Below are 72,089 nucleotides of genomic sequence, written 5' to 3'. Positions count from 1 at the left end.
TTATTTGGTGTACCAACTTCAGTGCATCTTCTTCACTGTCCTTCATATATTTTTCCAGTGCCCTTTTGTTTTTTCAACTGTCTGGTGTACTTACAAGATTTTACACCCGTCCAACTTCCTTGGTAAATAGAGTCTGTCAGTATTGCTGTGTGAATGAAAGGCATGATTCATTGTTATTATTTTTTGGATCTTCCTACATAGTTTCCTACATGTTTTCAAACACACCTGGTCTTCATACGCACTGAGATTTTCCCAGAACCTTGGGTGTCATAATATATTATTAATAATACTATCTTTTCACAACAATGTGAACTCACAGCTACTAGTTCTTTAGCTGGTATTGGCCTTCATAGGCATCAAGCTTTCACCAAGAATTTAGGATCTTATAATGTATTGGCACAATATATGTGTGGATCCCAGTTGTGTCACCTTTTCCAATTGACAGGTGGAAATTTTGTCACTGGGCAAGTTTTATAAGTCCTATCCAAGATACTTTGGTATGGCACCCAGTGCGCTAGTAACCAATGGGACCACCATGGCACGTTTATGATTAATCCTTCAATGTAGATTTTCAAATCCTGATACTTCGTGATCTTCTTCAATTTGTTGTCCATAAGAATTGTCCACATTTTACTCTTTAATCACAGTTATAGAAGGTTGTTATCAGTCTGTTTCCAGAAACTCCACAATATTTTAACTTGCTCATTTTAAAATGTTTTTTTCAATTCTATGTTTCCATCACTTTTCCATTACCGGCATGTGATAATTTTTATAGATGTTCTAATGAATCATTTTGGTGACATGTCATTGTTTATAATCAGTTTGTTCTATATTTTTGCATGAGCTAAGTATATGTTCTATTATTATTATTTCTTCTGCTTCTTTGCACAATTAGCAGTTTGAATAATTGATTTTTCAATTTTGAACGAGTGCATTAGTTCAAATAGCTTATTCTTCCACAACCAGAATTAAAGTCTTCAATTTCTTTTTTTAATGTTACAGTTGTAAGACATTGCCATTTTATCTTTATCTATTTTCCCCTTGATCTTTTGTAGAAATTGATTAGATAATGCTTTTCCTTGCCAACATTCTGTTTGGGTTTTTATTACATTATTTTGATGTTCCTTTTTTATTTCCTATACATTTAGTAAGTTCTAATTACTCCCGGTGGTCTTCCGGGTGCGCTTCAAGGTGTTGGTTATCACCTTTAAAGCGCTCCATGGCATAGGGCCTAGTTATCTCCGAGACCGCCTGCTGCTACCGACGACCTCCCACCGACCCGTGCGCTCCCACAGAGAGGGCCTCCTCAGGGTGCCATCAGCCAAACAATGTAGGCTGGTGGCCCCCAGGGGGAGGGCCTTCTCTGTGGGGGCTCCTACCCTCTGGAATCAGTTGCCCCCGGAGATAAGAAGAATCCAGGACCTCAATGCCTTCCGTCGTTCCCTGAAAACCCATCTTTTTCAACAAGCCGGGTTGGCCTAAGAAGAAATTTTTAAAATTTTAAAATTTTTAAATTCTTTTAATTAGTCTGTGATTCTTAACTTTCGGGCCAAAATTTATATATATTTTTAAATGTTTTAATATTTGTATCCTATGTTTTTTATCTTGGCTGTACACCGCCCTGAGTCCTCAGGGAGAAGGGCGGTATATAAATTGGAAATTAAATTAAATTAAATTAAATTAAATTACATCAAGGCTTGTCCCTTGCTGTCTTTTACATAATCAGCCAATGCAACATTTCTTCTTCAACAATTTGTTTCACTTGAAGTAAACCTCTGCCTCCATTTCTGTGAAGCAGGTGTAATCTATTAATACCACTCCCTTTTTATGACCCAGTAATCCCTTAATTTCGCATAGTGAATAGTGATCAGGTTTTTTGGTTTTCAGTCCAAACTGTCAAGTTGAACTTGTGTCCAGTTGATAACTCCAGCAGTGTATTGTATCACAGGTATGGTTTAGAAATTGATAGCTTTGATGTTGTTCCTACTGTATCTTTAACAATTTCTTAACTTTTTTGGTGTATTCTTTACTAATCATATTTTTAACTTGTCCATGCTTGATACTACCCAACCATAAAATCTCCGGATATCTTTAGGCTATACCCTGATAGTTCCTGATGATTTGGTGATTCTGCAATTCAACATTACTGGCTTTGCAATATATTAAAATTAATTACAAGTACAAGCTGGTTATGAAATCATGTGATACAAGCGGCCACACATAAGTATCAGATTGTGCTTTTTGCTAAAAATCTTGATCTTATTGTCCATATTTATATGAGTTTGTATCATGGTTTAATAATTCTTTGTAGAAACCCTAAAAAACCCACAATTCTTCCTGAAATGAACTAGAGAAGTTAAAATATGAAGTTATGAGAATATATGTTATTGCAAGATCCAATCTAGGTTGGACACTGATACCAGAGGTTTAGTCTTCTTTGGATTCATACTGGAGCCCATCCTCAGGGAACTTTTGTCTAGCAGAGTATGCTAGAGAGAAGTTCCCTGAGGATGGCTCCAGCATGAGTCTGAAAGCTTGGAAAACTAAACCTCTGGTCCCAGTGACTGACCAAGACTGGATCTTACAACTTTATCCTGCATCACATATATTTGCCTTCATTGGTGACATTTGTTATTTTTTAAAAAAATGTATAAATTATTATATAAGAGAACAACTGAAGTGCTCTTATAAAATTACACTGGAAACTTTAAGAAAATGCTGAAAGTGGCCATGTTTTGATATTTTTATTTATTCTCTACCTTGAATAGTTTATTTCTATTCAAATTTTGTTCTCCACAGATGTTTGGAATGCCAATACCCAGTGCTGACTGGCACCTAAGGTTTTTCAAGATGAGTATATTTCAATTTCAAATTTTGAAGTATACCAAATTCAGAGATGTAGTATAAAAATAAATCTACTGTAAATATTTCATCTAATTTGTGTCCCATTTTTCATTTAAAAAATAAAATTTAAAGTAGTCCAAATCATAAAATCAAATGATAATTTAGTTCTAAAAGAATCCAGTATAAAACAGTAACAAAATAAATGTTAAAAATCCTTCCATAACATATGGTAAATATTTTCAGATAGTCTATCAAAAGGAAATGATGACTTGATAGATTTGTACATCGAGAAGAATATTTGTAATCAATGGTTGAAATGAAGAGTTTTTGGTGTTCTCTGAGATTGGTTGTTTCCTTGAAGACATTTAATTACCCAAACTAGGTAACATAATCATTCCCAGAGACCACCAAAGACTTCTCAGATCTACACATATTTTCTTCAATCCTCATAACAGCCTTAAGAATATAGTAGCCAAAAGGAGAACAGCCTTGACTTATTACTACCACTGATATATTCTCCTCACCTTAAAGGCCCATCAATTGTTTTTGATGTATATGACGTTTTGTTTAGAAATACTATCAGGAAACAGGATGAAAATGTATGTCAGAAATGAGATCCCCCTTAAATCATCTTCTGCATACATGAGGATTCAATCTGATCAGATTCTTCACTCAACTACACAGAAATATTTACTTATTTTCAAATTGACGCTGAGCTTCCCTGGAGCTTGTGGTTCAGCACAACAGAATTGCAGCTACGAGGTGGAAGGACATGTTGGCACTGGGACAAAGAACAGGACTACGAAGGTTAGCCATCTCATGAGTTGCACATTTGAGCCAGACCGGAGGATTACATGCTAGGCTAATTCAGATTCCAGACTACATAAGATTAATTAGTTTCTGTTTAAATCAATGTTGTCTTTACCTTTAATGGGGTTCCCATAGTGGAGTAGTGGTAGAAACTCAGTAGATTGTAAGATGACAGCACCTTATTTGATTTTCATGATGTAAATTGATGTCACAATCTTACAACCTTCCTTTAGAAAAGGAAGTGGTATTGTAATAATTTTAATAGATGTAATAGGTAAAAGGTATTGGAAATCTCCTTATGTTTGAAACCAAGATCATCCTGAAATGTCAGAGGAAGTCCCTAGAATCCAACTTATTAAATTAAATGGAACAATAGGAGGGTCTGGCATCTAAAAGATGTTCAGGACAGATTTATGAATTTCACATGTCAAGGAAGTCTAGGAAATGGATATTTACCAGAAAGCTGCTTTAAACTGCCAGAGTCAAAAACTAATTTTTTTTCATTTCATATAGTTAAATTTTAACATGCAAATAACAGGAATTCTGCAAATAAAATATTCAAAACAGCAGGGAACAAGTTTTGATTCTGGAAAAACAAAAACAAATATAGTTTCCATAAGCACTAAATGACCCAAATAAAACCCAATAACTGAACCCCTCTCCATGCCAGCTATCCGTGAAACATAAATCAACTAAGCAGAATTGCATTCTACTGATAAGGATCACATTTAGTAAGAAATCTTGGTGTGTGTGTGTATGTATGTATGTATGTATGTATATATGTATATATATATATTCTTACTCTTCGTAGGATTTATGTGTGTTTTTCTTTTAGCTAGGTTTTTCCTATGTAAGCAAGATTTTTCTGCAGCCCTAGCTCAGTGGAGTCACATCCACTTGATTCTGGGCTTTTTTCCTTCTGGCAGCCAGTCTCTCACCAGGCAGCATAGGGCCTGCTGGCTGCCAGAAGGAAAAAAGCCCAGAATCGAGTAGATGTGACTCCACTGAGCTAGGGCTGCAGAAAAATCTTGGTTACGTAGGAAAAACCTGGCTAAAAGAATATATATATATGTGTGTGTGTGTGTGTGTGTGTGTGTGTGTGTGTGTCTTTGATTATTTGGGTTTTCTCCCGCGTAAAAATGGAAGTGTCTTGGCGACGTTTCGACAAAGTCTCACTTGTCGTCTTCAGGCTGGTGTTTTTGGCTTCGTGCTTCTAGGACCAATGTGTGATCGCAGCTGTTTCTTCCTTTTAACTGCCAGTGGTGGTGTGAACTGATTGGGTGGGAGCTTGGCTGTGTTCTGATTGGGTGGAGGTGTGTTCTGATTGGTTGGGGGCTTGGTTGTGCTCTGATTGGATGGGGGGTTGGCTGTGCTCTGATTGGCTGGGAGTGTGTTCTGTTTGGGTGGGGGCTTGGTTGTGCTCAGGTTAGTCTGAGTTGCAGGGGGATTTGAGCTGGTGAGCTACATTGCTGTTGTTTGGCTTCACGTCATGCCACATCTTCATGGTGGGTGTCAGTTTGCTTCATGTATGGATTGGAGGGTTTTAAAGTGGCTAATGATGCAGCTGTGGTCTGGCTTCTGGTTTGTGGTCGTGCCTCATCATCGGTGTGGGTTTGAGTTTGCTTTTTGCGTGGATTTGTGGTGGTGACATCCTGTGTGGTTTTCGTGAGTGTGGGTCTGGTATCATTCTTAGTGTTAGGGACTCGTTGGTCAATTACGGCGGGTTTCCAAATGGCTGGTAGGCGGGAGGTATCATTTCGTTTATTCATGCTGTGTGGGCATTTTTCTATCTTGATGGCTTCTCTGATTATTCTGTTGTTAAAGTGTTCAGTTTTGGCGATAGTTCCGGTCTTTTTAAAATCAATTTCATGTCCTGTGGCTTTAAGGTGTTGGACCAGGGAAGAAGTTGGTTCCTCTTTTCTGACTGAGTTCTTGTGTTTTTCAATGCGTGCACTTATTCTTCTGTTGGTTTGTCCGATGTATGTGGTGGGGCAGGCGGTGCATGGGATTTCATATACTCCTTGATTTTCTAACTCAATTATGTCTTGGGGTTTCTTAGGATGGTGGATATTTTTCGGCTTGTGCAGAATGCTGTCTTAATGTTATGTTTGTGGAGGATCTTGCTGATTCTGTCTTTGGTGCCTTTTATGTATGGGAGGAGGGCTTTGCCGTTTTCTTGTTCTCTGTCTTGGATTTTAGTGGGGGTTTCGTTTTGGATTAGGTTGGTAATCTAACATCCAATGGATTCCAAAGAAATAAGTATTTCTTTGGTATTTATAGAGAGACGGCAGCTCTGATCACACTTTCCTGGCACAAGCATGAAGCCGAAGACACCAGCATGAAGATGATGAGTGAGACTTCGTCGAAACGTCGCCAAGACACTTCCAATTTTACGCAGGAGAAAACCCGAATAACCAAAGACCTACATACAAAGACCCGCGAAAACCTCAGAATATGAATATATATATATATATATATATATATGAATATATATATATATATATATATATATATATATATATATATATATATATATATATATATATGTGTGTGTGTGTGTGTGTGTGTGTGTGTGTGTGTGTGTGTGTGTGTGTGTGTATTAGATGTTTACCGAGACACCTGGTCTACCCCAACATGTGGGGGGGGGCATTCTGCTCCCTTTCGCCTTTCAGCTCCAATCCAGGAGCCCTCAAGCAGTCACATTCACGACAAACCATTTTATACCAAATTTATATTTTGCTGATGTATATATATATCAGCAAAGGAATATATATATTCTTTTTAAAAGTTTAGTTGTTCTATCAATAGATAGAATAGTTTTCAGGAAGCAAACCAAATAGGATTCTGTGGGTTTTGCAACTAGTCTGTCAATCACGTCAGAAAGGATGTGCATCCTTTCATTTGTATATGATGTCATATATGTTTTTTCCATAAGGAAGCTCTGGGGTACAGCAGCTTTTTAGAGATATACTAAGATAATTTTTTTCTTTATTATGAATTGCTCTTCTTTTTTTTAACATGGATTTTTACAGATATCTACATTATCTATTTTCAAATTATCTATAAGGGTCTAATAATGTGACAGATCTATCAGACATGTTTATATCCTGAAAGTTTCTAATATATTTTCTAAGAGAGTTCTCAACCATTTGCTTGTAATTAGTTGTATGTTTTAATATTTATCCGAAGAGGGGAAACGGTTATACTGTGCTATTAGTAAAATTCCCTGGCTTCTGAAATATTTGAATCTTATGTCTATCAATAAAAAGCCTTTCACTTTTTTGTTTCCAAAAAAATGATTATACCATTAATCATATGAGAAATACACCAAAGACATGATTCAAATTGGTTCCATTTCATTTAATAACTTGGATTCTAGAAACTTCCTCTGACATTTCAGGATGGAATTAATTTTCTATTTTTACTATTGGCTTTATATTAAAATGTTCCCATTATTTTTTTATCTTCACATTTTTGCTATATTCTGATAGTCCATCAGGTCCATATTTTAGCATCTTTTTGAAACAAAGATGCAATTTTAAAAAGTTTTAATTACATGAGATGTTAATTAATTTAAATAATCTTTAAATAAAAATTTAGTTATCAGATGGGGTAGATATATGTAGTTTTATGGGATGACAAATATGTATAATGGCTCTCACTGTTATTTGCAGACACAAATGTTTTAAAATTGAAGCTGTTCCTCCTTTTTATTCTCAATAACCTTCTTAATATTTTTTTAAATATAAGAAGACAAATTATTTAAAGGAGAATCAATTGTTCCCTGCATGAATTGCCTGATGTATAATGTTTAGATTACATATTTTAAAAATCATTAATACACATTCCTGTGTGATCTATTTTTTCCAAATTTTGAAAAGCAAAAGAGCAAAAGAAAAAAGAAAAAAATACCACTACCACTTTCATCATCATAATTTACCTTATGATGTCATCTGCTACTTACTCATGACTCTAGAATTTTTTTGGATTTTGGTTTAGGGAAACTCTTTTTGAAATATGCAAATGAAACACTACAGAGAAATTGAGAATAGAGCTTTAAACTCCACCCACAGTCAGGTAAAGAAAATTTCCTGTAAAGCCTTTCATATACAGTATATATAAAGGACTAAGACAGATAGATAGAACTACACATCACTGCAAGTCAGAACAAATAGGTCTCTAAGGTAAGCATTAGAATTAATGGCTTAAATTATTATAAAATATACAGAAATTATATTTTTTACTACTGATATCATTAATCATAAACGAAGTGACTGAGTTTTGAGAGACAAATAAATAGTAATTTAAATGTATTTTTTTAGCAAAAAGAATAAATCAAGAAAAGAAGAAATTTATATTCATATTAACTGGACAAAATATGCAAATCACTGTATCAAGGTGGAAATGATATCCTAACCTAACCTGATGGGGGATCAAGGATGTATAGAAATAAATGTATAGTATTTTTAAAGTACAAACAAAGCATGCTGACATTAAATACTGCTCTTGAATTAACAGAATGGGGAAATTTATGAATTTCCATAAGTTAAAAAAATAGAAAATAAATTTTATTTAGAATACACTGTAATTCTATCTACATATATCTACCTTCAAATTCCATTGAATTTAATGGATCAATTTATATGAATGCACTGTAAATGCAGTAGAGAACATCCCTAATTTTTCAAAGTACCATTTTGGGTATATTTTATACAGTTCCTTCTAAGATTTTGCTGTTGTTTAGAGTTGTTAAAAATTATACTTCCAGGTTAGCAGCCCATTGAACAACTTGTGTCTTTTTTACAGCATCATTTTCAATTGTCAAACAAGGATGGATATCAGGCCATTCGTCTGTCTTCTTCTTTCATTTCTTTTTGCTGAGCCCCTGACCCCAGAAGGCAGAAGTCTCAGCTTTGGCCAATGTGAAGTGAATGGGGTATCTTTCCGGGAATTAAGAGACCACTTTGGTGCAATTAAAGATGATGTTGTAAGTATCATTCTAAATTAGTATTTTGTTGATGTAATTTTCTGTTGTATTTTTGTTATTCTAATCAATGAAAAAAAATGATGGGAAAAAACTACAGTAGCACTATTGTTTAACTGAAGTGAAGGATATTCAAACTTGTTGAAGTTGAAGTTGAAGGCCACATTGCTTAAGTAGAATATAGTTGGCACTAGAATTAATGTTTCCTGGAGAAGTAAATCCAAGAGGTGGATGTGAACATTCTTCTTCACTTTTCCAAATTCATCATTCATTAATTCATTTTCTACTTTTCTTATACATCAACTACACATGCATAATATCTATCCATAGTATGTATAAACAGCCAATGGTTTTCTTTTCTTTGATTTTTGTCTATCACAAAGCTAAACCTATCCATTCATACACAAATAAACCCTATATTCCCATATCTTCTCTCTAATACCTCCGGTGTCCCTCAGCCTCTCACTACCATTTAGAAGTTCCTGCTTGACTAAATTCCTAAATTCAGCCTCTGATATTAGCAGGGAAAATAATATCTAATAGAGGAAAGTCTTCTTTTTTGATAAATTTGAACCTGCAGACGGTGTTTTGACTATATTTTCAGCCAATCATCTTTGAGTCATTTTCTTTTCAATTGCAATGTACTTTCTACCAGTCCTTTATCACATCAAAGCACCTAATAAAGGCTAAGGAACATTGCTATCCTGACCTTATGTGACCCTCACTTTAACTTTTTTTATTACTACAGTTAACGAAGCAAGCGGTTTGTTTCAATAATCCAATTAAGCACTTTTTCAAGTTCAGTTATTTCTTCAGTGATTTATTTTTCCCTTCAATCTAGTTTATTGACTAATATTATTGGTCAGAAAAGGAGTGGGATACTTAAAAGAGGCTGAAACATAGAGAGTAGGATTTTGGATCTTTCTCTATAAGAATCTTCATTAACCTGGGCATTTTAGAGTTCACCTCTCATCATATCATATCAGAAAATCCATTGACCATGTTTGTTTAGAAATTCCAGAATTTACAATGTTTAGGACATACTTTGGGAAAGGCTACCTTATTGTCTTCTGATAAAAACTACTTATTTATTTATTTATTTATTTATTAATCAAATTTCTATACCGCCCTACTCCCGAAGGACTCAGGGCGGTGAACAGCCAAGATAAAATACAGATAATACAAATATTAAAAAATCCCTTAAAATTATTAAATATTCGGCCGAAACACAGATTAAAACACCCAATTTATAAAATCACGAATTAAAAAAAAATTTAAAAATTTAAAAGATGGGAGTTAGGCCAGGCCAGCTTGCTGAAATAGAAAAGTTTTGAGAGCACGGCGAAACGTGCGCAGGTCCGGGATCTTCCGTATCTCTGGGGGGAGCTCGTTCCAGATGGTAGGTGCCCCCACAGAGAAGGCTCTCCCCCTGGGGGCCGCCAGTCGACACTGTTTGGCCGACGGCACCCTGAGGAGCCCCTCTCTATGGGAGCGTACTGGTCGGTGAGAGGCTATTGGTAGCAGAAGGCGGTCTCGTAGATACCCCGGTCCGATGCCATGGAGCGCTCTAAAGGTGGTAACCAAAACCTTGACGCGCACCCGGAAGACCACCGGGAGCCAGTGCAGCTCGTGCAGGAGGGGGGTCACATGGGAGCGCCACATCGCTCCCATAACCACCCACGCAGCCGCATTCTGGACCAGCTGGAGCCTCCGGGTGCTCCTCAAGGGGAGCCCCATGTAGAGAGCATTGCAGTAGTCCAAGCGGGAAGTAACGAGAGCATGAATGACCGTATTTAACGAATCCCGATCCAGAAAGGGACGCAACTGGCGAATCAGGCGGACCTGATAAAAAGTCCCCCTGGCCACGGCCGTCATGTGCTCTTCTAAAGACAGCCGTGAGTCCAGGAGGACACCCAAGTTGCGAACCCTCTCCGTGGGGGCCAGTGACTCGCCCCCAATAGTCAGTGATGGCACCAACTGACTATATCGGGATGTCGGAAACCACAGCCACTCGGTCTTGGATGGGTTGAGCCTGAGTCTGTTTCTCCCCATCCAGATCCGCACGGCCTCCAGGCACCGGGACATCACTTCAAGGGCATCATTGGGGTGGTCCGGGGTGGAGATGTACAGCTGAGTATCATCAGCATACTGGTGGTACTTCACCCCGAAACCACGGATGATCTCACCCAGCGGCTTCACATAAATGTTGAACAGAAGGGGCGAGAGGACCGACCCTTGTGGCACCCCACATACAAGGGGCCTCGGGGTCGACCTCTGCCCCCCTGTCAACACAGACTGCGACCGGTCAGAGAGAAAGGAGGAGAACCACCGTAGGACGGTGCCCCCCACCCCTAACTCCTCTAGCCGGTGCAGCATGATACCATGGTCGATGGTATCAAAAGCCGCTGAGAGGTCTAATAGGACCAGGACAGAGGAACAACCCCTGTCCCGAGCCCTCCAGAGATCATCAACCAACGCGACCAATGCCGTTTCCGTGCTGTACCCAGGCCTGAAGCCCGACTGGAACGGATCCAGATACGACGATTCATCCAGGTACTGGGGGAGCTGTCGCGCTACCACACTCTCAACAACCTTCGCAACGAAGCGAAGGTTGGAGACTGGACGATAATTTGCCAACACTGCCGGGTCCAGGGAAGGTTTCTTGAGGAGAGGCCTCACCACCGCCTCTTTCAAGGCAGCAGGGAAGACACCCTCACTCAAGGAAGCATTTATAATCCCCTGGAGCCAGCCTCGTGTAACCTCCCAAGAGGCCAGCACCAACCAGGAGGGACACGGGTCCAGTAAACATGTGGCTGCGCTCAGTCTGCCCAGTATCCTGTCCACGTCTTCGGGCGTCACAGAATCAAACTCTTCCCAGATAATACTCACAAGACCTGCCTCTATCCTCCCCGCTGAATCTACCCAGTCAGAGTCCAGATGTTCCCGAATCTGAGCGATTTTGTCATACAGATACTGTACAAAATACTCGGCTCTACCCTCCAAGGGGTCCTCCCGCGCTTCCTGGTGGAGCAGGGAGCGGGTCACCCTAAACAGGGCGGCCGGGCGATTATCTGATGACGCAATAAGAGTGGCAAAATAGTTATACTTCGCCACTTTTATCGCCACCAGGTAGGTCTTAATATGAGACCTTACCAGTGTTCGGTCAGATTCAGAATGGCTGGCCCTCCAACCACTCTCCAGGCGTCTTTTCCGGCGCTTCATCTCCCTCAGCTCCTCGGTGAACCAAGGAGCCAGGCGAGATCGACGCCGGGTCAGAGGCCGCAAAGGCATGACCCGATCCAAAGCTCCAGCAGCCGCCCTATCCTAGGCGGCCACCAGCTCCTCAGTCGAGCCGTGTGCCAGAGCCTCAGGAAATGGCCCAAGCTCCGTCTGGAACCTATCAGGATCCATCAGGCGCCTGGGGCGGTACCACCTCAATGGTTCCGCCTCCCTGCGGCGGGGTGCGGCGGTTCGAAGGTCAAAGCGAAGGAGGGAGTGATCTGACCATGACAAGGGCTCGATCACTATATCCCCTATCTCAAGATCACTCAACCACTGACCAGAGACAAAACCCAGGTCTAGCGTGTTTCCCCCCGTGTGAGTAGGGCCATGAACTAACTGGGTCAGGTCCATAGCCGTCATGGAAGCCATGAACTCCCGAGCCACCTCAGACGCCTCACCGACGGATGGCAGGTTAAAATCCCCCATGACCATAAGCCTGGGGGTGTCAACCTACTTATAATTCAAGAATGAAATACTTTGCAAGAATACTTGCAAGGATATAAACTAGACATAAAATAAAGTACGTATACAATGTATGAGGTATCATCGCTTAAATCAATGCTACTAATCAATCACCTATTAAATGCTTCTTTTGTTGTCATTTTTTTACTACTATTCAATGCCTCCTGAAATGTAGTACTTTTTATGGTAGTAAAACTTCTGTAATAAAACAATCAGCTTCTATTATAACATTAAAATGAGTTGGCATGAATTTTAATGAATTATCTTGATTTCCTTTACTATCCCCTCCCTCTCCACCTTTATTGCTATCTCTATCATATTACAAAGAACTACAGAATAAGGCTCTATAAATCATGGACTGAGGGTGTCTCAAAGTGAGAACCCTACTGACTGGAGATAAAAAATGCCAGGTCAATCCAAAGCATTATAAGTATCAAATATTTTAGCTCACATGTCAAGCAAAGATCTTAAAATTGACCATAGTAGAAACTAAGAGGGAACAATGTGAGGATTCTATGGTTCATTTTCCCCCAAAAATAAAAAGGCTTGCATTTCATACTTCTGTTTCCATTCATACTGATTTACTTTCTAAATGAATTTTTAATTTCTTCATCTAATTTATCTTCTTTCAATTGCAGCAATCCCAAGATAAGAGAACAGATTTTAAATTGCTGAAGGAAAATATCCTACTGAATGTCTCGGTAAGAATATCTTTTTTAGAATGCAAGAGTGCTCTTGATTGTTTTCATGAAAGTCAAGAATACACGGCAAGGCAAGCTGTGTACAGAAGGAGATTTAGTTTAGTTTATATTATATATGAAATTTATGTATATTTCCTCATAGGTAAATAATCTAGTAGCAGTCACTTAGTTTGTACAAGTACAGAAGGTGCCTGGCTAATGACATTTGTCTCATTTAGCTATCCTTTTATTTCAGATAATTTCATACATCTACATTCAATAGACATTTGTCCAGATATGTCTTTCATTTCTTCAGTTTTAGTATGCATTATCAGTAAGAATAGGTAGTCCTGTTTAGCAATAACATTCCTCCGTAAGTAGCTCTAGAGCTTGTTATGTTACAGTATAAAGTATAAACAGTTCCTTTATATGACATATTAAAGATTAAAAGATAAAATAAAAAATGGTATAAGTTTACATATTCTATTGCATAGAACGTCAGCTCAATAGCTGCTATAGAATCTATACTAATTCATAGATTCTATACTGGCTTCCCAAACAGCAAATATAGTTGATATAGATATATAGGTAGATTAATGAAAGTGGTTGGTGGCCTCAATTCATAACTCAGTACCCTTATGCAAGTTATAATGTAAACTGTTGGACTTCACACAACTGAATAAACTGAAGGTTTATAAAGAATTCTACCTTTGTTAATGGAGACAGCTTAGCAAAAAGGCACCAGTGGTTAGTGCTGTACATTACCATGGGAGTTTAGATCAGCAAAGGGCCTAAATTTTGTTGTGAACTTACCCTTAGGGGAAAAAGGTATATGGCTCTAATGGAACTCTAATTGCTTTTATTCTTGCTTTAGACTTCAGAGACTTGCTGCTTACTCCGCCATCTGCTGAGGTTTTATGTTGAAAATATATTCAAGAACTACAATGCAACAAGTAATACACTTCGAAGGAAAAGCAGCATTTTAGCTAATGCTTTCCTCAGCATTAAGACAACACTGAAACAATGTGTAAGTATGACATACAACTCTGGTTTTCTGTGCTATTGAGAGCCATGCAAAAGATGTATACAAATACATATTTAATCGTTATACAAATACACATACACATACACATACACATACACATACACATACACGTACACGTACACGTACACGTACACAGACACAGACACAGACACAGACACAGACATAGACATAGACATACATACATACATACATACACATACATACATACACACACACACATACATACATTTACATACTGTACATATAGTTTTCGCTAATCGTTGTTTCTTTTCTCTTTATATTTTTCTAAAACCAGCATGATCAAAACAAATGTTCCTGTGGGCAAGAATCACATAAGAGATACAAGTTATTACTGGAGGAATATGCCAAGGTAAAGGGAGTGGGGGTTGGTTTTTCCTTTCCTTAAAGATTCTGTTACTATTTTAGAAAAAGACATGGATAGCAAGATTAAGGAATTTCAGCTCACTGTTCTATGTGCATTCAATTCTGCTTACTCAGAATTTGAGCTCTTTCAGATGGATCTCTGATTCATCTGGATTGCAGATGGTTGTACAAAAGAAAAGAATCTAGATGATTTATAGTAAATCAGCAAGGAATTCCGACTTTGATATTTAAACAACAGAAACCATAAAATGTCCTTCCCAAAATCAACTAATAAACTACCCCCCGCCAAAAATACTAAACAGAACAAAAGATAGACTCCATCCAAATAAAAAATAACAACATGAAAAAGAATATTAGATCTGTGTGTATGTGTGTGAATAGGTAGTCCTTGACTTATGTCTAGTTTTTTTAAAAAAACTACTGTTTAGAGATATGAATGGATGCCTTACAGCCTGTAAAGTGCTTCTGGCTCTCTCAAATGTCGCCTCCCCTTCCTCCCAAGGTCACAAGACCATTTAGGGTGCTTGGCAACCAACTTTCATTTATTACTGATTCCAATGTTCCATGTTGACATGACCATGATTTGTGACATCTTTTGCTAGTTTTAGACCAAAAAAAAAATGTTCATTTGGAATAATGAGTTAGCTTATGACCATGGTGATTTGCTTTACAATCACTGTGAAAAAATGTAGGAAAAATGAGTCCAGTCACATGGTTGCCTCAACTTACAATTGCAATGACTTACAACTGCATTTCTGATTTCAATTGTGGTTGTGTAATGAATAGAAATGACTGGTTTAAACAAATTACCTCATAAGTGATTGAGTACTTTTTAATTTTTTACAGTCCCACTGAATTTATGAATGTTAAAAAAAGAAATGAGAAAAAAAACATTAAGTCCTGGCAACCCTTGTCCTTCTTTTGTTTGTATGTACCCTAAGCAAAAGTAAGTTTCTTGCTGCATCATTAATCCTCATTTGAACATTTCCTTCCTGCAGCTTGATAAGAATGCAGCAACAACCAAAGCTCTGGGGGAAATGGACCTTCTCTTTGCCTGGATGGAACGCTTCTAAACCTGACCACAGAGAGAGAGAGTCTTCAAACTTTCATTATAGAAAAATATTTCATTTCAATAATTTAAAATATTTATATTTATTTATATTTATTTATTTTGCATTATTTTATAATAAAGTGGTCCAAATCCTTTGCTGAAGAAGCACTAAGGCTAGAAGGTCAAAGTTAGTTTGTCAGATTTATGGTAAACAAGAACCCGATACTTAGCTATATAGTATTTCCTATTCAGGGACTCTTGGAAATGCATTTGTTTTTGACATGTCCAGAGAGCATGAGTCATGAGCTCAGCTGTTTGCTGAAAGCAATAATTGGATATTTCAGAGGCTTCTGCAATTCTGAACAATTTTGTACTTGCTTTATTGCTTGAAATTCAGTAACTTTAAAATTTCATAAAGCGTTAATCTTTCAAAATGAGACCATTTTGATCTATTTTGATCTATTTATTAGTTGACCACAAAATAAAAATACATTTGAAAAATGTAATGCTATTTATAAATAATTATATATTATTGTGTTATTTAATGTATTTAAATATATTTAATTCATTGTAATATTTTTTAAACTGTATTGTATTTATTGTTAACAAGATCCAGTATTAAGATTTTGTAAGCTTTTAAAATTATTTTAATTTAAAAGACATTTTAGTCCAAACAACTACATGTATGTTGAACTCTGAATGCCTTATTTTATATAATGTCAATGTTTTTATTTTACCTTAATAAAAATGGAATATTTTTACAAAATTTTAGAGATCTTGCTCTGTTTCAGACACATACACATTTTATTTAACAGATAATTTTTTTTCTGCTTAGCTTTTTATCACAAAAAAGATAAGGAGAGAAATACAACAGTAATTAATATAATAATATTTTGATCAGTCAAACATAATAACTTGCAATAAATATATAGTAGTCTAAAACTGTGTAAAGAATTTATGATGAAATCCTAAATCTTATTTTTGATGTGTAGACTAAATTGGGAATGGAATGGAAACAGACCTGTTAAACCCAAACAATATCAAAACTGGGATGAGGGACCACAGTAAATTAAATGTGAAATTACATCTTTCTTCCAAGAAAGAACAAACTTTTCAGCTAGGACCAAGGGGGCCAAAAATCCTTCTGTAGGATTAATTTTAGATGGTACTTTAAATGGAATTTCTGTAGAAGGAGGGCCAGATTCCAAATGTAAAAAACATATGATACATTTGGTGCTTGGCCTATTATAGTTCTATGTCTTCTAAGCTGTACTGTAGATGATGGAAGAAAACACATATATTTAAAGTATGTTACTTGTTTACTTATTTAATATAGATACTGCTTACATGCCAATTGTGAAATCAGCTAGCATGTAAAATAAAATACCTGTTATTTTGGAATTATTGATAGCCAATTTTTCTTTCCTACAAAATGTTGCTAAAGATTGCAAGCTCTATTTATGGTGTACCCAAGTGAGTGATAAAATATCATTAGCACAGAGGAAATATGTCAGGTAAAATTCACTTTGGGATAGAAACTGAATGGCAGAATTGATAAGAAAAATTAAAGAGGTAGATGATGGAATTGATATAAAGTTCAGTGGGTTGAGATTCTGATCTTAAGACTTTACTTCATTAGCAAATATAACAAGAAAAAAAAGGAATTGCTGTCAGAAAAGCAAGAAAAGAGATTGCTTTACCATGCATATATGTATATTGCCATTACAAAATACCTCAATGCAGCATTGACTTGCAGTAGGTAGCAAAATACTTCACATCAGCATTGAGCTGTGCCTCCCTAAGGTGGCTGTGCTATAGTGTGTCCTTTTTAATTTCTCTTGTCCTTATCTGATATACACAACAGCAAGAATCATAGATAGTGATGTCAGAAATGGAATAACGTGCTTAAGCAAATGTCTCCAGGAAGTAAAATTCATGAGACCTGACATCATTTAAACTTAATTTAAATTCATCTCACTTTTGTTTTAGAGTTGTTGATGATAGAAATGAATGGGACATTTAGGTTGCTGAACCCAACCCACTACTTAGTGCAGGAGGAAGAAAAAAAAATGCAGAGTTCCTAAAAGAGAGCTATTTTGAGCACAACTAATGAAAATAAAACATCTCTAGTTTTGTCTAGTACTACTTTTCAACTGCTCTTCTACTATCTGGAAGTTTCTTCCAACATTTAATTGTAATCTACCTTTGGCTAATCTACACTCGTAATTGTGCATCTTGCAGTCTGGAATTAGAGAATTCAGATCTTTTATGCTGTGTGTATCTTTTATTCCTATTCAGGAACTTGAAGAGGGCTACTATACTGTACCATATTCTCATTTAGTTTTTCTCAAGGCTAAATATACCCACCTCCTTCTATCTTTTTTGGGGGGGAGGGGGATGGGTTCTAGTTCTAGTCCCATGGTAATCCTCACTGTCATTTTTTGTATCTGATCCAAATTTTCTGAATTCTAGACGTGAACATTGTATCCACAATGTATCAATGGAAAAATAAATTATTGTGATGCTCAGGTTTCTTACTTCAGATTGTTTTTGAAAACTATTCAGAAACTCCATCTAGTCCAAAATACATTAGCCAACAGTATGCAGACCAGATCTGATTCAGAAGAATATATCTAATCAAAAATAATGTTCATTATTTGTAACTCCCTTTATCAGGTCCTTTATTTCTATGGGACCAACTCCTCCAATTAATATCTATCAGTATGTAAGATTGATTCAGGAAAATATGCTGTGATTCCCTCTTCTAGGGAATGAGAAAAAGGAAGTTGCCTTTTTTCTTATGGCTCTTTCCAGCACTTTGGAATATGTTTTCACTGAAGTCATGCTAACTCGGTCATTGTTTCTGTTTGAAATCCCACTGTTGTTGGATGGGCTTTCACAGTATAGGACTACAGGAATGTTAGACAATGTTTGGTGGTTATGTTTAATGTTGATTGGCAATTTATTCTATTTTTATTATTGTTTAATTAATGATATTTGTAAAAGTTCAAGTTTTGCTATTATGACTTGCCAAGAGTTTTTCAAAGTGGATAGCATACTAATATTTAGATGATAGAGATAGAGCTAGCTAGATAGCTAGATAGCTAGATGATAGAGTGATAGCTAGATGATAGCTAGATGATAGAGACAGAGACAAGAGAGAGAGAGAGAAGGGATAAAGATAGATAGATAGAGATAGAGATAGAGATAGAGATAGAGATAGAGATAGAGACAGAGACAGAGACAGAGATAGAGATAGAGATAGAGATAGAGATAGAGATAGAGATAGAGATAGAGATAGAGATAGAGATAGAGGGATGATAGAGAGATAGATGTTTAGTGGGTGCAGTCTAAAACTATATTGGCCTTTTTGGCAGCAGCACTGCTGATTCACATTGAGCACAATTAACAACTATTCCAAGATCTTTTCCCCAAGATCTGGATATTATGTAGTTGTCTGTTCTATACTTATGCAATTACTTTTGTTCCCTAAATGAAGTACTTTGAATCTGTTTTTGTTAAATTTAAATCATTTAATAACCCATCATGAAGTAATATCTGTCTTCCTGAGTATTAGTTATCTGCCCCAATTTTTGTTATCTGTATGTTTGATAAGGAATCAATCCACATCTTCAACTAAATAATTAAACTTTGAAGAGTAAAGGACTCAACTTTGGGGCATCCATTTCACTACATGTTTCCAGTTTGATTAGAAAACATTTTTAAACATTCTCTGAATGTGGGTGCTAATTACAATGTCATAGGATTCCCCAGTTTTCTTGCAATCTCTCATAGTCCCTTTTCCATGAGTGTTGATGTGGCAAGTCTTCAATAATGCTGCTTTGACCAACATGACCTTTTCGATTACTCCTGCAAAAGTTATTATGGATTCTACCAAATTGACTTTTTCATTTTCCCTGTGGCTAGTACTGAGATAATTTTGCATTTTGCTGTTTTAATTATTTCATTGTGCTGGGAGTGGGGAATAGTGTGTTTCATTGCTTTTCTGTTTCTGCAACCACTAATTTTTTGTCTTATTACTAGATTGTTGTGATTTCATAATTCATCCTTTTAGCCTATTGTATTTTGTTAAAATAGCCAAAGGGAAAAAAATCACCTGGCAAAGGCCCAGGTTTAATGAGCAGAGAGATTTTGGGCATGTCTTTTAAAAGTATTTCTTTCTGCATATGGTTAAGGAGTACTGACAGTTAAATACATGAGTCATGTTATAGATGATGTTCCTTGTAATGCCTGAAGCAATTTTAACATACTTCTATATCTTTGAGTGTGTCTTGATGTAGGATGGTTCAAAATAGCACTACTATAAACCAAAATAATCTTAGATTAGGTAACACCTATGCTAGCGGGAATTTATAACCGGAATGCAGGTCTTTAAAAAATTGTGCAGAGTCATTCCATGTTTCCAGTAATTGATTTATTACTTTGCAAATTTTATCAAGGCTGAATGCTTTGTGCAGGTAGAGCTTTTTAAAGTGCAATATTCAGTCTAATTCTGTAATTAATAGAATCCAGATCCTTCTTAACACCAGGAGAGACTACTCCAATATGCAGTATTGGTGCAGTATTCATAATTCACAATTGCTGCAGAATGCACCAATTGTGTATTAATAAGTGACAGTCATTACAGATACCTGTATGAAGCATTTATATTATAGGTGCTACCTCGTACATTTCTAGTACTGATTTTAGTAGTTAAAGCTGAACATGGCATGGCTGTTAAATACTTAAGGAAGTAGCACCAATCCACCCAATGTATCTGCCCAATATGTAAACCTGGAGATGCTGATGTCTCCCAGATATGAGATTGGTGGGAGCCCTTAGGTGGTTTTCTTTGTGATGGTCCTATCCTTATAGAATAACTTCTATCCAGAGTTTAGATTGGCAACCTTTTGTCAAGCTATTCAAATAGAGCTATTTTGTGGGGATTTGGGAAGTTAATGTTTTAGTGGTATCCAAGTATTATGTAGGAGACGATCAGGCTGAGTCAAGAGCAGGGTCAAATATGTCATCAGTTTGGAGTAGCTACGCTCCCACATCCAGCCCCCCTGAATTCCGTTGATTTATCTAGCACCAATTTGTCTTGACCTTTAGTAGATCAGATTCTTGTAGTATTTTTGAACTCTATTCCAACTCCTGATTTCTTATGCCTGATACGTTGTAGATTTATGTTTTGTAAATCCCAGGGGATTATGATATATTATATAGCTCTAGCATTACATTTAACTTATCCTGTTATGTACCAGTTGGCTGTCTTTTTAATATTAATTTATTTTTATTGTTTTATTTTAATGGTTGTACTTCATGTGATATGAGCAGCCATATAAATTTATTAAATAAATTATCAATATAATGAAGGCATATGCTTTTTTCACTTTTAGTTGTATTGGAAGGAGTTTTAGAGTATTAAACATGTAAGTTATAAAAGCCAGCAAGCAATTTTTAAAGTTTAAAGTAATTGTAAAGTACAATTGTAAATTGCTTTACTTTTAACAGTTTGGTATTTTCTGTTAGTCTCTCATCCAAATATTAACCAAATCTAAATTACTTATATTTGTAAATTCAGCCAAATTAGGCAACAAAATAAGAGGGGGCTAATTCAGAATGATAGAGGCAGGGATTAAAGATGTAGGAGGCAGAAACTAATGATGTCAGAGAAGAAACAAGGAAGAGAAACTTGCATAGGGAGGTTGGATATTCTCAATTTCACCCCTATAATAAGCTGTGGCTCTAGTTTCAGAATGAAGAGACAAGAGGGGATTTGAAGCCTAATTCTAAACGTAATCACCAGAAGCCTTCTCAAAGGAATGTTAGGACAACCTTTCAAAAGCCATGCACAATCTGGGTGACTTCTTGGATTCATAGCTCCTGCTTGAAGAGAAGGTGGCAAATGTAACTAGGAAGGCCTTTGTACTATTTCATCTAAGATGCCACTTATGCCCTTTCTTAGATTGGGGGTTCAGACAAACATTTGTATCCTGGTCACATTGCAGCTTGACTACTGCAACACACTGTACAGCGAAATGCCCTTAAAGACAATTCAGAAATTTTAACTGTTCCAGTACTCAGCAGTGTAAGCAATGATGGCCCTACTTCAATATGCCCAGGTAATAGTTTTGCTTCACAAGCTGCACAGGTTGCCAGTTTGATTCTGGGTGCGATTCAATGTGTTGGTGATTACTGTACCTATAAAACCTTACATGGCAAAGGGCCTAGTTAGGTGAGGTAAGTATTTACCTGCCAATTTGATCTTGCAGAGTTGGCATGCCCCCAAATTCCTTCAGTTAAACAATATCATCCATCAGGACCCAGAAATGTATCTTCTCTGTAGAAATGCTTTTATGGATTATTTAAAAAATGGTTTATATTGCTCAGATACTTGATTAGGGGGAAAAAAAGAGAAAAGCTCAGATTTTTCTGGCAGTAATTTAGGAATAAACCTCATATTCAATGAATTAAGAAATATATGAAGGCTTACTTTAGCCAGACATCATTTGTAGTTCATATCAAGTTTAAACTTTTATAAAATATTCACATTTAGGTTATGATTATGTATTAAACAGGAGCTCCAGTTATGTCATGACAAACTTGTTTGCCTTTTTGCCAGTGCCGTTGTCAAAAAACCCTCTTGATTAAGACAAAATGATACCACAATGGAGATGCAAATAAGGTCAAACCTATTCCTAGTATAACGAGGCATGTGAAGGAAGGAAAATGTAAAAAGCCCATATCTCTTTCCTTCTCCATCTCTGTTAATATCTTGGGTTGCTAGAAAAGATTACCTAACATGCCAGCAGGCAAAATATTTCTTTGGTTTGCATCATTATTTTTGAAATGACATGCCCCTGCTAGAAAGATGTCTAATTCAAAACAGAAGAATCATCTGATAGTATAAACTCATACCGGGAAAAATCAGTGCTTCTCACTAAACAAGCTTCCTTTAGGACGTATTTCCTGCTTCTCCTTCTAAACATCACTACCTGGATATGAGGTTGTGGGGGGTGGGGGTTATGACATCAGGAAAGGAAATCAAGGCATACGTTATGGCTGGTCCCAACTGGCAGCAGCCCACCACTTCTCCCACTACTCAATGTTGCAATTGGAGGCTCTCAGGCTACCACTATCACACTACTAACCTGGGTACTATAGGAATGGGAGGGGAGATGGGGATGTCTAGAAATTTCTGCTGTCATTTCCTGTAGTTCTCTAGCTAACACAGCTCTCTATTGTTTTTCATTTTTCAATAGAAATTAAACCTTTTTCAAAGCAGCTGATTTTGAATGGATATAGTTATCAAATTTGGAAAGGCTTGCCACTATATTTAACATTTATTAAAAATGGAAAGATATTCTAGACATTTTCAAATGGATTTGTGTAGTGAGATTGTTGCTGTTCCTGGATTTCAAAAAATGGTAATCTTTTTTTAATTTGATAAGCCATTTATGTGAGTGGTGTTAAAAACTGACACTAGCTTGATTGGCTTGACTTAATCGAATTCTGGGGAAACAGAAAACATTGCAGAGATGCTACTGGGTATGAAAGTTGTCTCTAGACAAAATGGGATAGAATAGGACAACTTGCCAAGGCCAACTTGTTGCAGCCAACTCACCGTTGCCAATTCACCATGGTGAACTTGCCATGGCCAGCTTGCCATGGGCAACTCACGGTTGGCTAATTCACTGCGAAAAACTCATCGTAGCATAATTGAACAATTTTATTTAACTATTTAAAATATATTTTTTTAAAAAAATGATGTTTACATTTCATATTGTTCCTCTTTTTGCATTCTTTCTTTAATGATTCTATTTTGGCTGTGGCAAATTCTCATAAATAAATAAATAAAATAAATAAGTAAGTAAATTGCTAAATTGCATATGGGACAATATGTGCTTCGGCATTATCATTAACAAGAGTGAGGAATTCCGTACCATTTGATAATAATATGTTTTGGAATTATAATCACATATTTGTACCACATCCATGGTTTGGGTCTCTTCCATTTAAAGATGATAGTTTTAATATAATTTGATAAATTTAATAAACTTCATAACTGAGACAATTTTTAAAATCTTGTATAAAAATCCGGTATAAAATTTGAGAGATACTAGTTATAATGATTACAGTCATTATTGCACAATAATCTAATTTAAACACTAATTTATTTTTGCAATGACAACAGATTTTAAACTGGTAAAAAATATTCCAAAATGCAGATTTATTTTATTTTATTTTTTAATTAAATTTTTTTTGTTAAAGCTACCTTTAAAATATGGCTGTCATTCCCATTTCTTTTATTTTCTAGGAATTTTTTTTCTTGTACTTGTAATACATGTACAAAAGAGGGTCTATTCGGCTTGTCAATAACATTATATGTTATAGAATTATTTATTTATTTATTTATTTATTTATTTATTTATTTATTTATTTATTTATCAAATCTGTATGCCTCCCATTTCGCCAAAGGAGACTCTATTGTACATAATGTATCGTACAATATACTTACTAAGACTAAAATAACAAAACTTTGTGTCTATTATATCTCGCACAGAAGTAGAGGTGGGTAAAAAGAAAAAAAATCACTTGTATGGCATGTTGCACATACATAACAATGAGATCCACACAATATACAGACATAGAAGTCAGTGGTGGGTTGCTACTGGTTCTCCCCGGTTCTTATGAACCGGTAGTGGAAATTTTGAGTAGTTCGGAGAACCAGTAAATACTACCTCTTCCTGCCCCCCCCCCAATCTATTCGCTGCCTCCCAACACCAGCTGATCAGCTAGAAGGAAAAAATCAGGGCTCACTTGACAAAGAAGAAAAAAAAAACCAAGACACCATTGCTTTAAATTGAGAAGCCAAGAAGCCTCCCAACTGATCAGCTAGGAGGAAAAAATCAGGACTCACGTCTCAGCCAGGAGATCATTTGGCAAAGAAGAAGAAGGGGGGAAAAAAAGATGCCTTTGCTTTAAATTGACAAGCCAAGAAGCAGCTGCTGGAAGGAGGATTTTGCTTGCAGAAGCGAAGTGACATTCAGCAGTTCATTTCTGGGTCAACTGAACAACAAACTGGGTAAGAGGAGGGATTCTTATATGGTTCTATGTTTTTGAAGTTTTGGGGTTTGTGCAACATGGGCTTTGTGTTTCTAAAAAGGTTTGGGCGATTTCCATTGTGAAATATCCTGTCTTGAATGAGTTTTCTGCCTGCTTGTAAATGGAGCCGAACTTCTGGCTTCTACTTTCTATTATCTCTAAGCACCGGTAGCTGTTTTCTTCTTACAAAGTTTCCTTTATGCAGCTGGCAGGAATGTGGAATGATTATCAGGCAGGTTCCTTGTTAGCAGCTTGATTTTTTCTTGCTTTTCTGGGAGCCTTTTCTTATGAGTAATATTTTATTTGGGGAAATGAAGAGGGGGGAGTTTGATTCCTTCCCAGAGCAGATTAGTGGGGTGGGGAGGGAATGGGGATTTTGCAGTATCCTTCCCCTGTCATGCCCACCACTCCACGCTCACCAAGCCACACCCACAGAACCAGTAGTAAAAAATTTTGAAACTCACCACTGCATAAGTCCATCTTAATATGCTATTCCTGGTATGTGATGTTTTGTATACATACAGAGAAAGAAACACTCTTGTAATCTTTGACTGTCAAACTTCAGCTATAATACTAAGGACTGTTTTGAACAATATGCAGGTTGTATTACACAAATGGCTATTTTATATGTGAAATTATGACTGAAATATTTCTGCACCTATATTGGTTCACACTTTCAGGAAGTTTCTCCTTAGTTTTAGGTTGCTTCACTCTTTGTTCAGTTTCCATCCATTGCTTCTTGTTTTGCCTTCTGCTGCTTTGGAAAATACATTGCCAACCCTTCTTTCTGGCAGCCCCTTAAAAGCCTGTTGCCTATCACACACTTGGGCAAAGCATGTGAGCCATTTCCTCCTTTCAGTGGTCCATGAAAGTGCATCTATAGTATGTCGATAATAAAGTTGAAAAAAGGTGAACAATGTTTTTACAGAACTATAGATACGTTGAGGCTGGGTGTGACAAGGAATAGCTGGGAGGAGAGGGGCCAGGCGAGGCACCCCTTAACGTGAGTGACATTGAGTTGGCCATGCCACATGACCATCAAGCCATGCTCACTGTCACATGACCATCAAGTCACGCCCACAAAATAAGCAACACCCACAGAACCAGTAGTAAATTTTTTTAGAACCCATCCCTGATGGAAGTGTATAATAATGTATTTAATGTGTATATTTTTTTCCTGAAAATAATTTAGAACTACAGGGTAGAATATATTGTGGCAGCAAAATGTTTTTTGAATGTCTATGTTGCTCTTTGCTGGTTCTCAGGTTTTTGCACCCCAAATCTAATATACCTACAGGTGAATTTTAACAAAAATATCACATGGATTGGATTCACACATTATTACAAATCATTGTTTAACTATGGTTTGTTACACAAACCATGATTGCTTGGATTCAAATAGCAGCAGAAGGTAAAGTCTGGAAACTGAGAGGTTGGTTTCACAAAACGTTTTAACTTAAACCAAGAAATCATATTATGCTTTTAGCATGTGGAATGAACCTAGTCATACAAGTTCATTATTAATAATCCAAAAAGAGCCATGAACATATTCAAAGTTTGAGACAGAATGTTAATTAATGTTAAAGAAACACCCTGAAACCTAATAATAGTGAATAAGCAAAAAATAACCTTTCACCCAATTGGGTTAATATCAGTGGTGGATTGCCCCTGGTTTGGACCAGTTCTATAGAACTGGTAGTAAACCGGCGGGAGGCTCCGCCCACTGATCCTGACATCATCAGAAGTGATCTGCGCATGCGCAGAAGCAAGACACGTGTGCGCGCAAAGCAAACGCACGTGCGCAATCCCATTGCGAACCGGTAGTAAAGGTAAGTAGAATCCATCCCTGGTTAATATGAATATCCATGTTACTTCTGGCTTGTGTTTTTATGTGTCACTTCCTAACTACAGCCAAATCCTTGATATTAATATTTGAATTAAGATTTGGGACTTTGTGGAAACAAATTTTATTGTAAATGGTCAACAAGTAAAAGATTATTTTCCTTTGCAATTCCATGAAAGTTGGCCCCAATGCCAACAACAAAGTGATTATCAATTTACCACAAACGACCCTGAAAAATAAGAATTAGTCAATGATATATGGCACGGGTGTCAAAATCGATTGTGTCATGTGATGTCACATGACATATCACATTTTATGCCTTTGTGGAGTTGAGGTGGGCATGGCCTGTGTATGATGCATCTGGCCCGTGGGCCACCAGTTTAACACCCCTGGTATATGGGGGATTTTTGCTGTAGCAGGGAATTGGTTGTTGCCCGCCAGACTTGGACGATGAAGAGGTTTGGGAGGAACTTGGGCTAGTGCTGGAGTCTGCGGAAGGCTCTGATGGATGCACTGCATCAGACATTTGACATTTCGCAGCCACCTGAGAGGTAGCTGTCTTTGGAGGCTGATATTAGTGAGGAGGAAGAACACATTCCAGATGCACATATGCACAGAGCAGTTAGAAGAGGTGAGCAATGGAAGACAAGGAATCGACTCGGGAAGCAAAGCACACATGGATGCTGAATGGCCCCTCCCTGGCTTGGGAATAAATAGAAGGAAAGGGGATTGGTTGTGGTAGGAGACAGCAATTCATATTTCTGAAGATTTTGCTCATTGTGTTTCATGCCACAAAGACTGCTTGCCAGGACTTAATTTGAAGCATTTTGGCTGGGAGCTCACGGCCTTGCAATTATTGCAAGGAACTGATAAGGTCTGTTCTGCATTTAACTCCTTGAAGGACTATTGCCTGCAATTAATTCCCAAGAGGTAAATAAAGAGGGGTTTTTCGTGACAAGACATCCGTTTCTTGCTTCTGCTAAGGTTGGGTCAGAACAGGAATACATCTGACCTTGCTAGCGTTAGGAATGTCTTTAGCTCAGAAGCTGGTCATTGCCCAGCCCTGTGATTACCAGAGGAAAAAGCACTATTTGTGAGTTCCCAATCTGTCTGGATGCTGCAGAAAAAGAATGCTAAATTAGTTGGAGAACTTTAGTGATGTTCTTCACTTCCTGTAGTCTAGAAACCACCTGTCGTGTAGGAGTTAGATATGATTGCACAACCCTAAACTGTTGTTCACTCTGGGAGGGTCCCAAGCAAGTTGCATTCCGTCATAATTGGCTCTTGCCTTAAGGCTGCTACATTTCATGCCCAAGGATTGATGTCTTCTTTTCAAAACACATGTGGATGACCTTTGCTCCAGAAAGACTGAAGACTGTCATCATCACTACTAGCCTCATTCTTTCAAATAGCAATAGAACTTTGTGCTACAGCTGCACCTGTGGCATTTCTACCAACTGAAGTAGGATTGCAGAGGTGGGTCTTTATTTTATTTTTGCATATTTGTTTTTCCATCTTTCATGAGTTAATATCATACTCACCTTAGCAACAATTACATATTTCTTAACTTGTGCAATTTTTGCCTTCATTTTATTACTTTGTGGTTTCATACATTAGCTGCACTAATACAAAAACCTGAGATGTTGTAGGAAATACAACACTGTAACATTGTTGTATGATTTCCCTACTCAGTGCAGTTATCTAAGAATGTTTGTTTGTAAATATAAAAATAATTTCTAAATAAATAGAAAAAAGTTTCTTGTTTTAAGTTTATGTCTGTGCATGGCATCTCAATTTTTTTCTAATTGTGATGGGCTTACATCAATGATGTAATTACCTATTGAGAATGCAAATATATAACTTATAAAAGAGAATTCTTAGTAACCACAGGAAATAATCCAACATCTAACTCTTCCTTGTCTTTCAGACTTGTTTGGGAAATCCCAGCCTTGAAAACCCCCTAGAGAGGGAACATGTCAGGTGGAAATTAAAATATGCCAGGTCTTTCGCCTGATCACAAAACTAGCTAAAATTCAGAGGAGAAAAGAGATAAGACTGCAAATATTTGAAACGAAACTTTGAGTAGATTTGGTACATTGCATTGAATTGGATCCTTGTGAATCAATTTGGAATTCAATAGATTTCTGCATATTACTCACATATCTGTATGGGGATGTCCTTGAAAAGCATTCCGAAGCTTCAACTGATGCAGAATGTAGTATGGTTAATAAATGGTGTCAGATAGTTGATACATCTGACATCACTGCTATTGAGCTGGATGCAGTTCAGGTGCTGTTGTCACCTTTAAAGCCTTTCATGGCTTTAGGATCATCTTTTCTCAGTTGTTTCTTACCCATTCAATTTGGTCTGGCAGGTTGGTCATGTTATGAGTCCCATTAGCCAAAGAATGTCAACTGGCAGATACAAGGAGGCATGCTTTCTCTTGCTGTAAACCTTGCCTCTGGAATATTTTCTCTTGAGAAACTGAGATGACCCCTCACTCAGCCCTATTGGCTTTTTGTAAGACTGTGAAGACCTGGTTATGCGCCCCGGCTTGAGGTCCTGAGTGTCAATCACCTCTCCTAGTCCCTGCCATTTGATATTCTTTGGTTGATGGGACTCAAAACATGTTCAATCTGCCAGACAAAATTGGACGTGTGTTAATTTCTTGGCTATCTTAACATCTATGGCAATAGTTTTACTTGGCAACATATACAGTATATTTAGTTTGTACTCTTTTAATTCTTTTAACTGTTTTATATTTTTATGACATACATAAACCAGTGTTACTTGTTCAGATGGGCAGCTGTTGAAATCAAATAAGTAAAAAATAATAAATTATTTGAATCTGATCAGTTCAATCCAGTTCAAGTCAGATCCATATTCAATTCAAAGAAAGGAGCATCATAAAAATACAGGATCTCATCTCATTTCAATCAAAGAATTAACTGGGATACACAGAATAGTCCAAAGTTGGAGATTTGGGGGACAAACCAGATTATTTTATAAAAGCTGCTGAATTTTGAAAAGATAATATAGATGGAATGAATATCCATTTATGTTTGTTTTGTCATCTAAAGTAGAAATTAAACTTACAAATATGCTAGAATCAAATATATTTTTAATCCTCAAAATTTGCCTGAAAAATTATTTAATGACTACTTTTATGCTTTAAAAAGAAAATAGAACATTTATTTGGGTAACAATTTCAATCACAGGACAATGAGGATGAAAGACGGTGATTGCATGACTTTGGGCCAGTCATTCCCTCTCTGCCTACTTCAGAAGGGGGTTGTTTTACAGGGAAAATGGGAGACAGGGATGCTACATGCTGTTTAAGTTCTACAGAGTCAAGACCATTAATCAAATAGTAGATATAAGTAGATTGCCAGTGACATCAAGATTTTTATGACTTCTTCTGCTGTTTATCAAATGAACAATACAATGTTTTGACACATGTTATTGGATGGAGACATTCAAAGTCCACAAGATCAGTGCAGGATATTATTGAACATAATAACACAAATGGTAAGCCAGTCAAATATAACTCATTAGATACGTATGGTGCCTGCCTTTATTGAAACTTTAAATGAAGCAATACTGGAGAGAAACAGAGAGATCACCACACCTGTTGGGAAACTTTCCATCCAAGAAGATGGATCTGTTCCTCTCAGGCCTCTGACAGATCAGGTAGTAGAGAATAACACTAATTACTCTTGACAGATGTATTTAAGTGAAAGAAAAGGCTAAAGATTAGGGAAGGTAGAAAGTCCTTAAAGCACTTCTATTTATAAACCACCTACACTGTTCACCCACGCAAATTTTCTCAGATGGAGTAAATCTCAGGAAATGACTTCAGCTGTAATTTAAAACTGTGGGTGGTAGGGTTTTTTTTTTTTTTTTTTTTTTTGGCTCCTTGGGCTTCAGAGTCTCCTCTTATTGTTCTTCAGGCCATAAAGGGCTGACTCATTTAACTGTTTTTATATATGGAAAGGAAACTGTTTAGATTTGTGAAATCAAATCATAACAGAGGAAATATTCTGGATCCTGAATCCAGATTGTTGGTAAGGAAAATGGTCCAGATTAATCTTGATCAAGATCTTGATCTTAATCTTGATCAAGATAAAGATAAAGATAGTTAGATAGTTATAAAATCTATATATAAAGAAATATATATACGTACACACATTATTATAAAATGTATGTATAAATACTATTATAAAAATAGTTTTTATTTTAACCCTGATTTCCCTCCCTCACTCTCTCTGTCTCTGACTCTGTCTGTCTGTCTCTTTCTCTCTATCATTTATCTAAATCAGGGTTAAAATAAAAAACTATCTTTATAATTATGGAAACCTTTATGGATTTTGCCGATACGCAGAAATGACAACAATTTTTGGGTTTATGATTGGACAAATTCAGTGTTATGGGAAGAAGTAAATTATGTCTAACTGCATAAAATGTGGAAAAGTATTAATTTGCCTGTATTTATTGCAAGGAAGATCAGGAGTCACTTCTTAAAATATTCTTTTTCTATTTATTCTAGCCTTCTAACATTTGAAGAGAATATGGATTTATTCTCCATAGCACCCAAGGGTAGCATAAGAACAAATGGTTGGAAACTTTACAAAAAGGAGATCTAAATATTAAATAAGGACCTTCTTGACTGCATGTGCTATTAAGCAGAGGAACAGTGTGCATTCTGGAGTCATGTCTGTATCATAGTTTTACAAACAAAATTGTCTGGGATGGTATACAAATTTCTGTCTTGGACAGGAGGCTGGACTAGAAGATCTTCAAAATCTCTTTCAAGCCTATAAATCTATGAACCAGTTTATCTGGATGACCTATTATTTCCACTTCTATTTTCAGTTTATAGATCCAATTATATAACTTGATTTTAGCTCTTTTGTAAACAAACCTTATAGAAGGAAAGAGATTTCGACAGATTTAACAAGTTCTGATTTGTGTACAATCTAATAAAACAGCTAAAACTATGAACAGTATAGTTAATTATGTTGCAAATTGCCACAGGAAAGTCTGGTTTTGAAAGGTGACTCACAATTTTTTAAAAAAATAGCATAAATATACTGTCGGGTTTACAGAATATAGTACATTCTATATTCCAGATTGTATCTTCTTACATCCCCGTGACACAAAGGTTGTTTCCCTTTATTGCCATTTTAGCACTTACCAAAGTCAGTAACTAAAAATCAATCCAATTGTATAACTTCAAGTCCCCTTCAATCAGTAAATTGCAGAGTTGAAATGATCATCTAGAACAGTGAAGGCTAACCTTTTATGTCACCGCGTGCCAACCTGCGTGCTGGAAATGGCACGCAAAGCCATTCCGCCTGGACCGCATGGCCTCGTTGGCCTTCGCGTACATGGGAGGGCTGAAACCCGGAAGAGCAGCATTCCATCGTGCATGTGCATGCTGGCACCCGAACTTCCAGTTTCTGTCACGGAAGTGCGCCCAATGAACAGCTGACCATCGCACATGCGCACAATGTAAACCCAGAAGTTCGGGTGCCATTGCACGCATGTGCGATGGAACACTGCTCTTCTGGGTTTTGGCGCTGTTGCGTGCATGAAGGCCAGCTGACCAGTGCACATGTGTGCACAGGAACGTGGAAGAGGAGCTAGCGAGGTTGCGTGTCCCACATGGATGGTTCTGTGTGCCACATGTTCCATAGGTTTGCCAACACAGATCTAGAATGATGAATTCAAGGACTTCGAAAGGAAGAAATGACAAACTAAAGATGGCTTTGTGAAAAGTAGAATTGATGACTGCAGTGAAGAAGAAATAGCTGATGAATAAACCAGCTCTTTGGAATATCTCTTAAAAAGAAAAGATGGGAGATCACCAACATGCACTCCAAATAGTTGTTTCTTATGAGGTCATCACAAGCCAGGTGTCCCTGGTGGCTTTGGGCATTGAGAGTCATCTTGTTCAGAACCACAGTCAATGCTTTTTAAAGGATACTAAGTTTGCAAACTTCTTTTCCTAAGCATATTTGTAAATTGTTTGTTAACTTCTATTAACCTATTGGAGGCCTTTAGTCTGAAGACACTGGGTGAGTTTTCCTTCAATCCTTCATGAAAAAAACATTAACATTCATAAGCTTAAGAATGCAAAAAGTTTGAAGTAACTAGCAAAAAGCTAAATAAAACTATGATAATAGAAAGTTATAAATTATTAAGTCTCCAGATGAATTTGTAATAAGATTTTGGAATTAATTATAAAGAATCCTTCCGATAGGAGATAGATTTGGCTGGACTTTTGCAAGACAAAATAAAGTTAAGCGGTTTTGAAAACTGGACACTAGAGGGAACTAAAGACGTTAGTTAAAGGAAAAACATACATAAGACTGATTAACCATTACTTAACTTGATGTATAAAACATTTTAACATTGAAAATATTGAAGGACACTTTGGAAAAATGAAATTAGAAGTTAATATCAACAGTTTCAATAGATATATTTGCTTCTATGGATAGACTGTGTCCAAATTATGCTTTGGAAAAAAATGGCAGATGAGGAACAAATTCCATTTGATATGGCAGGGATGTCATGGAAAATAGATCTAAAAATGACATGAGAATGGCATGGAAAAGGCTGTCACACTAGACTAGGAGTGTCAAACTCGCAGCCCGCAGCCCGGATGCATCATGCACTAGCCACAGCCACCCCCATTTTAGTGAAGGGAAAAAAAAGTTGTGATATGTCATGTGATGACACCATGAGAAACCCCTGCACTAGATTACAAGAGAAACCAGTTGAGGTTTTAAAAATCCAAATCCAAATAAGAAACCAAGAGAGTGACCTGGATAATTCTTTTATGCTAGATTTACAAAAGATGCTTGATAAAGCTTTGAAGAATCTTGTGAGAAGGAACTAGGAAAAAATGATATCAAATTCCAGCAACATTATTTGAATGAACTAGCCATTAAAACTGTTAGGAAGGAAGGAATATATAATTAGTTTATTTGATCAAGGTTAAAATGTGTTATTATTTCTGGTAACCCTTAATGAACATTCAGCTGACACTGAAACTAAAAAGATTATTTTTTATGGATTTGCCTATAGATAAGAGGTGGGATATGAATGTAGATGTAACTAGAGGGAGGCAAACATGTTTATACTTATCTTGAAGGTTTTTATTTCTTTTCTCTCTGTTCACTATATTCTTTTCTTTGTTTTTTCTATTTTCTACATTCTTTTTTCTTCTCTTTTGCATCTTTCACTCTTTTTTCCATTCTTCTTTCCTTTAGTTTTTATTAGATTTTATTATTTTAATTAAGTTTATAACCTAATAAAAGTTATAAAATTAATGATGACAAAACGTATCTCTTTAAAATTGTATAAGAAATACATCACATTTTTTTATTCAAGGTTGTCTCAATGTTGTTCAGGAGAAAGAAACCGAACTAGCAGTGATTATATATAATGTATCTCCAAAATCTGAACTATATTGGCTTACTGTGGTTAGTAATGATAACAAAATTTGAGGACAATTAATTACGATGACTCTACAAACTAAAGAAAACAAATGGTATCCACATGCTTTAAAATCCTATAACCTGCTATATTCTTCCCTCTTTCTCTTCCTGATATGAGAAACATGAAATTATTTGAAATTATGCTTCAAAGCCAGTAATAAAGATAAACTCAACACACTCAAATATTTAATCAAATATTCAAATATTTATTCATGAAAACATAACATAATAAACATTACATGTGTCTTCAAATCATTGATTCCATAACGATCAGATAAAATCATTAGTAGTACAAAAGATGGTTAATTGTTTTTTAAAAAAATATTTTTCAAAAGCACATCAATAGCTAAATTCAGCAGAGGATCATTTAGTACTCAGGGATCCTAATCAGTATCAAATGCTTTTGCCTTCAGTTTTGCCTTTAAAATATCTATGAGGATGATTATGGTTTTAATCAAATTCATTGTAGTGAATGCAGAATGTTTTAGTACACCCAGTTAATAATTTATTAAGCCACTTGGTTGATGGGGCTGGTTGCAAAACAGTGGAGGGTCTGCAGACTATACAGCTGACATCCTGCAGTTATCATGGAAATACTCAGACTGTTAATTTGCACAATAAAACACACAAAGCAAAAATATTTTTAAATTTATTCTTATTGCATTTTTGTCCTTGGACTTTTTCTGTTGTTCAGATGTAGCAGTGAGTTTAATTTATTCAATTCTTGGGATTTAGTTTAAAGTAAGAGATTTAATTCTGCCTGCTGTTCAGAGTTTTTTTTTGAGGTTGTCCCATTCTTCAATATATTTACATTTAAAGCATTCTAAATTTGGTATCAATGGAGTTTCTAAGTGTATTGTAGCCTGAGTCTTTGTAAAATTATAAAAGGCCCAAGGAGAGGGCATCTATTGGAGACCCCTGTACAACCATATTCTTATTGTATTATAGGTGTAATTGTAGTTGTGATTGCTGCTATCAATGATTTTTAAAAAAAGAAAAATATATTGTAAAACCCAAAATGTGTAACTAATTTGGGATTAAACTTTAATTGATCAATTTTACTGCCTTGAATCAAAAGATCAATGGTTTAGATGGGCCTCCCTCCTTATGTGAAGCCCAGAGCCATTGCTTTCACTGTCTTCCCTTCTCCCAGATGAAGGTACAGGGTGCACGAGAGCTAGGGTCAGGTGATGAAAAACCATGTCCAGTCCTGAAATATACTTAGATGACTAGCCATTATTGTTCATCCTAAAGACATCAGAACAAGATTATTAAAATGAAAAAAAAAAAAAAGATAATCTGATGCATGCTCCCTGAGCTCTCCAGAGTAAATACAGTATGCTTAATCTTGAGTTATTTTAAAGGTAAAGGTAAAGGTTCCCCTCTCACATATGTGTTAGTTGTTCCCGACTCTAGTGGGCAGTGCTCATCTCTGTTACAAAGCCAAAGAGCCAGCACTGTCCGAAGATGTCTCCGTGGTCATGTAGCTGGCATGACTAAACACCAAAGGCGCACGGAACGCTGTTACCTTCCCACCAAAGGTGGTCCCTATTTTTCTACTTGGATTGTTTACATGCTTTTGAACTGCTAGGTTGGCAGAAGCTGGGACAAGTAATGGAGCTCACCCCGTTACACGGCACTAGGAATTTGAACCACTGAACTGCCAACCTTTCGATCAACATGCTCAGTATCTTAGCCACTGAGCCATCGCATCCCTCTGGGTTAGTCTAATGGTGGTGGTGGGGGAATCCTTTCATGTCTACTTATTGAGTAACCCAGTATTTTATGAATACACATCGCCATTAGGATCTGTAGAATTTCTGCCTTTTATAGGAAGACAACTAAATCACATATGCAAAATTTCTGAATATCATTTCAAAACACAGTTGGTTATGTTAATAAGATTAGGAAGCTTAAAGCTGTTTAACTCTTAAACCAATATATCAAACTCAGAAGTGTGTAATTGGATAAGTTATGATGACACTGAAATTATGTGATAAATTATCAAAATGAGTATAAGAATGTATTTGTTGATTCCAGTCATGATCTGTCTTCAATCATTCAAGCATAATTAGTTTTCACTGATCCTCAGAGCTGTCCCAAATGAGATTATTCAGCTGATTGGTCTGAGGATACTTTAGAAGAAATGTTTTCTGACTGAAGCAGGAATGTTGTGTAAGCCATTTCAGCTTCCTCTTTAGAGCCCTAAAATGAATAGAAATCCCAGCATTATTTTAACGAAGCCTGAGGATAACGTGCCGAGACAAATTTGTCATCTGCATTTTAAAATAGTCATCCCCAAACTAGATATTCTCCAGGTATGTAATCTCAGCTCCACAAATCTTCCAGACAGTATGGCTGTCTTAAATACTAATAAATGTATTACAGCATAAACTTTAATGCTATAATTTCATGCTAATATTCATCATACTTCATCCCATATGCAATTAATTCCTACAATATTAGGAATCTAGACTGCATGAGATCATTGGTTTATTTAACCGATTATTGAACTAATGAAAAACAGTATTTTACACATTTGTCACATCATTTATTCATTTTTACTTTCCCTATAAAAGGTTTGGGAGAAGGTTTTAGAATATCAAATAAAATAAGATGTTAATTTAAAATTATAATGTAAAATGTACATATGAAAAGAAAGTATGACAAATCTTTTTTTAAATGGTCCAACATCCATTGATTTTTGTACATTGCTCAGAGTCCCTTCTGGTGAGATGGGTAGCTATATAAATTTGATTAATAAATGTATAAATAAATCCAACTTCCAAAATTATCACTATGATGTGATAGACTAGTACTATGAAAGACATAGTCGAAACTGAGGTGAAAGATAGCCAACTTTATTCCAAAGTACAGCAGTTAGGGACAATAATGACAAAGTTTGTGCTTGACAAAGTATTACTAAAAGAGACTAAGATATGAAAGATATTAATTAAGTCCCTGCATACTATCTTAACCTCTAAAAGCAAATAAATAAACGTACCAATAAATACTAATCCATTGTAATCCTCTCAAAATAATATAATTTGCCCTTACCCTCTTCGGTTTCTTTGATTTTCCATCCTCCTTAGGACTGCCAGAAGTACTTGAATTCTCTGAAAAGAATACAAGATAAGATTGAATGTGAAAAAAGAGAACTTCGTGTATCCATTAATTCTAGAATTGGCAAAATAATGTAAGTTCATGGCTGAAGAAGTGACAATTGCATTTGGCTGATAAGCATCAAGCCATAATTAGAATTCATTTTGAATACCATTACCATCCTTCTTTCCCATTTGGGTCTCATGAAACTCTCCCATGTGTGCATTGTCCTTTGCCCCGTACTGTCTCACATTCTCAAACTCTGTCATGCTGATATTTGTCCTGTAGCTTCCAACTGATACAAGATCTATAAAAAGAAAAAGAACATTTCACTACAATTTGTTCCACCTTAGATTCTGTATGCATGTTGTATTAATTCCAGGAGAGAAAAGCTGATATAGACTGTGGACTTATTACTGAAATCTTATTGTGTACAGCAGAAGTACTATTTGAAGGAGCTACCAGAGATCCAGTTTGGGTCGTAAAAGCTCACAACATGCTACTTGCATTGTTTCATTAATTATAGGGTCATAATCCACAGGTGTGTTAGAGAAGGTTTTAGGACTAAATCTAACTCTTCATTCCCCTAATATTGCACTGAAGAAACCTATAAACCATGACAGCCCTAACACAGATAACCTTAATTCATTCTTTCTGGGTTTAATAGGAGGGAGGGAGGGAGGGAGGGAGAGAGAGAGCGATGGAACAGAACAAATAAAAGAATCATCTCATCCCCCATGTTTTGGAAGAGACCAGTTGTTTTGCCACAGACTTTTTTCTATATTATCACTGTTGGGTTGAGGGATTTTAAACCGATCTGCATTGAAACAGTCTTTTAACTGACTTTTGACTAGTCAGAATTGTAAATGTTTCTGCAAAACAGGTACTTCATTTTTTCTGTTCTCTCTTCCTACCCACTCACAATTTCTGGAATAAAAGAATGAAAGCCATAGTACATTTATAATCCAGACTGTAACATTTCTAATTTTTATCTTGTAATTTTATTTCTATATGTAAAAGCATTCTCTGTTCTATTTGATGCTCAGAAATATGCTAAAGCGATCGGTATAAAAATTAAAATGGTTTCCAAGGAGGTTATATTTAGTATAGTCTCACCAGAATTCCTAAATAATCTGAACTTCTTTATGGTAAAAGCAGTGACGAGAAGCAGAAACACAATTCCAAAGGGGATCAAAGTGGCAAGAAGAACAACAGAGGTCTTATTTTCATCATGGCTGGAAAAGAAGCAGAATTGGCATAGGAAATATACAGTATTATTAGTACAGTCTTAATAATATTTTTCAGAAAGACAGTGAAGAAGTTCCAGAACGTAATGCTATAGGAATGAACTTCATTCCATCAAGGGTCTCTTATTTTAATATTTCCATCTTGGCTATAAGGAAGAGATGGGAAACATTAGCTTTTAATTTCTGATTAGTTGTTGTTTTCTCTGTTTGCAGAAAAAAAAAGCCTACAATATCCACAAATGGCCACACTGATGTACAGAATGAAAGAACATACTGTATAGACCTGGGGAAGGCTATGATCATTATTTTTCATTATTCTCAGTAGCAGTCAAGTATACTAGGGAATTCTGGGTGTATATGGCCACCTGCCTGGAGAATATCCTGTTGAGCAACGTAGTGCTTAACCAGCATGATACAAACTTGGATTGATTTTAAAAATCTGATTAAGACTGAGATTGCCTGAAACTAGTTATATTTGTCTTCTAGAAATGAGATGAATTCCTGAGCTGTGTTTCTGTGCAATTGCAATAACCCAGTACTTAAACCAACCTGCCACTCCTTACATCATCTTTGGCTCTCCAGAATTGCAAATTAATTTTGCTATTGGTTAATATTATTTAAGCCAATAATTATATGGGGATGCTGTTCCCCTTAAATACTTTTGATTTTCTATTTGCATGCATTCATAAATAATTATTAATTATTTTCAAAGTCGCTTACCTGCCTGCTGAAGTTTCACTTTCAGCTGCCTGATTGGCTTTGTCTATAGGAGAGTTCCTATTAACAGGATTTATTCCAGGAATGGCAATCTCTTCATTGATTCTGGATGCTCCTTCAACATTTAGAAGTACTATTAGGAGTATTTGGGGAGTTGGTAACCCAGAAGCAAATGGGAACATAAAAGGCAAGGGAAAAAACATCAGCAAAAAAATCAGTGAGATCATACTTAAGTTACATTCTTTAAGTCAGCGAATGAAGACAATTATACCATAGACAAGTATACAAATTCAATCAATGATGAAATATTCTGGGTTTGTTTTTTAATCCCGATTTCCTATTTGCATTTCTTTTTCTTTGGATATACTTCTTGCAAAAACTAATGCATCCTACTTACTTTACTAAAGGACCCATAAGAAAAACTGTCTTGTCCTGCAATATGGAAAGTAATTTCTAGTAAACGTTCAGGAACTCAAACCTTTTGTAAGAAGAGCCTAAGCATAGTATGTTAGACACTAAGTTGATTTCATTTGACTAAAATAGTGTGTCTACTTAAAGACTAAGGTAACACATAGTTTACATTTTCATGGGTGAGAGACCATTTCATTATATGCATCTGAATGAATGGCAAACTGAGAAATCTTATATTAAATGATGTGTTAATATTTTACATGCAGGCAGAAGTAAGAAGCTGATGGTGGCTCAGTGGTTAAGACACTGATCTTATCGATCAGAAAGGTCGGCAGTTCGGCAGTTCGAATCCCTAGTATAGGTCTCCTCTGTGAGCAGGGGGTTGGACTAGATGACCTCCAAGGTCCCTTCCAACTCTGCTACTGTTACTGTCATGGACTAGATCCAACCCTTATTCCACTACTTTAGGGATCCACCTCACTGATCTAATGGCTTTTGCTGACACATACAAACCTATCTAGCTCTTGATAAATCATTTTCTATAATACAGTAGCTCCCGATATTTCAGTATAAGACAAACAAGGAATTTTTGATGTAAAAACATAACTATTCTTGAAATATCCAGTATTTTTCTTATAGCCACACAGAAAGTCAAGTTCAGACACTAATTGTAGTCATAAATTTGTAAAACTTTAGCTAATTCGATAATTGGCTGGGGAATATCAGGTATTGTAGCGTCATAACATGACTAAGATTTAGCAGATAATCTGTTGTGACTCCAACTCCCGAGCTGTCCTCATGGAGGAAGAGGACTCAGAAGGTGAGGGGGAGGAACTGACAAGGCCTCCCTCTCCAGGACCCTCCTCTCTAGCAATGCCTCTGGTTCCATCCGAAGGCCAGGAGGAAGGCATTTCGGAGCACTCATTGATAGAGAGTGATACTGATGAATCCTGGCTTGATCCCAGGCAGCATCAGAGGGAGAAGCGTGCGCAGCAAAGGAAGAGGTGTGGGAGGGCCAGGGATTGAGCTGAGTCACTGAGCCATGCCCCATAAGGGATAAAAGGGGGCGTGATTGCTCGGCAGACTTTGTGATGGACAAAAGTTTAAACTCTAAAGAGTCACATTGTGAATCCTGAACTTCGGCTCAGATATATTTTGGACTAAACTCTGGTGGATAATTTGTCGCTCTGGAAACGGACTGCAGATAAGGCCTCTCCTGCTTTTTGGCAGGACTTGGCAGGCATTTTACAGTTAGCTGCCAGAACTCTCGTCTGCCAGGAATTCTGGTCTGTTTATACAATAAATTATTGGCAGGCGTGTTTGATATTGCATTTGTCTGTGTGAGGACGGGGGACAGAACATAATCTATTTTAAACCAGCCCAGGTAGGTGGCAGCACCAGACAACTTTGGTCAATCTTAAAAAATTAAGTAGACTTGACCTCGGTTAATACTTAGATGGACACCACCATGAAATACCAGGGCTACAGCTAGGTTGGAAAGTTGAGAAAATCATCCTGAAAAAAGGAACAGTTCTATGTTGGTGGCCAAGAAATAACTTCTAAGACTTTGACAAGACTTGGACTAGGTGCAGCTGAAAATTGGAATGGGTATAATCTAATTTGGTTCCCTATTGATTAGACTCACCTCCTTGTACTTGCAGATGCAATGCAGCTGTTTCTCCATATTGCTGCCCATGTTTGACACCACACCAATACCATCCTTGGTCTACGGGTGTCACCTGGTCAAAATTCAAAGATAAAATTCCACTATCTTTGTCACAGTTAACTACCAAGCCGGTCTGATTTTGTTCAGATGAAATGAGAGGTTTACATTCAGTGTTCTTCCATTTGCACCAATATTTCTGATATGTAAAATATTTGCATGGATAAGAGCATGATATAGTCAGAGAGGAGCCAGCAACAGCACGAACTTCTTTCTTTGTTAGTAATGTAGGTTGTCCTGTGTCAGGAGAAAAAAAAGTGTAATAACCCCCCCAAACACTTGAAAACAGAGTGCTTGATTTTTAGCATCACTAAAATGATTGACTATCTGGTCTACATAATGCAGCTTCCTTCCCCACTAAATCTACACAGCTATAATGCAAGCAGAAATCTAGCCGGCCTTTCCTTGGCACATAATCAGATGGGTAACTGTCACACTTGAATTAGGCAATTAACTAATTTAGCAAAGATAGTTCCCATGAATCTTTCAGTTGAAAACCTTAATTATTAATGTGGACAACCACATACATGGTAAGTTTCACACATTGTGATATAGAAGTTAAAGTGTTGTGAAATCTTGATTTAAATCTCCATTAGCTAGTTAATTGTCTTCTTGAAAAAGTTTTTTTCCCCAAACAAAGATGTTACTTGAGGAAAATAGAAATGATAGTCAGAATAAAAATTTGTCGCCAGATATAAAGAGAAAACTGAATAAAGTTTTAAAAATCAAAAAGAAAATAAAAATGGTAATCCTAGAAAACAACTGGAATATTTTCTGTTTGCTGCATTTACAATGAGACTGTTTAAAATGGTTAAGAAATTTGTAATAAAATCAAAAATCATCTGAATGGATTAAAAAGACTTTATAGAAGGAAGAAGGACTATTAAATCAGTTAATTTTGTCAGGGATAAAATGGAATATGTTGTTACTTTGGGTGGTTCCTTTTGGACTTACTGATACCCTAATTAGAAAATGTGGATTTGCTTACATTTGACATGATGTAGAAATCTTTTTCCCTTTTTCCTTTATGTACTTCTTTTTGTAATTTTATTAAGATTTTTGCAAAGAACAATAAAAGATAATATGAAGTAAAAGAAAAAGCTGCACATTTCTGAAATGTGGCTGTGCTCATGGGTTAGAGTAGACACATGAAATATATATATGAACAGAATAAGTTGGTATTTGGAAAGTTGTATATTGGAGCTTACTTTTTGGAGAAATGATCTTTCTTTGTCATGTAAAATTGGAATAGTTTTTTAGACTGTTTATATTAGGATATTGGGACCACTTTATGCTTTTTAAATAGGATTTTTTATGCTTAAGAGTTGAGATGTGTATTGTGAAGTATTATATATACTTAAAATATATACTTTTACTATAGTAAAATCTTAGAGCTTTGTTTGGATCTTTTGCTGGTAATTGGATTGAAGAATAACATTATTTATTTCATTTGCTTATTGTTAAGTTATGGGTTATGAGATGAAAAGTTTTACATTTGTCAGCTAAATAGAAGTGAAGAGATTGTGAAGTTGTTTATAGTTGCTGTGGTGAGGGTGGGAAGTCACTTTCTGGGGCAGGGCAGCACGGCTCTATTTATACTTTTTTCTTGATTTTTAAAAAAATAAAAATAAATGGGGAAAAAGATTTGGGTTATGGATGCATCCTGAGCAAATATGTAGAAATTTAAAGTTGAAAATTATTGGCCTGGCGCTGAGGTGCACTAGGTAAGACTCTGTCTACCCTTCTTCATACTAATGTAGTAACTTAGACACATATTTATGAACATCTATAATGCTAAAGTCTGGGAATTCTATAATTTGTATTCCCAATCCACCTGAAAGGTACTTGGTGGACAAATGACGATATAGATATAAAGAGTCTTTCAGTACCCAGTATTTCAACAGCAAATTAAATTTCTGTTTCTATCTACCTCTCCTACCAAAAAAACAACAAAAGGATTTAAGAGTGCGACAAGCCAGTGGTGGGATTCAATTTTTTTTACTAACAGTTCTGTGTGCGTGGCTTGGTGGGCATGTCATGGCTTGGTGGGCATGGCAGGGGAAGGATACTGTAAAATCTCCATTCCCTCCCCACTTCAGGGGAAGGTTACTGCAAAATCCCCATTTCCTCCCAATCAGCTGGTACTCGGGAGGCAGAGAATAGATGGGGGCGGAGCCAGTCAGAGGTGGTATTTACTGGTTCTCCGAACTACTCAAAATTTCTGCCACAGGTTCTCCAGAACTGATCAGAACCTGCTGAAACCCACCTCTGCTGCAAGCTAGATATAAATAATGTATCTATTTGTGATGACAAATCTATGGCACGTGTGCCGGAAGTGGCAGGCAGAGCCATCTCTCTATTTCCAGCTCTATATATCTATATAGGTCTCCCACCTAGCAGGAAGAGCTTGCTGGCTGCTAGAAAAGAAAAAGCCCAGAATCGAGTGGATGTGATTCTGCTGAGATATATATATACTTACGTATTATTTCCATTATTCTATTCTATTCTGACTTTATTTTGACTTTCCATCTGGATTTGGAACATCACCCTCCCAAAGATTCAGATAGCCCAAGCTAGCCTGCCTTTCAAAAGGTCTTAAGGACATGCTCTTCTGAGAGCCCATTTTAATTTTCCGAATGTGTTAACTGTCTTTGGTGCAATCAGTTTTAATTTGCTGGGGTTTTTCTTTAATTAGCTGCCTGAGCAGATGGCCTTATATTAATCATGTGGAATAACATTTCTCTGTAAATATATCTTATTTAAAACCAAGAGAATGGTTGAGACGGCTTAGGTTCATTTTTGCAAACTCAGCAACTCAGGAAATAGGCAAAAGACATTCCTAAATTACATTACACAAGCAGTACCTTCTACAATCTTCACCTCTACTGAGGACTTCCTTTCCGTTTTTCCATTAGTCATACACCAGTAATAGCCTATGTCATCCTTTTGCAGTTGATTCAGTATGATAGTGAATGTGCCATTTTCTGGATCATCATGCATCGCAAGTCTTCCCTCATAGGAATCCAGCACAAAGCCATCACTGCTTATTAAGTCAGTACATCCACGTTGTTTCCACTTGCACCAGTATTTCAATGTATCATTCTCTTTTGGCTTATAATGACATTCAACAGTCACAGAACCACCCTGGACTCCATTTAACACTGACTGTTGCTGAGGTGCCAATCCATCTACAGATAGAAATATAAGCATAAAATTATTTAAACATGTTCTTATAATTGTTTTCTCAATTATATGTATTTGTAGAGACAGATTTGGAATCCAAGAGCTCTTTCACTTACTTTCATAGACATGTAGATCTAGCTTTTTGGATTCTCCATCTTCTCCATAATTCCCAGCTCCACAAAGATATAAACCTGAATCTTCTTTCTTTAACTGGCTCATAATGACACTGAAAGATCCAGGTGTACCAAGATTGGTCAACAGAGTTCTTCCTAAGTAGGATGGTTCCACATTTCCATATGTATCAATCACATTGTAACAGCTGGTCTTTGTCATCTTGCAAAGGTACTTCCGGGAACTTGCATACTGAATACCAAAGTCACAGGTCATAGTCACTGTTTTTTGCTGCTCAGCATAATAAAGTTGCGCTTCCTCGGGTAGTACTGGGTCTGCATTAAAGTAATGACAAGTCATTAGATGCATTTATTTTGCCTTCTCTTATGCTGTCTTCTTGTAATATCACACAATGGTGTGATGTATATTAGCATTTTGACTAATAGTTATTTATTTTATGTTAGCGTTTTATCTACAGCTACAACTATAACAGATAAGTAGTATCAAAAGTAGCCTGATAAACCATAAGCTTGATCAAAATTCTGATGACCCTGATAAACTGTGCCTAGCTTGCCACCCTACAAATTGAGCTCATTTTCTTAGCATTAGGGAGCTGCTTCTGGATCTTGGTCCGAAAAGTGCTGTTCCCAAAGCAAAGTGTTTGCCCACTTTTCTCTCTGGCCAGCTGATCAGCATGGACTGTTGTTTTCCTGTTGCAATTAATGACACAAAACAAAACAATCTAGTTCCTCATGGATTCTCATTGTTAGTGATGAAAGCACAATATGACTAATTGTTAGGGGTGGGAGAGAAAGAACAAGAATGATGTTTTTATTAGTACAATGAATATATAGATATGGTATGGTATGGTATGCATGTAAATGAGCATATGAAGGAACAAATGTATGCATGCAGTTCATAATCCTGGTTTGGTGCTCTGTGCTGATTTCAGATCCCATGTCCTATAATGTCATTATGCTATTTTATACCACAATAATAAATATATATATATATATATTTAAATATATTAACATGATATCTCGGACTATATTAACATTTTGTGTTTTTTTCCCCCTAATGCCGAATTGTGGTATGTAAACAAATCACTGAACGCCATTTCAAATTTCAATGTCTACTTTTTGACATACCAAAATGCAGCAAAGAAGAGAAAATCTGAAGCCAGTTTTACTCCCTACCCACTAAAGTTTATACTGAGCTACAATCCTTTCCCCATACACCAGTTTTGTCAGGCAGCTCTTTCAGATAATGTCTTCTTAGAATTAAGCTATAAATCTGTACATTTTCATTAAAGGGGGAAACATAATACTGATAAATTATCTTCACAAAGTGTATTTATTTTAAGAAATTTTAAGCTGTGCATTTATTTAAAAATGTGGATATATATCACAAGTCTTCCCTCATAGGAATCTAGCATAAAGCCATCACTGTTTATTAATTCAGTACATTCATGTTGTTTCCACTTGCACCAGTATTTCAATGTATCATTCTCTTTTGGATTATAATGACATTCAACAGTCACAGAACCATTCTGGGCTCCATTTAACAGTGACTGTTGTTTAGGTGCCTAAACAATTATTTCTATCTATCTATCTATCTATCTATCTATCTATCTATCTATCTATCTATCTATAATACAATTCTTGAAATATTAAATAACTGCAAAAAAACTGAGCAATATAACAGTGAACTTGATAAAAATACAATTATTTAAAATGCTTTGGAAAATTAAATAGGGATGATACCACAGAAAAGGTCCTTTCATTTATACAAATATCATATATTTCTCTTAGATATGGGTTAAATAAACCTAACACACTTCTCCTAGGGAAGGTCCACATTTAGCAATCTTAATGTATTATCTAAGAAAGTCTAGGGCATTATGCAGGGGTGGGTTATAAAATTTTTTACTACCGTTCTGTGGGCATGGCTTACTTTGTGGGTGTGGCTTGGATGTCATGTGACTGGGTGGGCATGGCTAGCTGGTCATGTGACCGGGTGGCCATGGCTATGTGTATAGGGACTACTCAGAGGGCTGAAAAAAGTCATTTCTGTCAGGTCCTCGCACTTTTGACTGGTCCTCACACTTATGACCATCCTCACATTTATGCCCGTGCAGCATTCTTAACAACCATGTCACTCATTTCACAACTGCTTCTCTTCACCATGGTGACAAGATAGGGCAAAAAATGTAAAATGTGAGGACAGTCATAAGTTCGAGGACTGGTCCAAAGTGCGAGGATCAATCAAAAATAATTTTTTCAGCCCTCTGAGTAGTCCATATGCACAAAAGGATACAGCAATAGAGAGGAATGAAGGAAGGAGAAGAGAGGGAAGGAAGAGAAAGGAGGAAGGAAGGGAAGGGAAATTAGAGTAGGAATGAGGGTAAGAGAGGGAAGAAGAGAGGAGGAGAAGGAGAAAGGAAGAGGAAGTAGGGAGGAGAAGGAGAAGGAGAAGGGGGGAAGACAAAGTAAGAAGGAAAGAAAAGAGAGAGGTGGTAGGTTTGAGGAGAAAGATTGCTGTACAATAAAAAAGATGAAAGGGAAGAAAGGCAACCCCAAACAAATATAAAGATATTAAGATAAACTTTAAAGAATAAAAGAGAACAATTATGAATAAATAGTAATAATTAGAAACACACATACAAACATACAATGTATTTTCTTTGAACAGAGTATTTGGCCAGTTCACAAATTTAAACAGTGTTTAGTCATTTCAATTAAATTTACAATTTCTATATTTCCTTTTTGCCATATTTATTCCTCATCCAGTTTTTTAAAAAACCAATATTACCCTTCATCCTCATCTCTAATCTTAATCAAATTCAATTTTTCCCTTCTATTCTATATTATACCCCTTCCCATTGTCATCTATTTTTATATCCATCCTCACATTGGTTAATTATGTAATATTACAGTTGTTTAATACAAATTCAACATTTTAATATAAATCAATTAGTTATATAACTATCTTTTTTGTATATTAATCAATATGAACATGAATATTCCAATTATTTCCATGCAATTCAATTTCTTACAAATCAATTAATTATATTTACCAATAATAATAAACCAAATAATTTCCCCCATATATTCCTCCAAACCACAACTGAACCATTTCTGCTTTCAACACAATATACAATTAATAGTATCTCAATTATTACAATTCCCTAGTTAAATAGAGCTTTTTTCTTTTGTGTTTTAAAATCTTGAACTCTCCACTTTTGCCCTAAATTTCCCATTGTTTGCACCTACCTTTTTTGGTGAGCAAAAAGAAAAAGAAATATCTCCCTGCCTCATTTTGTCACGTTGCAGCAAAGCCTGCTTTACTTTCAGTTTCGTTTTTCCCCTAGCAAAGCTACTCATTTGTTTTCTTTTAACACTGATCAGCTGTAGGGCGGCCCTTTGAAGCCCCGCGACAGGAGTTTAAACAGTTTTTTTCCCTCTAGCCATCAGCTGGGACTTAGGAGGCAGCAATAGATTGGGGGTGGGGCTAAATAAAGCGTAAGAATAATATGGGGGGGTTGGAGGGGTGGGGGGGAAGAACCGGTTCGGTGACATCATATCGTCACCTACCGACTCGCGGGAACTGATGCGAACCGGGAGCAACCCACCACTGGTGCGATGGCACACACGGCATCACCCTTTCCTCATGCGCAGATGCCGATCAGCTGGCCTTTGTGCGTGCAGCAGTGCCAGAAACCAAAAGAGTTGGTTTTCCATTTTCCGGTCTGAGCATGCGCGCTGGCCAGCTGATCGATGTGTGTATATGCATGGCAGAAACTGGAAATATCCGGCCTTATCTGGTGCATACATGCCCCTTGGGCAGCTCCTCTTCCTGGTCACAGCCCTGATGACCGTGCGCAAAGTGCTCCCTTTTCGGCACTCGATGCTGAAAAGGTTCACCCTCACTGGTCTAGAGGATTAGAAAACAGTACCTTGAGTAACTTCCAGCTTGACTTTAAAGGACAATCCATAGTCATTTAAACCAATGCCACATCTGTATAGACCCACGTCTTTGAATCTCAGGTCTGATATTTTTATGGTGAACATGCCATTCTCTGGAAAGTCAGTTATGGAGGCTCTGTCTTTGTAATCTTTGAGAACAAAACCATTAGATGAAATAAAGGTGTAACAGTGTCTTGTTGATTCCTTGCACCAGTACTTCCTGGAATGAATGTTCACACTCGTGGGAGGATAGAAGCATTTGATACTCACAGAACCTTCCACCAATCCAGTTATTTGCTTTGGCCCAAAGAGGACATTTGAGGCTGAAACTGAGTAAAGGAAATTATATGAGAACATGTAAGTATATGCATACTTATATAATACTCAACACAAATGTGTTTTTCTGACAAAGAAAAAAATAAGCCTTATTTTCATCACTGACATTCAAGTGGAATTTCAAGCAATTTCTTATTATTATTTCAGTTTTCTGAATAAAGCAACTAAAGCCAAATTTTCTAACCTGTTACTATCAAGAAATTCAGCATAATAGGAATATTGGACCCTTTTTTTCCCTCTGGAAATTTCCCAATTTTCTAAGACAACTGAAGCTTTCAGCATTATGGGACCATGTACAGTTAGGCTTGCTTGCCTGCCTGCCTGCCTGCCTGCCTACCTGCTTACTTACTTATTTACTTCTGTTGATTTACTTCTGTTGATTTAATTAGGCCTTGGAAAAAGTGTCTTATGTCCTATCCTTAGAATATAGAACATAGAATCATAGGGAGGGAAGGGACCTCAGAGGACTTCTAGTCCAACCCACTGCTTGAAGTTATGACTGTCACACCACCTCTGGAGTCAGATGATTGCGATTTGTGTGCTTGGCAACTGGCTCACATTTACAACAGTTGCTGTGTCTTGTGGTCACATGATTGTGATTTGAAAACTTGTCAGCCAGCTTCCAACAAGCAAAGTCTCTTGGGGAAGCCAGATTTGTTTAAAAACGACATGTCAGCCCTCCAAGGTAAACCAGACAAGAAACACAACTATATGACCTAAATCTACTTTTTTGTAAGGCTGCTTTAACAGAATCTTATTAAGCCTTCAAAACTTCCCACCACCACTTTTTCTACATGATCCTTGAGGGTGGGTCCTTTCTAAGATTTTTTTCTTAGACTCTTAAGCTACTGGGGGCTCCTTCTTCTCTTGTCTGAATTCCTGGGTAGCATCTTTTCCCTTATTTCCCCAAGGTCATTACCACAATCCATTAAACTGCACATTTCGCTTAACTTATGCAGTGATGTGCTTAATTTTGGTTTTTAGAAGGCATAATGAAAATAAGAAATATAGATAGAAGTGAAATGCAAGATGAAGACTTTGGAATTAATTGTAGAGATAATTTATTTATTATTGTTGGTTTGATTTATATGCCGCCCTTCTCCGGAGACTCAGGATGGTTTACAATACGTTAAGCAATAGCCGTCATACTTTTGTATATACCTGCTTAGTAAGGCTTTTGGCCCCCCGCTAAGTGATGTTCTTTTTTATACAAAGTCAGTTTATTGCCCCCACAATCATGGTCCTCATTTTACCTACCTCGAAAGGATGGAAGGCTGAGTCAACCTTGAGCCTGGTGAGATTTGAACTCACCAAGATAGCTTCCTATGGGCAATAGATTTTATTTTGGTTTTTATAAGATGTATTAAACATAACCAGTATTATAGATGATAGGATTTGAAATGAAGAGATAAATGGTTATAACCTTGCCGGGGGGGGGGGGGCGGAATGAAGAATCACTAAATTTGTTTATATTTGTAATGAAGACTGAACATTAATTCTTTATATATTTTTCTCTTTATTATATTCTTACTTTTTTCTTTTTTCTTTCACTTTTTACTCCTTTCTATTGTTTTTTTCCCTTTAAGTTTAGTTTGCATTAGATTTTACTATTATAGTAAAATTTTAAAATAAATATATGTACATGAAAAAAACCAAAGCTGAACTATTTAAACTCAAATGTTTTAAATTCTTCTAGACTATGACTAACATATTTATTTGATTTAATTAAATTTGTTTTAATTCATTATGATATATGAAATATATATGTAGTAAATCTGTCTTAATTGTTACTTGGGTATTTGCTCTGTCACAGGTGTCTGTGGGTTGAAAGCCAACAAATGTGTGCTAAGGGGACAAACTACACCAACATTTTGTTTAACATAGTTAATTTTTCTGATGCTTATTTAAATACTCACCGCTTTCAAATTCAGCCTGGATAAAAGTTAAGACCAAGACAAAGAACAGGAGAGCCATTTCAAAAGATAATCCTGAAACCCAAAGTTCCTTGAAAAAAAATAAAAAAAAAAATTAAAAAAAAAATTATTGTATTTTTATTGTTAAAGAATAACAGAAAAAAAAAACAATACAAAAATCAATAGTAAAGAAAGAAAAAAAAATCCCCCCCCCCAAACGTGCTATACAAATGGAAAGGAAGTTTTAGGAAATTAAAGTCTTCAATTCTTCCAGAAATCTCTTTGATAAGGTACTGGCGCTGATTCATCCAATCTCCCAAGTGCAAAGTCCACAAATGGTTGCCAAGTGTTCCAAAAACATTCTCTTTGTATATACCACTTCTAATTTTAATATCACAAGTCAATTTATCATTTAATGCAAATTTCCATGTTTCATTATACCATTCTTCTAATTTTAAGTCAACATTTAATTTCCAATATCTAGCAATTATAATTCTCCCCATTATAACCAAAATCCAGTTATAATTTTGGTTATAAAAATAAAAATTTTAAAAGAAATTAAATAGTCTTGTAAGCATAATGTAAGATGTATGTATAGATTCAATCAAGTAAATAACTCAAAAGAAACATGAGTATTAAGCATCATGAGAATCTACATCACTAATATGAAGACTGTATACACTGGAGCTTCCTTCAAGATACAAGCTATACCAGGTAGGCTTAAAGGGAGACGCCATTTTATCTTCTATTACTACTCAGATTTCAGCCTCGATGTGGTTGCATTTCAAGATTATCAGTATTTCCCAGCTTATTAATTTTGTGTCATAGGACTTCAGTCCTGCACTCTCTTACTTGAAAGAGAAGCCCTGTGAAATTAATGAGATGTCTCTCAGAATATGAAAATACTGTGCTGCTATCAATCACTATCTACATAAATATATAGACAAACCTGATACCTATGCACAATATAAGCACATATCCTTGCTTCCAAAGTAGTGTGTATTATGTGCTAATAATATTGTCATAGGGATTAAAAAAGAAAGCAACTTTACAACTTAACCTTGCATTGATCAAAGAGCAATTATGACTTTTGAACTTTGTCACTGTGCAAATAAAAGGCACCTTTAAGCAGCAGCAGCAAATAAACATCCAAGGTGTACCTTTCTGGATAAAATGGGAGTCAATTTAGTTGATTGGCAGCCACCCAGAATTTGATAATAAGATAAGGGACTATAATTGTTTTAAATAAACAAATAAATTTCACAGTTCTTAGGAAAAAGAAAACTGATGGGAAAGTATTTGTACCTAGAAGGGTCACCTTACCAGATAAACTTTTTATTTATTTATTTATTATTTATTAGTTAGATTTATATGCTGCCCTTTTCCGGAGACTCAGGACGGCTTACAATGCATTAAGCAATAGCTTTCATACTTTTGTATATACCTGCTTAGTAGGGCTTTCGGCCCCCACTAAGCGGTGTTCTTTTTTATACAAAGTCAGCTTATTGCCCCCACAATCCGGGTCCTCATTTTACCTACCTCAGAAGGATGGAAGGCTGAGTCAACTTGAGCCTGGTGAGATTTGAACTTGCAGTAATTGCAGGCAGCTGGCAACTTAAGTGCTACTTTAACAGCACTTAGTCCACTGAGCACCAGGCTTTCATATTATGTGAAAGAAATTTATTATAACTACTACAACAGACATATAAAAAATAGTCGGGCCTTCAATCATGCAGCCGACAAATTGACTTTGTTTAAATAGCTCCATACAACAATAAAGCATTAAAACCATATTGCATTTGGCAATGATGAGTATCAGGATTCACATAACATAAGCATGTCATTTACATGTTGCAGTAGTCCATTTTCATGATCATGTTGTAGAAGACATGACCCTAGCATGTAGCCTAAATCATATCTTATACTAATTGGACTATGCACTTTTATTTTTTATTTTTACAAATAACTCCAGGCAATGAACATATCCAACACATCTTATTCCTCGGGTTTGAAATTTAATTAACTTGAAGTTATGTTGTTAATTAATTATTTAATTTATATAGATGGATAGAATAACTTCATTGTCACTTTGAATGTACACTAACTGGCATACATTGAAATGAACTTTCGTTGCATACAGCTATTTTTTCTATAGCCACAAGAGGGCATAGTTGTCTTCATGTACAATCTACATGTAACTTTTTCCTTCCTTCCTTCCTGGGATAATCTAATCAATTTATTGCAATATAGGACAAGAAAAAATAAATGTAAATACCCTTTACCCTTTGCACTATTCTCATTTGGTTGGCTAAGGGAATATGTTATTAGCTTTCTCAGCCTTACAACCTTCAAACCACAGAGGCAGGTGCAGGAGAATTATCCCATTAGGAATCAAAACCACTTTCTTTTTCAGAGAGTCTAAAAAGAGTCTAAAGTTAAACTATAACTTTAACTTCAATGTAGGGGAAGTTTTTTTCTGATTTTAGTGAGATGTGTAGCATAGGTTCTTATAGTCTGAAAAGAGAGAATGAATGAAGAAGAAAGAAAAAAGGAAGGAAGGAAGGAAAGAAGAAAGAAAGAAATTTACCATCATTGGATCAGTATCATTTAAGCAACTTCTATTAAGTTTCCTTAATAAGAAATGAAACTTTTCAAAAATTCGACTGATTCTGAAATATTACGTTTGGAATAGATATTTCTAGCATGCTTGCTGGATCTGGATGTTGGAGACCTACCTTTTTGCAGATTTTTTTCTTCCTAACAATTGCTTGTTCCTAACTGACTATGACAGGAACACTTACGGTTTCCCTTGTATGTTTATGAGAAGATCTTGTTTCATCAAACATCAATTGTGGTCTTCTTACAGAAGCTTTCCTAATCAGTCCATTTCTTCAGTGTTTTTAAGTATGTCTCCTTAATAGAAATCAACCATACTCAGAAACCTGCAGACAAGACTTTTCTCCCCAGTCTCTTAACTCTTCATATTTACCTTTATCATCACCCTAAATGTACTAATATTCAGTCAGAATTTTTTAAAAAATAAAAGGCGAAAGATTTATACGATCTGAAGAGAAACCTGAAGGGGAAATTAAAAGGGTTATGGGAAAACAAAAAACAGGAAAGACTCCTGGTACAGATGGTCTCCCAATAGAATATTATAAGGCACTTTGGGAAGTCTTAAACCCTTATATGACAGAACTATTTAATGGGGTAATCCAGGAGGGACAGATTCCGAATTCCTGGTCAGAAGCATTAATAACCCTCTTGCTGAAGGAAAGCAGTGACTTATCCCTGATCCAGAATTATAGACCTATTTCGCTTCTTAATGCAGATTATAAATTATTTGCGGCAGTGCTAGCAGAAAGGTTAAAAGGTTTCCTAAGTCAATTTATACATGAAGATCAAAAAGGTTTCCTACCTTGTAGGCAGATTAGAGATAATGTGAGAATAATTATGAACATCTTGGAACATTATGAAACCCATATTGATAAACAATTGGCTTTGGTCTTTGTGGATGCGCAAAAGGCCTTTGATCAAGTGAGTTGGAGTTTTTTAGTGGGTTTATTACAACATATGCAATTTGGGGAAAGGTTTATTCAGGCAATTCGTTCAATCTATTCGAAGCAGTCTGCTAAAATTCTAATTAATGGAGATGTTTCTGAACAAATCTGCATTGAGAAAGGAACTAGACAGGCGTGCCCGGTCTCTCCGTTGTTATTTATTTTAACATTAGAACCTTTATTGAGAGAAATTAGGCATAATTCGGGGATAAAAGGATTGCATATTAAAAATCAACAATATAAGGTACAGGCATACTCTGATGACCTAGTATATATATTGGAAGACCCCATTTTATCGGGTCCATTTATGAGTTAGGAAAATATGGAAATGTAGCGGGCTTAAAAGTAAACAAGGAAAAAACTAAGGTTATTATTAAAAATTTGACAACAAAGCAGGGGAAGGAATTAGAAGCAAATTTGGGATTCCAAATTGTCAATAAATTACGATATCTAGGTATTATATTATCAGCTAAATGCACAACAATTAAAGAAGATAATTATTTGAAATTACTCCAATGAACAGAACAGGATTTAGAGAAATGGAAGAACCTTCAGACGTCTTTATTAGGTAGGATCGCAATTATAAAATCCTATATCCTCCCAAAATGGACATATTTATTTTATACAGCACCAGCTAGACTAGACAATACTTTTTTCAAAAAGTTAAATCAATGTGTTCTTAAATTTATTTGGCAAAATAAAAAGCCCAGAATTAAACTTAAAATGCTTCAAGAGATGAAAGAAAGAGGGGGATTTGGCTTACCAAAATGGGAATATTATTATCAGGCTGCAAATTTAGTTTGGGTAAGGGAATGGATCCTGCTGAGAAGAAGACGGTTGTTGATTCTGGAAGGTTCAGGGTTACAACAGGGTTGGCACTATTTTCTTTGGCAAGATAAGGTTAAAAAACAGTTTTGCAGGACATTATGTAAGGAATATCCTAATTGATACATGGAGGAAAGTTAAGGGTAAACTTTACTTTTCGACTCCTTCTTGGTTGGTCCTGTTAGAAGCTACAACATATAGTTTGCTTTATAATAAAGAAAAACACCTATCCTATCGGGAACTGTTGGATGCCCAAGGCTGCTTAAAAACAAGAACTGAGTTAGAGCTTCAAGGAATAAAATTGGATTGGTGGTCCTATGCCCAGATCAGCTCTAAATATAAGAAAGACAAGGAAAAAAGTGGTATAGTTATGACCCAGCAAGAAATAGATAGTATTATATTAGGAAAGGAGGAAAGAATATTATCTAAGATTTATAAATTATTAATAACTTATTGGATAGGGGATGAGATTGTTAAAGACTCAATGATTGCCTGGGGGAGAAATATTGGTTACTCAATTGAATTGATAAAATGGGAAGAAATTTGGACGAAACAATTGAAATTTCTGATGGCAACCACTTACAAAGAAAACTTGTATAAGATGGTGTATAAATGGCATCTCCCTCCTGCTCGATTAGCCAAAATGTTTCCAGGACTCTCCCCAAATTGCTGGAAGTGTAGGGAGATAGGTACTTATTATCATGTATGGTGGACCTGCCCTAAGGCAATCGAATTTTGGAGATTTATACAGAGGTGGATATTAGAAATCACGGAATATAAATTACAACTGAAACCAGAATACTATCTATTAAATATTAGGTCAGATAAGATAGGCACGAATATATGGTGTCTGATTACATATATCACAATCGCAGCAAGAATATGTTTTGCTCAACATTGGAAAGGGAAAGACCTACCGGCTGAAGATTTGATTCTGGGAAAAATTATTGAATATGCGGAAGCTGACAGGTTAACAAAAATTTTGAGAGATCAAAAGGACTCCGTATATTTTCAATGTTGGGACCAATGGTATACTTGGTTGAATAATAGAATAAAAAAAGGATAAGGTTAGTGTAGATTTTATTTTTATTTGTATATCTTGATTGAAGTTAATATATTGTGTAAAGCTCCCGTCGCGATCTGTGTGTGAATAAATATTGTAAAGAAATAAATTAATTAAAAAAAAACATGTTCAACTGTACAGCATGAACTTCAGCACAGGAAATGTTTTATGATTTTTTGTATTATATCATAAACTGCTTTTTGATAATAAAAAAAAAAAGAATTTTTTAAAAAGTAAGTTTAGATAATTATTTCATGGAATCAGTGTCCGAACCAAGACAAGCTAAAGAATAAAACAGAAATTTCTTAATTTTATAATGGACAGAATAAAAGTCAGTTTTCGTTTTCAAAATGGTAAGATTCTTAAAGTGGTGTGGATCTGGATTCCAAATCCAGATCCACACCAAAGAACTTTCATTAGACTCCAATTTAAGAAACTAACCCCACAGGTGCTTTCACTACCCTTCCGGGAATTATACCAAAGTGAAATTTGATACCTCTGCCCACTGTCTGGTATAGGCAATTTTGATAAGGTGCTACAAAACAAAACTCTCTAGAATGTTACCCCATTACTGGGCTTTGCTACCTACCTTTTTTCTCCCCCTATTTTTTTCCTGGCATTCTCCTTGCGGTCTTTTGCACAAGTACTTATCAGAAGAAGAAAAAGAGAGTCCCAGGCTCCTGAAGACTTGCCAAAACCACTCCTTAAAATTCTAAGTTTACATCAGATTTGATCTTTGTTCCTTGTCCACTTTGAAGGAGAAAAATGAAGTTTACAAGGTAAATGTTTGTGTTTTCAGTCATAGTTTAGTCTGGGCAAACCAAGTCAAAATCCTCATAGTGTTTAATAACTTAAATTATCCTAAGCCACCTGCTGAAATAGGGTTAATTTGCAAAATACCAATAGGGTAGGGACCATTGGTACTTTGGATGGAGTTTATAGAATGGGGGATGCACCTTGGAAGGCTTATTACCAGGTCCATACTCCATGTACTACTTAAGGGGCTGGTGGACAGACAAACAAATGGTTATACCTTGATGAAGATATGACTAGATTAGAGACTTACTGTGTTAGACCTGCCATGCAACAGGGTCCATATCTCTTGTTGCTGTAGGAAAACTGTATTTACATTTTTTAAAAATACACATGCAATTATTTTTGTACTTAAGATTTGTTTTGCTGTGATTTTACTTTTGTGCTGCTTTTTTTTGTGTGTACTGAACTTTAAAAAAATATTATTTGTTTATAAAACTATCTGAAAGCCATGGAAATCATTCCAAGGAAATGGTATGAAGATACAGGGGTCTGGTAGAAGCTACGATAATGTCACAATGATATTGCATTACAAAATCTGCGGCATTTGCAGAATTTGAAGATGCATGCAATGCAATGTGCAATGCATGCAATGTCACTTCCCTCCAGAGTGGACACTTGTGCCTGAAAAGTTGAACTGTGGGTATGATTATTAGGAAAGTAAAATTTTGATCCAACTTCCTTATTTGTTAACAAAAACAAATGGGTATTAGTGTAAATGCCCAAGGAATTATGTTTTCATTCTTTATACTTTCAAAGGCTGTTTTAAATTATCCAAAGGATTTATTTTCTGGCTTTCAAGTATGGACTTTGTTGTAAAGGGTATTTCCCAGCAACAAAAATCTTTTATTTCCTCCTTTGGTTAAATAATCTTTTATTGAGTTTTCTTCCTCTTGCTAAGATATTGCCCAATGACTAAATGCTTCAGGCTATTGATTAACTGCTGAGCAGTGAAAAAAAAGTCTTTTAAAATAGAGCCCAAATACACATCCTAGCTACTGGCTTCATTAAAATAAACAAATGTGAACCCAAGGGCACTTATCTGAGGTGGAATTTAATGTTGTCTTTCTGGTGACTGACTTTTTTCTTCTATTAGAAGCCTTACAAGGAGTTAAAATCTCCTCCAGTAGTTTGGAGAAATCTCCCAGAGCAGATTTGGGACAAGATTGTATCACATGAATTCATTTCAGAGTTCTTCATTGGTTTTAGGGTGGGAGAACCATTTATTTTATAATCTAATTACATATCTTGGCAGCACTTAATACCATCCAATATTATATTCTTCTGGATTATCCCATGTTAGTTAATTTCTACATAAATCTATTGGGCAACTCACTCTAGAGTGAAGTCTCATTCAATATCCTGATGACACTCAATTATACACTGCTACCCCAAGCTGGTCTGGAGATGCTAAGGAAATTTTGAACCCAATTCCTGGAGGTTATAGGAGATTGGAGTGGGAGAACCAAGCCCAGAATAAAGCCAAGCCAAGACAGAATTTCTGTGCACCTATAAACATAATAGCTATGTGATAACTTCAACCTGGTAATTGCTCTTGATATGGTCATGCGAAGGGCTGCTATTCAGCAGGTTCGGACAGGTTCTGGAGAACCGGTAACAAAAATTTTGAGTAGGTCGGAGAACTGGCAAATACCACTTCTGGCTGGCCCCAGAGTGGGGTGGAAATGGAGATTTTGCAATATCCTTCCCCAGGACTGGGGAGGGAATGGGGATTTTGCAGTATCCTTCCCCTGGAGTGGAATGGAGATTTTGCAGTATCCTTCCCCTGCCACACCCATCAAGCCACGGCCACAGAACCGGTAGTAAAAAAAATTGAATTCCACCACTGGTCATGGTCCTCCTAAAGAGCTGGTCCATCACTTGCATTCAGTGTTGCTGCTTGAACAGAACGTAAGACTGTAGCCTTGATGATTGGAGTGTGCATACTATAGCTTTGCCAGACTTTGGCTGGTGTGCCGGTTATGGTCCTACTATATAGGAGAGGTCCTATAGCCTCTCACCGGCCAGTATGCTCCCACAGAAATGGGCTCCTCAGGGTGCCGTTGGTCAAACAATGTCAATTGGTGGCCCCCAGGGGGAGAGCCTTCTCGGTGGGGGCACCTGCCCTTTGGAACGAGCTCCCCCTGGAGATATGGAGGATCCCAGATTTACGCACTTTCCGCCATGCCCTCAAGACTTTTTTATTCCAACAAGCTGGGCTGGCCTAACTCTTTTTAATTGGTTAATTCTAATTTGCTTTTAAAAATGGGGTGTTTTAATTAGTATGGGCCAAATTTGTTTAATATGTTTTAAATTGTTTTTAAATTTTATATTGTATGTGTTTTATCTTTGGCTGTTCACCGCCCTGAGTCCTTCGGGAGAAGGGCAGTATATAAATCCAATAAACAAACAAACAAACTTGTCAGGCCCAGCCCAAGAACAACATAGAACATTCCAGCCAAAGTTCAGTTCTTTATTTGCTCACATCATGTAGACAGAATCTTGCCACACTAAACCTATATTACTCTAATTCTAATAGATATACCCTGAAAGATCCTAGGGAATGGTTATTCTAAATCTCTTCCTCTTTGTCCAATCAGGCTCCAGACTATGCTGTCCCTTGTCTTGCCTCCCTTGGAATATTCACCTTTCTTCCTGGGAAATCTGCTTCACTATAGTCCGTTGCACCACCACCCTCTTTGTAGACACAATCCATCATATCACTTTATGTTCGATTATTTCAAAGCACTGTACATGATTAAAAATAATTTAGAAGATGCAGTTGGTTTAGACTATGGTAACCAGACTACTAGCTAGGAAATCTATTATTGCAGAGCTCTACCCATCTTGAGGTTATCACATTGATTTCCAGTAGACCTCTGGGCCCATTAAATCTGCTGGAAACATGAAGGGCCAGGGTAGCCTCACCATACATGATTTTCCTCTCCAGCCCAAGCATCTGGGAAAGCTCAATTTAGGTTACCTCTTTCATAAAAGTCAAAAGGAGAACAGACATGAGATAAACCTTATCCATGGTAACCCCCATATTATAGAATATTCTGCCCTCAGATGTAAGCTTGGCTTCAACTATATTTGTGTTTAGAATATTTCTTCTTCAATGCACTTTTGTCCTTTTAGCTTTTACTAAAACCTTCTCTATAACAACCATATTGCTAGAAAAATTAAAGTTAGTGCTTCCAAATATCCACAATATGCAGCTTTTTTGTTTGGTATATATCTATAGACCTGTCTTGTCAATTTTTCATCTATCTATCAATCAATCAATCTATCTATCTATCTATCTATCTATCTATCTATCTATCTATCTATCTATCTATCTATCTATCTATCTATCTATCTATCGGAGTGTGTGTGTGTTTCTGTGTGTCTTTGTGTGTGTGCAATATGGACATGAGATTGCATGGTCTGAAATATTCAACAGGCAACCATGAAAGAAAACTAAATGTAGCATCTCAACATTGCTGTTCATTGCTTATCGCAACAGGGAAAAAGTGAGTCGTCCAGTACAAAGAGAAATTTGACTAACTAATATAAATCACGGATGTGTATCAAACTACAGGAACTTGTGGTATAGGCAGGCTGAATCTGAGCAAGTAAATTTGCATGTTTGCTCTTTTACCACCTGGCTATGCAGTGGTTTAGAGTATTTTTAAAATTTTTATTATTCATGTAATTATCTATGAGAAAAAAAATGTAATGCTGTTCCCAGCCTTACTTCTGCTATTACTAAATATTTAACAGGGTTAATGGAGTATTAAACCTATTTGAAACTGGCAACATAACCAATTTCTTCATAGCTGATCTTAATTTCTGCAAAAGGAGATTTTTTCAGTAATATCTCATTTGCCATACAGACACTAGAATTATGCAAAACTCTCTATTTACATCTAAAAAAAGTAATTCTGATGTGTGTGCGGACGTGAGTGTACCTTTCTTAAAATCTTTAAAGTTGCACAGCCCTATCCCTTTAAGAAATGTCATTATAAACACCCTGAAAACATATACATTTAAACTTCATGGTAATTTCTTAGTAGAACTTTGGAAGAAGGCTGGCAGCTTTCTAACAACATTTTCTTCATGTTAATTCTAATATTGAAAATTCTCAAATTGCATTGCAGGTTAAAGATTTATTCCAACTTCTACAATATATATAAAAAAAACACCAGTGCAAAACTTTCTATTGTTGATTTCAGAAAGTAATGAAACCAGAGGTTTAATCAAACCCAGAAGAATTTTGATAATTTATTCTATGCATCACAACCTTTGCTATTATAATTTTTTTTAACGACCCATACGTTTTACAATGTAAAGCTCCCTTGGCCCTCAAAATCAATTAGATAATTCCATTGGTTAATGGAAGCTCATTCTGAAGTGTCTGTTTGTGTTTTCACAATGTTAATGCATGTTTCCAAGGTACATTCTCCAAGCAACCCCTTGGAAACTGAAGCAGACTCTAACAATTATGTATACAATAACTGTTGACTTTCATTGGACTAGGACTTAAGTTTTTTATTCTATTGAAAAGGAATTAAAATTGAAATACTGTAAACAATTAAACATATATATAGACTGACAAGGAAAGGAGGATTTATTGGACACAAAGTTCTTTTACCTATGCTGTATAATTCACTTTTTCATCCTGAATTATATTTTAATCCTAGATTATGTTATGTCTTATTACCAGAAAATGAGTCCACAATTTTTCATTATATTTGAAGGTCACATAAGACCTGGATATGACATCAGTGGAATTGCAATTTTCAGCCTATATATTCGACTTTGAAACAAGTGTCAACCCTGAAACTGACCTGACTAAAGCCATCTTGGAGCTTCAGTGTTGCCACACTGGAGCTGAGGGATGGGGGGGGGATTGGAGATAGCTGGGGTTTTGTAGCCAAAATAAACTACTTTCTCTTGGGAACCAAGGACATTCTCACACCTGGCTTGAGGAAGGAGGAGTGATGTCACCAGGCAACCAAACAGTGTCTTGATTGGACCATGTGATTGATTGTTGGGGGTTGAGGGAAAACTTTTACTTTTCATTAGGTGAAAACTGTGGGAACCTTCAGAGTTGGTTTTCACCAGATCTGTGCCAATATGATATATCCAATAAAGCTATTCTTTGAGGAATCCATCTGCCTTGGAGTTTTGCTTGCTATGGATTTATTACTTGGAACCCTGACAAGAAGATAGATATTTTAAGCATAATGAAGATTTAAACTAGCCATCTTCCCTATGATATTTTTAAATTAAAATTTTGAATTCCTGTGTTTTGCAATTGAATATCAGTGTGCTGCCACTTTTCTTAAGTTGAAGCTTACCTGTAAATTATTATTCTACATTAGGAACCTCTCTTAGTTAACCTTGCTTTGCCTAGGGATATGTAATTTTATTCATTTATTAAGTTTATATGCTACCAATCTCTTTGGGCTCCCATCCTCACCCCAGCTCCTACCGACCTAGCAGTTCGAAATCATGCAAATGCGAGTAGATAAATAGGTACCACTTTGGTGGAAAAGTAACAGCGCTCCATGATGTCATGCTGGTCACATGACTGCAAAAATGTCTTTGGACAGCACTGACTCAATGGCTTTGAAACAGAAAAGAGCATCACCCTCTATAGTCGGCAATGACTAGCAGAGTAAGATTCCAGGGACTTGTCCTTAGTCTCATTGGGCATCTAGAAGAAGGAATGGCAGAATCTGGGGGTGGACTGAAAAGGGGATCTAGCCAGAGGTGGTATTCAGCAGGTTCTGACCTGTTCTGGAGAACCGATAATGGAAATTTTGAGTAGTTGGAGAACCGGTAAATACCACTTCTGACTGGCCCTGCCCCATCTATTCTCTGGCTCCTGAGTCTCAGTTGATCGGGAAGAAATGGGAATTTTACAGTAACCTTCCCCTGGAGTGGGGAGGGAATGGAGATTTTATAGTATCCTTCCCCTGCCACGCCCAGCAAACCATGCCCACAGAACCGGTAGTAAAAAAATTTGAATCTCACCACTGGATCCAGCCTAGAATCCAGCCTAGAATCCCTACATAGCTACAAATGAAGTAAGTCCAATCTTCCCTGAGTGCCATTTACCCTTTTCTAACTATAATCAGGTGCTGACTGTTAGTTGTGAAGGCTTTTCCATGCATAGACTTTTGGCAATATCTCAGTTTAATTGAAACTTCATGTGTGGATCTGGTCTTTTGTGTCTGACAGGATGGCTAATAATACACATAATGATTATGATGGCAGACAATATACAAATTCCAAAACTTTAGATAAGATTGGAAGTTTGAAAGAAATATGTCAGAAGAAGACACTGGTAAACCACTTGCTTAAACATACCATGAAAACAATCTGGATATGTCCAAGTATTTACCAGGAGTCAAACTCATTTTTATCATTTTACATATTGTTAAGCCTCAAATATAATTTATAATAAAATAGATAGGGAGCCACTTTTCTCATTCCATTTGAGACTGCCATTATACCTTTTTATTTGTGATAACATTGTACCTACAATTCAAATTAGAATATTGCAGCCTTGGAAACCAGAGGACCAAGGTTTGATCTAGAAGTTGAGGTACTGGCTTAGAAGCCAGAAAGCCAGGAAGTCTAGTCCTCTCTTAAAGCATGAAAGCCAGCCAATTCACCTCACAGCACTGTTGTGGGGAGATCATTCAGACTACTCAATGTATATTACTGTACTTTGAAGTGACCAACAATAAAGGTGAGAGGAAAATATAATAATATATTTGTAAAGAATGAAATAGCAAACTGGATCAGCTAGTGATTATGATTACATCAGTTAGGATTAAAATTATTCCTGATAATCAACCTACTTTTCATCATTGAAATGGCTGTTAAATCTTGAAGTACTTGGAAATGGACAAATTCCATGCTGCTAATAGGAATAAGTAGCAACAACAGAATCAACATATCATAAATCAATATAATTGGCTATCATGTCATTTATAAACAGGAAGTATGGGTTAGGTCACATTATATATGTATATTTAGCCTAGAAAATCTCATTCATATGTATGGGCATTGAGACTGGCTGGAATATTTTTTTTTCTTATTTAAGTGTGTCTGTGGTCTTGGTATCATCCTATCTAGGTGGAAAGATAGGTATCTTTCCAATTATCTAAATAAAGAACTTTAGAAAAATGGTATTTGCAATTCAGGTCAGAGCTTGTATTGCATCAGAACGAGATTTTGTAATGATTTTCCTTGTACATGGCTGCTCTAGTTAATTTATAGTTTTTTTTATTCCACGAATGGGAAGAGGCGTGGAATAAAAACTATAAATTAACTAGAGCAGCCACATACAAGGAAAATCATTACAAAATGCTTCATAGGTGGCACTTAGCACCTGCAAGATTAGCACAGATGTTCCCCAATGTACACCCAAGTTGTTGGAAATGCGGTCATGGTCAGGGCACCTTCTTTCATATGTGGTGGACATGCCCCGAAGCCAAAAGATACTGGAGCAAAATTCAGAGATGGTTGAAAGACATACTCAAAGAAGAAATTGATTTGAACCCAGAAATATTTCTCCTGGGAATGGTAAAGAAAGGGCATGGAAAGGAAAAGGTCCACCTCCTAATACACATAACTACAGCTGCCAGACTGGCGTACGCTCAATACTGGAAAAAGAAAGACCTACCACCAGATGACCTTATAATTAGCAAAATATTAGAGTGTGCAGAGACAAGTAAATTAACATACGAGATAAGTGATGATGAAAACTCAGATTACGATATGATATGGGGAAGATGGTACGAATGGATAAATGATAGAATCAAGGAAGGAGTTAAAGGTGCGGAAATTAATTAGAAATGTATAGTATAAATGACACCAGATATTTTTTTCATGTATATATGTATAAACACTGCGAATCCGATGTCAAACAAAATTGCTATTATATTTTATTTGCCTTAAAAAAAAATATCAATAAAGTATATATATAAAAAAAAAAAGAACGAGATTCTTTTTAGTTGCAAATAATTTCAGAAAAAGAAACTTTTTTGTGTCAATCTTAGCATATAAAAAAGGAGAGATAGAAAAATATACTCATTGTGTTATAGACATTAATGCCATCTGTCCTTTGTCCCAAACCATGACATATATACACTTTCTAATTTGATAACAGCATTTTAAATACTGACATTTTGATTGTAGTTTGATGGATAAAAAAAATATTTTAGTTGCCTTATATCAGTCTTCTGCAACCTGGGTGATCTCCAAATGTATTGCAATACAATTATAATTAGGGGCACATTCCCGATGGACATTCTATATGGGAATCTGTAATGCAATGTATGCAGATAGAGAAAATTGAAAAGACTATATTGATTTTGGTAAACAATTTTTGAATTAGGAAATTATGAGTTGAAGCAGGAACAAGAACTCATTGTTCCTGCTTCAACTGTATTCAGGAAATATTTCCTGGAGTGATTAAAGAAGGACCTGAAACTTTTTTTAATGAGTCTATTTTATTAATTATTATTTTATTTCAAGGTTTAAGCAAAACAACTGACCAGATAATAGAATTCCAACATATAGATGATTATTCAAATCCTGCTATAGGGAGAATCAAATGTGGGTGTTCAGTAGGATTTTACCATTGTAAGTATTATCCAGAAGCACTTATATCATTCCCATGACAATTACTTGTAATTAGATTTCCGGACAGAATGACCAAATTTTTGGTGGCCAATGATTGTACAAGAACTTAACCAAAACATGGGGAAGTGAGGCATATTCCTGTATTTCAGTTGTAGGGCTCCTTGATATTATATAAGATGATGAGTCCATTTTTTTTTTTGCATTATATTTTAATGAGGTGGATTCTTAGAGTTTGGGGAGATATTTATTATGTACTAAGCCTTTCAAGAGGCATCTAGTAGACCTTACTTCTTCATTTTTTTTCCCACTGGAAACCAGCAGGAAATTATATTAACAATATTTAGTGATTTATCTTGAAAATGTTTTGGTGCTTCATCTGTGACAAATATCTGAGGCCCATGAATTTCAGTGCACTTTTTCTGATAAGATTATTATTGTTGGAAAACAGGACATCTAGTTTGTCTGTGTAATATGTTGCACACAGAGCATGGTCTGCAAAATTTATTTATTTATGCTCTATACCACATTGTGTGACTGTCAATTAAATTAAATCAGTAGGGCTCACACCAAAATTAATTAGACAGGAAGCCAGAGCAGTGTTTCAAGGTCAATAAGCCATTCACATTGGGGTTCGGACAAAAAATGTTAAGATGTTGGCAATGAGGTATACATTAAAAGGAGCAGGGCTTCAACTGCCTCAATGCATCTACTGTCTTGACATTTTTAATCCTTCCTCTGGCACTTCTGTATTCCGTTTGTCATAAAATGAAAAACCTCTGTCATGTGATAGCATGGCTAAATCTGTGAAAGCATGGCTAAGTCAACATAGATGTTATGCTGACAATGTGAATGGCTTATTTATTCATTATAAATCAATAGTACCTTCCTTTGCTATAAGGCTCTTTCAACAGCTTTATCCAACAGTTAGCTTCTCACTGTTTTCAGAGACTTTGGAAATGTAGACATTTGACTTTATTTCTGTGTTTTGCATAGAATGGAGTTTTTCCCCACATTGTTTAATGCTAGGCTAGACACCAAGAGATGGTTAATTCTAGTTTTGCCTTAACCATGAAAGCTGGCTGGGTAACTTTGGGCCAATCATTCTCTCAGCCCAACCCATTTTACAGGGTTATAGTTGTTTGGAAAATAGAAGGAAGGAAAGTATGTTCATCACTTTGAGTTACTTGTAAAAAACAAAGACTTGGATTAAAAAAAATAAGAGTTGTAAAATAAATAACCCAAATAATAAATGAATTTTAAGTAGCACCATTTTTTTTAAAAAAAACCCAACATTCTATTTCACTTGGTTGCATTTAGTTTTATTCATGGCTTCTAAGACTAAATTTAAAGCAAAAGTGCTCCTAAGAGTGAAATAAATGGGCCTGAAGCTGTTTCGCCACTGAAAAGGTAGTTCTTTTCTAGCATTGCAACTATAAATTTCACTTAAATGATTCATGTGAGCTAAACCTTATTTTATTTTAAGATCTCCAAAGCCCAAAGAAAGAAATACATCCAAATAATGAAATAATTTACTAAACTAAAGGAGTGTTTGCTATTCCTTGAATGCTAGACTCAAAACATCATGTTTTTGAAAATTAAAGAACATATTTATGTGTTTGAGAGATTCAAGGAGAAGGATTCTTTCTTTCTTGTTTTCATATGTCCATAACAATATAACTCAGAACATAACTAAATATTCATCCTTTTTTTAAAAGTTCTAAATCCTTTTACATGGACCTAGAATTAGAATGTTTATTTTCTCAGAATAACAGGCTGTCCTTGGCTTACGACCATTTGTTTAATCACTGTTCAAAGTTACAATGGCACTAAACAAAGTGATTTATGACTGATCTTTGCATTTATGATTGTTGCAGCATTCCTACAATCACATGATCAAGAACTGGGTGCTTGGCAACCAGCATGTATTTATAATGGTTGCAGTGTCCCATGGACCATGTGATTGCATTTTCGATCTACTTGGCCACTTCAGATAAGCAAATGGCGGCAGCTGGATTTGCTTAACAACTCATGGCAAAAAAGGTTGTAAAATTGGGTGTGGTCACAGGATGACTTAATGACCACATTGCTTAGTAACAATAGGTCCAGTTGCAATTGTGGCCTTAAGGACTACCTGTATGCTTCCTGCAAGTAAGCTTGCAATCTTTGATATAACTCACTTCTAGTAGCTCCACTGACCAATTCAGCCTAAGTGAATACAAAATTTACTGTATGTGAAAACTAAGTTGCCTTAAAAGGCTAATAAAGATTTTAATAGAATATTAATGCATTTAGCATTTATTACTTCGTCACAAATTTGAAACCCGGTGTCTGGAGAGGCATTAAACATCAGTCACTCATTTGCTCGGATGATTTGGGGGGGAGGGGTTGAAGGGATCCCTGCTATAGCCACATTGCAGGGGTCAACAATAATATTGGACTGTAGTTCTTGTTACTTCTAATGCTATTAACTAAATCTGGTGAGAGCTGGGAATCAATGTATCTGGAGGGTCATAAATCAACGCCTAAGTGCACATTTTGCAGCCCAGAAGAGCATGTAGCTTACACAGTTTGGCTATAACTCCAATATTTTCCCAAATTCTGGTTATACATGAAAAGTATGCAAATACGGTACTTGCATCAAAACTCCTCTTCAACTGTTAGGTTTGCTATTCATTCATAAATGTTGTCTGATGCAAAACGGTTATAAAATGCTGAAAATAATTACAGAATACAGCTCTGGAGCAATCATCTTTCACTATACATACAAGCTGATCTTTTCTAGAAATTTTTTGAGTGTGAGCTCTGAAGGCCTAGCTCTTGGAAGTAATTTTTAAAAATCTGTTTTGTTTGGGGGGCTTCGGGGGATTTTGATGCTGGTTTTTTAGGACCATATTACAAGCATCAATGTAATTTCAGCTATGAAATAGTAAATTTAAAGTAAATTTTAAATCTTGAAACACTTCTCATTTTGTGTTTCTTCTATTCACTAACAGCTGATGCAATACTGCATTTCTTAAGAACAGAGTGTCTAAAGATCTCTTAACTCCAGCACTGCACATCCATTCACTTGTTGATATTCTTAAAGGAATTATTATTGTTCATAATTGTGTAGACACCTATATGTAGGAGATATGATTTGTAGTCTGCACAATGTTGTACTATTTTTGTAGGCTGCACAATGCTATTATGCTGTGATCTATAGCTTATTTGTTAATGCACTACCAATGGCTTCCTAATGGCAATGAGGAATATTAGTGAACAAAGAGAGAAAGACAGCACAACTTCTCTGGATATTTACCAATTCCGTAAAACAAATGTGGATACCAGAATCAAGGCAGGACAAGACTCCGGGGTCTTTTTATTCAGCAGAATTATTAGGAGTCACCTTATTTGTGAACTGGATTGATGTTTCATCAGATGAAATTTGTACTACAATTCCAACTCTATTTAAACCAAAACTTCTTGCTGCTCTTGTTTTGCTAATATATGAGAATGTATTATAAATCAAGAAATGACAAATCAGGAGCTTGAATAACGTCAAGCGGATTGCTTTATTGCCAGTTTTTGGCCATATACTCTAGTTGCCTTTCAGAAACAAAATTAAGTTTCAGGAAGACCACAGCGTTGGTCTGCTTATACAAGTGTTTGTTTGTTTGCTTGTTTGTTTAATACAGCAAATTTACATGGTTACCTATGTCAGAAAAAGTGACTGTGAGTAATATATAATAATTAATTAACACTAATCCTAGAAATACTGTTACTATTAAAAATGTAAACAATTGCAAGACACAAAAGAGAACAGATGGTAGTTTCAGCCAGGCTAATAAGGAACTAGGTATGTTTAACCTAATGAAGAGAAGGTTTAGGGGTGATAACAGTATTCCAATATTTGAAGGGATGTCACACAGGATTTTTTCTCCAAAGCAGGACAACAAACAATGGGTGGAAGCTCAACAGAAGGAGATCCAATCTGGAAATGACAAGGAATTTCCTGAGAGTGAAAATGATTAATCAATGGAACAGCTTGCCTCCCGGAATTGTGGGTGCTCCATCGCTGGAAGTTTTCAAAACAAAGATTGGACAACCATTTGTCCGAGATGGTATAAGGACTCCAGATTTGGGCAAAAGACCTTCAAGGTCTTTTCCAGCATTATGATTCTATGATTCTATATTCAGAAGGGTGACCAAGGAGTCATCAAAGGGTCATACACAGAGAAAGGCTAGATTTTAGAGAAGAGCTCATCAAATGTCACTTCCAAGTCTCATAGCTGAGGTGCAGTCAGCCTGCAGCAGTCTAGTGCTAAAGCGTGATTTGTTGTTTATAATTTGTTTCCCTGCCTGTTCAATTCTGCTTCTTAGAACTACCATAGTTCTGCATTGTGATTCATGTCCCCTAACCATAGCTTATGATCTGACCTGGTTAAGTTTATTTTTCTTTTTACTATGAACAATAGTAAAGAATAATGAACAATTATTCTTGACTTTAGGATTGCTTTTGGATCTAGTTTTAGAACCTGTTAAATTTCCTGCAACTGTACATTACTATTGCATTCCACTTACATCGTAAATTTAATGGCATTTGGAATTTCCAGCTTGAACAAAATTCCTTCGGAGAAATTCTAAAGGGCTTCCAATAAATCTTTAGGCATAGTTTTTCAGCGTAAGACTCCTTCTTTCCAAGTGGTAAATTACTACAAAAATTAGATAATGAAAGATTCACAGTGCTTGCTGCTGAAGGTCTTGGCAACATTTGAATGGCATACTGGGGACCTCACTGTAAGAGGGATAGGACAAAAACTAAAATACTGAATTGATTTTAACTCACTTGTAGTGATCTAGATCCCATTGCAGTACAATTGAAACATGCCTTTAATGCACATTAAAAACACATGAGTAAAACAAAATAATCTGTCATGTACATCCAGAATTTGAGCAAATAACCAAAACCTTTGTTAGCCATGTGCCGACCTGAGCTGCAAAATATGCACTTAGGAGTTGATTTATGACCCTCCAGATACATTGATCCCCAGTTCTCAACATATCTAGTGAATAGCATTAGAAATAAAATATTACAGGAACTGCAGTCCAATAACATTTAGAAAGTTACTTGCTGACTCCTGTGTGATGGCTATAGCAGGGACCACAGGAACCTCACCATTGTAAGTCTTCAGAACAGTGATATGAGAATGAGTGATATTTTAGGCCTCTTCAGACGCAAGGTTTCGAATTGTGACAAAATAATAAATAGTAAACACATTAAGATTCTATAAGAATCTCTATCGGACCTATGAGGCAAATATTGTTAAAACACAAGTTTATTTGTTCACTTAGGCTGAAATCCTAAGTGGAGCTACTAGAAGTGAGCTCCTTGTAGGCTTACCTCAAGAAAGTATAGTTGAAATGTATGCAAATACTTGCATGAAAATTCCTCTACAATTGGTGAGTTGCTACTCCCTCATAATTTTTTCTTTTGCATATATACAAAACACCAAAAATAATTAGATTGATAATTGAACACTGTTAAATATTTTAATATACAGTACATACAGACTTAATTGAACTCTAAGCCTTTAGCACTTCTTAAAAATCTGTTTTGTTTTCTAATTTGGGATTTTGTTGTTGCTTTTTTAGGACCATTATTACAGCCATCTATATAATTTCAGGTATGGAATAGTAAAAAAGCATTACTTACTGTCCAGGTTTAGCTGAGCAGACTAAGCTACTGATCCAAATTGTCCTTTTTCAATTCTCCTACTATGTTTTTTTAAAAAACCTTCTCTCTTTGTAGCTCTGGATTAACTAAGTACTGCTGGTGCAATACTGAATTTCTTAAGAACTGAAAGTATTTAAAGACCTCCTCTTAACTCCAGCCCTGCACATCCATCCACCTGTTGATATTCTTAAAGGAATATCAGCCTCCCAAATGCACACAGCCATAGAGGTATTATGCAGGCACATGCATGTAGAAAATATGATTTCTAGCCTGCACAATGTTATTGTACTTCCAATGGCTTCATAATGGCAATAGAGAATATTAGCAAACATTGGAAGAAAGAAAGCACAACTTTTCTGGATAATATTTGCCAATTCCATAGCAGAAATGTGGACAGCAGAATACAGAGTCAACCCACATGAACTCCACAATTTTTGATCTCTTTATTTTAGTTATATATCAAATGTATAAGCTGCCCATCGCACAAAAAGTGACGCTGGGCAGTGTACAGCAATTAATAAAACAATGAACATATAAAAAGAGTCATTATTAAAAACGTAAAAAAAAAAATCACAAGGCAAAAAGTAAGAATACATGTTAAGTTCCAGCCAAATTGATATCCAGATAAATTATGACAAGGAGCTAAGGAATGCAGATGCCTTAGAGTCAAGGGAGAATAGACACAGAAATTCTAGATTTTAGAGAAGGACTCCTCAAGTGTAACTTCCAAATATTGCTTCCAAATAGCCTAGTAAGACCACAGCAGTCC

At 36.2% G+C, this 72,089-nt stretch overlaps 1 protein-coding gene and 1 long non-coding RNA gene across 3 annotated transcripts; one reads left to right on the top strand and one right to left on the bottom strand.

Annotated features, from left to right (window-relative positions):
• Positions 1-13,976: 13,976 nt before the first annotated feature.
• On the top strand, positions 13,977-15,576 carry LOC148114566 (uncharacterized). Its single transcript, XR_015733038.1, has 3 exons — positions 13,977-14,089; positions 14,403-14,477; positions 15,490-15,576. It is a non-coding gene; the product is annotated as an uncharacterized LOC148114566 (long non-coding RNA).
• An 18,604-nt stretch (positions 15,577-34,180) lies between these two features.
• PIGR (polymeric immunoglobulin receptor) lies at positions 34,181-71,536 on the bottom strand. 2 transcript variants are annotated; one of them, XM_034414367.3, is made up of 11 exons: positions 71,300-71,536; positions 50,707-50,794; positions 48,445-48,783; positions 44,495-44,824; positions 44,060-44,383; positions 41,118-41,432; positions 39,065-39,194; positions 38,214-38,332; positions 37,276-37,404; positions 37,053-37,111; positions 34,181-36,200 (listed from the first exon to the last, which is right to left on the bottom strand). In XM_034414367.3, exons 2-11 carry the CDS (start codon positions 50,762-50,764, stop codon positions 36,105-36,107), a joined length of 1,899 nt encoding a protein of 632 aa, XP_034270258.1. In that variant the 5' UTR covers positions 50,765-50,794; positions 71,300-71,536; the 3' UTR covers positions 34,181-36,104. The 2 variants fall into 2 exon arrangements, with proteins under 2 accessions (XP_034270258.1, XP_034270257.1); XM_034414366.3 differs by having other exon boundaries at positions 37,270-37,404; positions 71,300-71,455.
• Between the last annotated feature and the right edge of the window lie 553 nt (positions 71,537-72,089).

This window comes from Pantherophis guttatus, chromosome 3 (genome assembly GCF_059756535.1).
Source record: "Pantherophis guttatus breed Tessera chromosome 3, ASM5975653v1, whole genome shotgun sequence".
Lineage (NCBI taxonomy): Eukaryota > Metazoa > Chordata > Lepidosauria > Squamata > Colubridae > Pantherophis > Pantherophis guttatus.
The sequence above is the reverse complement of the archived record's forward strand: the minus strand, read 5'-3'. Positions and strand labels throughout refer to the sequence as shown.

Bases quoted from the DNA above. Each gene is read 5' to 3' on its own strand.
- PIGR (XM_034414366.3), bottom strand. From the start codon at position 50,764: ATGGCTCTCCTGTTCTTTGTCTTGGTCTTAACTTTTATCCAGGCTGAA. The intron at 44,384-44,494 runs GTAAGTGAAAGA...TTCTATCTGTAG, and splicing joins AGATCTACATGTCTATGAAA to ATGGATTGGCACCTCAGCAA. The intron at 38,333-39,064 runs GTAAGCGACTTT...CTTCTTTTCCAG, and splicing joins AGTGAAACTTCAGCAGGCAG to CCATGATGAAAATAAGACCT.